At 41.6% G+C, this 72,089-nt stretch overlaps 1 protein-coding gene and 1 pseudogene across 2 annotated transcripts; both read left to right on the top strand.

The window, feature by feature from the left end:
- The first annotated feature begins 19,321 nt into the window (after positions 1–19,321).
- On the top strand, positions 19,322–23,063 carry LOC116209069 (annotated as a pseudogene).
- A 6,294-nt stretch (positions 23,064–29,357) lies between these two features.
- Positions 29,358–33,752, top strand: LOC116207128 (EH domain-containing protein 1-like). 2 transcript variants are annotated; one of them, XM_031539990.1, is made up of 17 exons: positions 29,358–29,560; positions 29,638–29,717; positions 30,114–30,182; positions 30,262–30,319; positions 30,521–30,576; positions 30,661–30,697; positions 30,784–30,818; positions 30,977–31,042; positions 31,366–31,476; positions 31,586–31,688; positions 31,773–31,822; positions 31,984–32,112; positions 32,203–32,454; positions 32,559–32,638; positions 32,767–32,893; positions 33,011–33,154; positions 33,326–33,752. In XM_031539990.1, the coding sequence occupies exons 1-17, from the start codon at positions 29,476–29,478 to the stop codon at positions 33,509–33,511; spliced, it is 1,668 nt and encodes a 555-aa protein (XP_031395850.1). In that variant the 5' UTR covers positions 29,358–29,475; the 3' UTR covers positions 33,512–33,752. The 2 variants fall into 2 exon arrangements, with proteins under 2 accessions (XP_031395850.1, XP_031395851.1); XM_031539991.1 differs by lacking the exons at positions 29,358–29,560; positions 29,638–29,717 and adding an exon at positions 29,838–29,897.
- The last annotated feature ends 38,337 nt before the right edge of the window (positions 33,753–72,089 follow it).

Consider the following 72,089-nt stretch of genomic DNA (forward strand, 5'->3'; position numbering starts at 1 on the left):
TCCTTTTTCTCCTTGTTGCTAATATTTCCAAAGCGAAAATAATTCTGGACCAAATAAAATAAAATCTAACAAATCTGGAAAATAATTTGTGACATATTAGACTAATATATTCTTTTAAAAATAAATTTAGAATAATATTTCTAGATAGCATCTATCTATCTAATCTATTTATAACAAAAGCTAAAATCTTGCATTAGTGGGACACGTATTGCGGAGTCAAATTTTCCCTATTTTTTATTTGCTTCGCTTACATGTTCTCTGTTTTGCATTTAATTTAATTGACAAATTATATATTTGATTAAGTTGGCACAAGTAGAGTATATATCCCTTTTATGAAAAAATAAATGTAGGTCAAATGTTCAAATCTCACCTCAATCTAATACTCCTATGTTATATATATTTTATTTTTTAGATAAGTTCCATGTATTGTTCCAAAGCCAATCGTATCGTAATATACTAAAACTGTTGTTTGCTGTCCCATACATGCATAACTAAGATCTATGACTATATTATGTTAACTGTTCGTATTTCGTTCATTCCCTCGGTATGTTCCCAGGTACCTGTAATTGTGATCTGTTTGCCAGAACCTAGGGGTCTTTCTGTGGAAACCTTCACGAACAATCGTCGTTTTTTGATGGTTTTTCCGCTTCTCACAGCTGCTCTTTCCACACCTCCGGATATCTGGTGCCAAATCGTCGCCCGTTTCCTTATTTCTTTGATAATAGAGTTGGCTATCTTTGTCGCATCGATTGTACAAGTTCGTGAAGAGGGCTGGACGAGTGGAATGAGGGGGAGCGGATCGACTCGACTGATATGATAGATGGAATGGGTAGCTTTTGTTATGATGTACTTAGGACTTTGTCTCCCTTTCGTTATTACTTATTTATTTTTTGTCAAAGACCAGAAGCTGGAAACATCGTTCTTTTCAACTGAGGTCGTGTACAACAATCTTAACCGCACAAGCCTGGGCTGGGCCTACCTCCATCCCTAGAGGAGCCGTATGAGGCGGAAGCTCCACGTACGGTTTTGAAGCCGAGCCTTTCCAGCGTTAAGTTCGACAACGGCTCGAGCTTTTCCTCAGGAATCGACTGTAGCCGTCCTATCCATAAGCAGGCGGCGAGGCCCTCCCTGTGAAGGGGAGGGGGGAGAAGTGTGGGCAAGTGGGCTTCTCTCACAAAAAGTCTCCTAAATTTGATGATTAGGAGAGATATTAAATATTAAACTTAAATTGATACAGATAAATATTAATTGGGTTAACTTTAGCTTTGCAAAGAAGACTGAAAGCAGGAGAGGCATTCGCTCGACCGCAGCGCACCTCAGCTCGAGCAAACGGCCACAAGTAGAAGCAACCGATGCTTTGGTCATTCAGTTGACTCCTTGCTGCCAGTCCGTGCTTGCTGTCATGCTGGCAAAAGCAGGGGTTTCGGCCGGTTTACCTACTATTGGATTTGAACCAATGACTCTCGCCGTATGAAAGCGATACTCTAACCGCTGAGTCAAGTAGGTCAAGCTGAGTCAAGTCAGAGAAAATATACCCCTATAAGAGAAAGCCGCGCAACCAGAGTTCCCCAACCTATAAAGGGGGGGCGGAGCGCTAAGAAAGAGAAAGCGTTCTCACTATACGAAATGAAGTAGCGACTAGCACGCGTTGATCAACCACTTGGAGAACGTGGAGCCTTTCTTTCTCGGTCGTCTGTCTTAATAGTTGTGGATTCCGATTCATGGGAACATCTCTACTGACGAACCATTTCAATAGTACGGGTGCTGCCGTGCCACGAGGCACGACCATGGAAGTAATGAAAAAGAAAAAGTTATGTAGTTGGACCATCTGCTCTATCCGTTCGAGTTTCGCTTCTCTAGAGAAGATGAGACGCTAAAAATGAAAGTGTTCGCAACGCATACCGAAAGGAGACCAATGTTGCCGACCATTAATGACTAGTTCGAACACCAGGAGCGGGATGAGAAGGATCAGACCGCTCTTAGAAACATAAAACAAAAGCAAACTCTCATAGTTAGGTACTTGTCCTACATATCCCTTTTTCTACTTTTACCCATTTATTTTCCATTTTTAACATTTTCCTTTTAAAATTTAAATGTTTTTCTTCTTTGTCCCTTCTTTTGATTTCTTCTCATCACATCCTCCAAAATAGTTTCAAAGTTAACATACTTTAGCCACATATGGATTTAATTAAATATCACGTCCTATAAAAGTAGAGTTAAATATCATTTTGATACTTGCGTGCATATTTTATTTTTCTCAAAATGATATCATGCGTAACTTTTGTTTATATAAAATTTGAGAAGAATGAAGCAATGAATTTGTTGCTATTAGAATATTATAATATTTTTCAATTATTATGTCTCGGACTCTAACTAATCCTACAATTCTTTCTTCTATTTTTTCTTTTCATTAAGTAAACTTTATTATCATTAAATTCTTCTCTCTACATATATATTTTTATAACTTCATAAATAATAAATTTATAAGATCTCTACTAATCAATCCTAAAAAAAGAATACTATTATAAATTTGATTGATTTCATTAAATTTATTGATGAACTCAAGCATCTATATATTTTAGAAATATTGTCGAAGTAAATTTTGGTTCTTGCATATGTTACATCTGGTATTTTATACAATAGCATAGATGTTTCCTGAAAATGTTATAGCATATTATTGTCATTCAAGATATAATGATATAAACATATGTATTATAGTTAATACAAAATATTTGTGACTAGAACAAAATATTTACATAGTTTTCTTTCTTCTTTCTTCCCTTTTTCTAACTTATTTTCTCTATTTAAATCCTTCCACCTCTCAATATTAAAAAAATAATTGAAAATTTAAATTTGTTTAAATAGATTTCCATCCAATACTAAAAAGTATAAATTTGTAATATTTTTAGTATTCAATTTTCCTTAATATATATGTAAATCTTTAGTATTTCATGTATTATATCCAATCATGGGAAGTTTTAATGGAGACCTTAATGTGTCATACTTAAAACTAACTGAAAGTGTTAAGTTAGTTTTTTGGTTTCAGAGAAATTGAATATTTCGTGCTTAACACCCTGTAATGATTTTGAACAAAAGCAATGTAATATAATAATAAAAATACATAATACAATATACTCATGCACTGTAATCGGTCTGCCGTAGCAAAGTGCGGACTTGCCTCTAGTATATAGTAATCATAAAGTGCAATCTATTTGAAGCACATGAATTCCAGTAAATCAAGAATTGCAGCAGAAAACATACTTTTGTTTTTTTTTTACAGCAACTAAAGAACAAAGATTGATTTACCTTGTATTGAAGAATTATCTCTTATTATATTCAGCAAGTTAGAAAAATAAGGGAAAGAAATATCTAATTGCCCCTGCACTTCGGAGAAATGCAACCTTTTATATAGTAAGCCATCTTTTGAACCAAAATATACGTATGGATCAATATCTTTAGTTTACACATTTAGCACACACACATTGCTTGTTTATTTAATGAAATCGTACGAAGGTTTTCTTTCAAAAAGAAGATTGGTTGAAGGATAAAAAGCGTCCAGCTGAAATTCTTACTGAAATATCTCATTTAGATTTTTCTAGAATCTGTGGAATAATTTTAAATCGTCCATCTTTTGGGAAAAATCTCAGAATATCTCGTATGTCCACTCTATCCGAAATTATTCCAGATTTAAAATGAATATATTATTATTCACCCAAAAATTGAAAATATTATTGTGGCGCAGTTAGAAATTATTATCTGTATCCATCTATATATATATATGCACTATACATCCCATGTGTCAGCACCTAATTTCGGTCCATCGGCTCCGAGGGGGCCAAAATTGTCATTTCCTAATTTATCACCTTTTCTTAAAAAAAAAAGAAAAAAAATATTTTTAATTAAATTAAATTATGTATGTATAAAAAAAAAGAGAAAAAAAAGAAAAAAAAGAGATTCGGGCAAGGCCGGGCAGCGTTGACCGGCTGCCCGTGACCCGCCGGCCCTAATTAAAAAAAAAAAGGGTCGGGCAGGCCGGGCAGCTCGCCGGCTTCCCGCGATCCCCGCCGGCCCGGAGAACCCCCAAATCGCGGTTTTCCGCGATTCTCTCCAAATCGGCCGAAATCTTAACTGAAAAAGGAAAAAAATTGCAATTAAATGGACATAAATGGAATTCGGAAGGGGAGGAACAGGACCCAGTGAGCGAAATCAAACAATTAGCTCTCGTTTCGGAGAATTTGGAGATCTGAAATTTCGAGAACCATCGCCGGAAAACCGCGATAACCCCCCGATTCCGACTGATTCAGCGCCGGTGAGATCCCGATCGACCACGGCGAAGCATCGGCGGCGCCCAGAGCTATCTCCCGCGTCCATTCCGACCGTCGTAGCGGCGTCCAGGGGCGAGAATCGCCGCCCACCAACCTCGTCGCCGCCGCTCCCCCGATCCCGGCCGCCCTTCGGCTAACAGGCCTCAGCCCATTTCCCTTTCTTTGCAGGCTCGGCCCATTCAGGCCCAACGCTCTCCAGTCCGGCCCAGCTTCTCTTCCGGGCGGTTTCTCCTTCGGGCGGGCGCTCTTATCCGATCCGACCCGATTGTCCGGCGTTTTTTTTACAGAGAAGTCCCTCAACTTTCCGAACTAGGTAAATTCTCGACTTAGTGGCATGATTAGGGTTCCTTTCCTGAATATTATTGCTTGCTTGATGGATATAATGTGAAATGAGTGTTCTTGGGTCGCGTGGGTGATTGGATTTGTCCCGAACTCGATTTTACGAACTTTTTATTTTGTCACATTTCAGTCAAGAGGACGTATTTTATTTTTTTCAGATCTGCCCCGAATTTCAAAATTATTTTCAATCAAGTTCCGGTCATTTTATTATTTTCAAATCAGTCCTCGGATTTTCCCGAATTTGTTTCAAGAATACCAAAGAACTTTTCAAATTGTTTCAGTTTAGTCCCGGGACCATTTTTCATCCTTTTCAGATCTGCCCCGAATTTCAAAAATTCTTTTCAATAAAGTCCCAGTCATTTTATTATTTTCCAGCCAGCTCTGGAATTCCCATAATTTTTCAAGAATCTCTAGTAACTTTTCAAATTGTTTCAGTTTAGTCCTGGGGCCATTTTTTTTTGTTTTCAGATCAGTCCCGATTTTCAAATTCATTTCAAATAAGTCCTAGGACATTTTCAATAAATTTTTTACACAGTCCCCATTAATAGAATTTTCAGATCAGTCCCCAATTTCATAGAATTTTCAAATCAGTCCCCAATTTTTTTTTTCAGAATTTTCAAATCAGTCCCTGCTCTTTTAAAATTGTTCAATTCAGTCCCTGGACATTTTCTAAAAAATATCCGGCCCTTTTCTACTTGGATCACCCGCCGACAATGTATGTGCCCCATTTAAATATTTCATTTTTGTAATTATGTGTCCATATCGGAAATTAGAGTTTATCGGGCGGTCAACTAATGGCTATCTCGACGGCTCGAAATCCGTAGACTGAAGCATTCGGCAAGTTTTTTTAATTAACCTAAAATTTTACACACGGGATAATCGGGACGTTAAATTTGGCTAAATTAAATCACTTGATTTCTTTAAATGGATTGCACGAATTGATTAATAATTTGTAATCGCGTCGACAGTTCAAGAACTGTTAGTCATGCCCTTTTCAAAATTCACAATTTCAAAAGCACCGAGATACGTACAACGTAATCTTGATTTTCATGCACACACATATTTACCGATTCAAGGGCATGATTACCAGTTCTTGTCCAGCCATGATCCTAGCGTAGGTTTGTGCATAGAATTGGTCAAAACATGGGAAAACAAATTAATCACAAACTCGGCTTAAATCAAACATGGGCAATAGTCGAATAGAGGGTTAAGTTTTGGGTTTTTACGTGAAAATACTTTTAATCTGTAAAAGCCATATCGTTGCGATACAAAATAATCTAAAAATAATCCACTCATTCGAGACTTGACTATGGACATCATGTTTGTCGGGTCCGTTAAATGATGCCGAATGCTACATACCCTATCCATCATCCTATTTGTTTGTTTTAGGGTAGGATTTGTATGCCAAGATACCCGGATAATAATTGATTAACTCACGTAAATTCGGCGATAACAAAATCTCATTATTTGTTTATTTGCGCTTACTTGTTACATTTTTACACTTATTTGTTATGCGGGTCGAGCCCGATTCTTTAGGATACGATTCACTGGGTCCAATACCCATAACCTTCGATCACGGGGTCCAATGCCCCCATACACCGAGTGCGTATTTAATTTAATTTCCGGTCTTTTTCAAGATCATACGGTGAGCATGAGTGAAATAACGGCCGAACGCAAACCGACCGGGATTCAGTCATTGCAATTTATCTTTTATTTGAAAGAACAATGTAAGGGTTTTATGATGCATATTTATTCATGTAATAATCCCGGTCGGAGAGTGGACGGTTCGAGTGTCTATTCGAATTTACGGTGTCAAAACGCGTAAGATGAGCGGAACTTAATTAAGCGGTAATTAAATAAAAATGGCAAGGCTAGACAAGCTAGAGTACCGATAGGGCATGCGAGATATAGGCTCGCATGTAACAGAACCCCCGAATTCGGAACCTCGGGTTTCGCAGACCATATGCCTTAGCAATGAGGTGTACCCCGTACCCCTAGACTTGGGCAACTCACCGGCCCTTGACCTTCGGGTCGTAAACAGGTAGTGGCGACTCCTTCTCACGTGCGTCCGTCGCGCGTCCCCGGGAAGGTGGACATTCCCAAGCCGCGTTGCATTTAGGCTCGCACATGCGTGCCCCGACGAGACGAAATTCGGGTGCGCACAGCTTGGCGACTCCACTGGGGACACTCAGAGGGTTCGGACTCAATCTCGCTTGCTTTGTTTGCTTGTTTATTTACCGTTTTTCGCAGTTTTTCGCTTATCTACTTTACGCACTTTTATTTCTCGCACACGCATTGCATATCATACTAGCTTCTAGGTATCGATGGGTCACGTCCCACGACCGGAAATAGGAGCATAGGTTAGATAGGGGTTCGAAGTAGGGGTACGGCGTGCAGTTCGACTGTCGCTTAGGCCTTGAAAAGAATCCCGCTCGATTTCAAGGAATTGACACCCTTGAGTCGGGGGCCCCCATCCCTAGGTAGCACGGTCCTTATAGTGCCGAAACCATGCATAATGCAGGAGCTCCATGCCATCTTCCAACCCGACTTCAGTAACAGTCTATCGAGTCGGCCTGCGTGCCATTTGAGTCATTTTCTGTTTTTGAGAGAGATGTACGTTGTATACATTAAGTCGTGGGCATTTATTTTCTGTACCCATGCATCATCTAATTTCAAAATTAGGCGTCATTTATATTAACTAGTCCTAAATCGGTTTTCCTTTCATCTTGGTAAGAGATGGCATGCTCGGTCTCCTTTCCACACCTCGACAGGGTCATGCCACCACTCGAGGAAATCAGTCACATCTGGGCTCATCTACGTCAAGTCAATCGCGATTATATCAAGACCTTTGTTGGGGATATACCAATGCTAGCTATGTGCCGAGTGGATTGGAACTTCTTGGGAGCAGCGGTGACATTTTGGGACCCAGTCCACGCCGTTTTCAATATCCAAGGTACCGAGCTCACACCTACCATCGAGGAATATCGCACTCTCGTCGGAAGAGTTGCAGTCACCCGCGGCATTGTGGAACCTAACTTCCACACCACCCGACTTGTTTTGGTATCACGTCTACTCGGGGTGTATAGGTCTCAGCTACAAGCCAAACTTGCATATTCCGGTGGCACAGAGATAGTCACCGCGAAACTCCTCCGTTTTATTGAAATACGAGCGCACGAGGTTCAAGGGGATCTTTTACAAAAAATTTTTTATCATGCGATCTTATTCTTAATTTTTGGGACTCTATTATTCCCTCGCTCGGCCGGTCACATTGACGCAGCCTTAGCTAGAGTTGTCCTCCAAGTGGTTGGAGGCCGCGAGTACGAGGTGGCCTTGTTGGCCGAGACCATAAGGTCCCTCGATCGCGTTACAAGAAAGACCGATCGAAGGTTGAGAGGGTCCCCAATCATTTTGCAAATTTGGCTCCAAAGCCATGCAAACCCCTTTGGCCTTGTTCGCCCGGTTATGTTTTTCACACGTCCGGAGTCTATCATTTCGCGGTTACTACCTCTGTTGCGTGTGGAGGAACGCAAGGTCTCCGAGTGGATCAAAATTTTTCGCGAAATAGCACCAAAGGGCTTTAAATGGCGCGCCGCGTGGATGCCACCCGGACCCATGGCCCTTAGGTGTCCTGATTTTTATGGAGTCCCACTCATGAGTCATGCGGGGTGCACCACCTATTTTCCGGCGCGAGTAGTGAGGCAGCTCGGTGGCTTACAAACGGTCCCCGAGGATACGGCGCGAACTAGATTTGAACATACTTGGCGGGAGGATCAGACACCCGTAGATCGCCAAAGTAACGTCAAACATATCCTGGATGCGTGGCGAACTGTGATTACCGAGCGTCCATACTGCCCCGAGCATCCGACTCTTGATGAGCGGGATTTCCAGGCTACAGAAGAATACATCCTTCGCTTCTACCGATGGGGTCCAGCAGCACACGAGGATCTCGTCAACTCTCCGCGAGTCGGAGATGGCGGGTCACCCGGCGCAACTCCCATTCCGAATATGGCCATCCAAGCCGAGCTCACTCATCTCAGAGCCGAAAGAGATCGTCTTCGTCGAGAAGTCGCAGAGAAGGACGAGCAGCTTGTTGATCAGCGCCAACTACAGAGAGAGCTCGCCCAGGCCCGCGCCCAACTGCAGAGGCGTGATCAGGAGTTGGCGCAAACGAACGCTGCTTTGGAAAGGTCCAGGAAAAGGGCCCGTGGAGGTCCACGCACATCCTAGGATAGACACCTCTACCAGGCCCTCACCTGGAACCGGTCCTTTCCATGGCGACGGTCGCTTGCACCTCGGGCACGTTAGAAGACCGATTTAGGACTATCTTTTGAAAATTTGTATTGCACTTTGAACCATTCGGAGTTAATACGAATGACGGCATTAGTTTTGGAAAACTCACGCATCGCATGCATCGTAGTCATTTACTGTTTTGTATACTAGCTAACATCTCACCATATAAGTGAGTGAAGACCTTCTTCGCAGAGAGTATCATTGCGTGATCAGATGCACATCTCTCCGCAAGACCCTACGCATCTACTAGCGGCTAAGCACGCCTCTCACATGTCCAAGCATGTTCACATCAACTCATACACGCATGCTCAACGCATCAATGCATGTCTCTTGGTGTGCTCGCACGACGCCTACCAGGCCAGTTCGCTTCCCTACACTCTTGCATTGAAATCTTGAACAGTTTATACTCTTTCATTATTTTCTTTTCCCATTGCAGGAAATTCTCAACAAGAAGACAGCCTGAATACTGAGCGACCACACTTGATACAACAAACGTCTCTCATCCAACTCCTTGGGATTTCAACACTAAGTCCCCATCATTGCTCCACAAAGCAAGACTGCAAGAAAAATCAGAGTCACCGCTTTGCAGTGCCCTGCACTGTTCCTCAGCATTGACATTTCCTTTCAATCTCTTGCACTTTCTTATCGAGCACGCATTTACTGCATTGGGTTCCGGCCCCACATCTGGCTTTGGCCCTGCATCGAGCTCCGACCTCGCATTTACTGCAGCGGGCTTCGGCCCCGCATCGGGTTCCGACCCCGCTTTTTGCTGCATCGGGCTTTGGGCCCGCTTTTGGGTTTTGGCTCCGTATCGGGCTTCGACCCCACTTTTGGGCTTCGGCCCCTCATCGGGCTTTGGCCCCACTTTTGGGCTTCGGCCCCTCATCGGGCTTTGGCCCCATATCGGGCATCGGTCCTGCATTTACTACTTGCGGGTCCCGGCCCAGCATTTACTGCTTTTGGGCTCCGGCCCAGCATTTATTACATTTAGGTTTTGACACCTCACATTTACTGCTTTCAGGCTCATCTGAAATCCAAAATCGACTTGGATTCAAATTCATCCAAGCGATACTCCGAGGAGCAAGTCTAATCCTTTCGCTGCAAAGACCGGATGTGACAGCTCCACAAGCAGAGCATGACCCAACTCTTGATCGCAGGAGATACCAGCACGATCATGCCTCTGATCAAAGAATGGATCTCATCCATCTCTGTTGTGGTCGCCGATTGAATACGGGGGCAATATGCGTAGTCCTCTTTAAACTCTCTTTTGCTTTAATTTAAATGCATTCCCACAAATGGGCTCTCGACATGAACAAATCCTTCAATGGAGCACTAGGACAGTCTTTGCGACGCCCTATTAGTTCTGTTGAACCTGTTCGACTCACCTGTCCTCATGGGACCAGACTCCTCGAGCCTTCCCTAGGACGACTGCGCATGCTCACTCTCAACTAGGGAAAATATGCTTATGTGACTTTAGTCACGGTCTAACCACTCCAGAGTAGTGATGACTAAATTCCCAGAAACAAATGCCACCTACACGTGGCACCCCATAAGTCACGCGCGGGACAAAAAAAGGATTTTCCTATGGGACCACCTCATATTTCTTACCACATATTCCCCGCATAATCGCCTAATACATTGCCTTCTTTGTCATCCTTCACAGGGGCACATTGACCACAAGCGAAGAGCGATGCACGAGTTCACGCTTTCTTGAGAACTTGTCTCGGACCCTTTCCTTATACTTTGATGAAGGAGGTGTCCAACGATGAGGTACCCCTCTATGAAGTCGAAAACAAGGACAATCGAGCGAATCGCTCAGCATTGATGCAACCATCTTCCTCGAACATCCAGTGGCTTCAACAGCGTGCACCCTCCAAGAGGCACGCGCTGTAAAGAACAACAAGAGGTGATCGGAGACATCACACCAGGCGCCTACCACGGGCCACATCAACAAATGAGGACAGGGGCATTCCCGTTCAACATTCGCGCCAGGCAACCTCGGTTCCCTATTCCACATGGGGCAATTTGATATTTTCTTTTCCTAGACAACAGGGGAAATTCACATGTAATGCTTGCAAGGGCAAATGACACGGAGTTCGACTTCTGAGTGCGCAAGATTCAAACTTCCAAGAAAGCTGGTCCTCACAAAATAGGGCTAGTAACACACAACAAGTCTCCACGAGGCGAAGCACACCAAAGCGGCCTCGGCGATGCAAAATCTTGGAGTTTCAAACAAAGACATGAGGCACAAAACAAACCCCAGCTGCAAGAAAAAAAAAAGAGCAAAAAGAAGCAGGAAAAACCCGCCAATGAAGAGAGAGAGAAAAGATGCGGGAAAACTCGCCAACGAACAAAACAAGGCACCGCTGAGATTTAAAACTCCGGCTTCGCCAATCTTGAAAAACCAACAAGCCCCGACAAAAGGGGAGCAGCAGACACAACTCCTCGACGGAGATAGAAAACAATGCACTCAGAGGTTGAATCCTTCGAACCTTTCGCCCTTGCAAACTCGAGAGATAAAATAATGGAGCCCGCTAGGTCGAAAACCCCTCGGGGCGACCTAGGCAAAAGCTAGGGCAAGGAGAAGCGTGACTGAAAACCCCGAGGCGGGCGATCGTGGCAAAAGGAGAGTTAATCCCCTTTAAGTTGAGAGGTACGGCCCCGAGGTGGGTAACCGTAGCAAAAGGAGAGTAAAATGAGAGATAAACAAAACAGTCACCCTAGGCTCTCGCACACTGCGCAGACCAAGGATCCCCAAGGGAAATGGCCAGGTAATCTACTTCAACACGATCTCCGATCGGCTCTCTTGCACGACTCAACTGTCCAAGGTGGATTCTTCCTCAAGCACAGCAGGCGACCAAGCACGCAATCCAAGCAGTTCAAGTCAACCAACACCAACCGGAGGATGGAAGAGAAAGGGGGGTACATCTCACTGAAGGCGTGAATCCGTGTATCCTTTTAGCCTGGGGCAACGCGTTCCCCCAAGCTTTCTCTTTTCTGTTCGTCTTTGCATAACTCCAGAATGGGTTACAGCCACCCTTCAATAGGCTACCACAAAGCCGAAATCCCATACATTCCTTTCTGGGATCTAGTCATAGCATTTTGGAAATGATCAGACCGAGTCTGATCAAATCTAGGCAAAAAAATCCCCACGCTGGTCACAAGCGCAACCACCCTACGGTACCTTGACGAGAAGGGTCCTAAGCCGATGGGCGCGTCGAATAATCGACAGAGCCACTAGGGCATCATTAAGAATGTCTCGATATGCTCATGCATGGCCAACAGGACCCTTGGAGGCCTCACATTGAGGCATTCGAAAATGGGATCTCATTCGCGTCGCCAAAGCAAAAACTCTCTACGGGTCGCCCCGGCGACCCGAAACTGAAGAACATGCGTCGCGAACACATCCTTTTACCTGTACTTATACATTGTTAGTAACCCCATGATTTACTGATAATGCCAGGATCACAGGTACAGCAAACGCAAGAACTACGGCAGACTCTTATCCCCGGTCCAAGAGGGTACGTAGGTGCTCTCAGATCTCGAGTCCCGCATCGCTAGACGCCGGTCCCTAGCAAATGAACAACCGCCCAACCAGTAACGAGCAACCGCCTCGCAAGCAAAAATCCCATAGGCGAGACCAGGGCATTCCCAGCAAGCAATCGCTTCAGCGGCGAGACCAGCTGTCAGCAAGAGTAACAAACAATCGATCCAACAGCAGGGTCGGCTTTTGGCGGATTAGACGCACAATTGCCCGAGGGGCAAAGCGGGCCTCCAGCAAAGCACAACCACCCCGGCGGCAATGCAAGCCACGCCTACCACTACACTATCCCAACAAAGCCACGACCCAATGCCAAACGCCCCTCTTCGGCGCCCCGCGCCATTCCCTAACACTAGTCGCTGCTTCTACATTCCCTGCATTTTCGCAGCATGTCCACCTTTACTGCTTTCTGGACTTCGTGTCCATCTTTACTGCTTTTCGGACTTCGCGTCCATCTTTACTGCTTTTGGGACTTCGCGTCCAGGACTTCGCGTCCATCTTTACTGCTTTTCGGACTTCGCGTCCATCTTTACTGCTTTTGGGACTTCGCGTCCAGGACTTCGTGTCCATCTTTACTGCTTTTCGGACTTCGCGTCCAGAACTTCGCATCCATCTTTATCGCTTTTCGGACTTCGCGTCCATCTTTACCGCTTTTCGGACTTCGCGTCCAGGACTTCGTGTCCATCTTTACCGCTTTTCGGACTTCGCGTCCAGGACTTCGTGTCCATCTTTACCGCTTTTCGGACTTCGCGTCCAGGACTTCGTGTCCATCTTTACCGCTTTTTGGGACTTCGCGTCCAGGACTTCGTATCCATCTTTACTGCTTTTCGGACTTCGCGTCCAGGACTTCGCGTCCGCATCTTTACTGCATTTTGGACTTCGTGTCCACACTCATTGCATTCCGGACTTCGTGTCCGTGTCTACTACATTCCGGACTTCGGGTCCTCATTTATTGCTTTCCGGACTTCGTGTCCGAGTCTACTGCATTCCGGACTTCGTGTCCGAGTCTACTGCATTCCGGACTTCGTGTCCTCATTTACTACTTTCCGGACTTCGTGTCCGCATTCACTGCATTTTGGACTTCGCGTCCGCATCTATTGCATTTTGGACTTCGTGTCCACATTCATTGTATTCCGGACTTCGTGTCTGTGTCTACTGTATTCCGGACTTTGTGTCCTCATTTACTGCTTTCCAGACTTTGTGTCCGCATTCACTGCATTTTGGACTTCGCGTCCGCATCTACTGCATTTTGGACTTCGTGTCCACATTCATTGCATTCCGGACTTCGTGTTCGTGTCTACTGCATTCCGGACTTCGTGTCATCATTTACTGCTTTCCAAACTTCGTGTCCGCATTCACTACATTTCGGACTTCGCGTTCGCATCTATTGCATTTTGGACTTCGTGTCCACATTCATTGCATTTCAGACTTCGTGTCCGCATTTACTACCTTTTGGACTTCGTGTCCTCACTTAATGTCTTTCAAGTATGCGTCCACATTTACTAATTTATAGTTTTTACTATTTTTGCAACAGGCCCACATATTAGCAAAAACGAGGAGAATTGTCAAACGGTCGCCAGGACCAAACGAGGTGCTTCTTATAGTCTTTGGCTGCATCCTCTATCCGAGTACGCAACCAAAGAGGGGCAAGCTGTCAGCACCTAATTTCGATCCATCGGCTTCGAGGGGGCCAAAATTGTCATTTCCTAATTTATCACATTTTCTTAAAAAAAAAAGAAAAAAAATTATTTTTAATTAAATTAAATTATGTATGTATAAAAAAAAGAGAAAAAAAAGGAAAAAAAAAGAGATTAGGGCAGGGCCGGCCAGGTCCGGGCAGCGTTGACCGGCTGCCCGTGACCCGCTGGCCCTAATTAAATAAATAAAAAAAGGGTCGGGTAGGCCGGGCAGGGCCGGGCAGCTCGCCGGCTGTCCGCGATCCCCGCCGGCCCGGAGAACCCCCAAATCGCGGTTTTCCACGATTCTCTCCAAATCGGCTGAAATCTTAACGGAAAAAGGAAAAAAATTGCAATTAAATGGACAAAAATGGAATTCGGAGGGGGAGGAACAGGACCCAGTGAGCGAAATCAAACAATTAGCTCTCGTTTCGGAGAATTTGGAGATCGAAGATTTCGGGAACCGTCGCCGGAAAACCGCGATAACCCCCCGATTCCGACTGATTCAGCGCCGGTGAGGTCCCGATCGACCACGGCGAAGCATCAGCGGCGCCCAGAGCTATCTCCCGCGTCCATTCCGGCTGTCGTCGCGGCGTCCAAGGGCGAGAACCGCCGCCCACCAGCCTCGTCGCCGCCGCTCCCCCATCCCGGCCGCCCTTCGGCTAACGGGCCTCGGCCCATTTCCCTTTCTTTGCAGGCTCGGCCCAACGTTCTCCAGTCTGGCCCAGCTTCTCTTCCGGGCGGGCGCTCCGATCCGATCCGATCCGACCCGATTGTCCAGCGATTTTTTTTTTACAGAGAAGTCCATCAACTTTCCGAACTAGGTAAATTCTCGACTTAGTGGCATGATTAGGGTTCCTTTCCTGAATATTGTTGCTTGCTTGATGGATATAATGTGAAATGAGTGTTCTTGGGTCGCGTGGGTGATTGGATTTGTCCCGAACTCGATTTTACGAACTTTCTATTTTGTCACATTTCAGTCCAGAGGACGTATTTTATTTTTTTCAGATCTGCCCCGAATTTTAAAATTATTTTCAATCAAGTCTCGGTCATTTTATTATTTTCCAATCAGTCCTCGGATTTTCCCGAATTTGTTTCAAGAATCCCAAAGAACTTTTCAAATTGTTTCAGTTTAGTCTCGGGACCATTTTTCATCCTTTTCAGATCTGCCCCGAATTTCAAAAATTCTTTTCAATAAAGTCCCAGTCATTTTATTATTTTCCAGCTAGCTCTGGAATTCCCATAATTTTTCAAGAATCTCTAGTAACTTTTCAAGTTGTTTCATTTTAGTCCTGGGGCCATTTTTTTGTTTTCAGATCAGTCCCGATTTTCAAATTCATTTCAAATAAGTCCTAGGACATTTGCAGTAAATTTTTTACACAGTCCCCATTTTTAGAATTTTCAGATCAGTCCCCAATTTCTTAGAATTTTCAAATCAGTCCCCAATTTTTTTTCAGAATTTTCAAATCAGTCCCTGCTCTTTTAAAATCGTTCAATTCAGTCCCTGGACATTTTCTAAAAAATATCCGGCCCTTTTCTACTTGGATCACCCACCGACAATGTATGTGCCCCATTTAAATATTTCATTTTTGTAATTATGTGTCCATATCGGAAATTAGAGTTTATTGGGCGGTCAACTAATGGCTATCTCGACGGCTCGAAATCCGTAGACTAAAGCATTCGGCAAGTTTTTTTAATTAACCTAAAATTCTACACACGGGATAATCGGGACGTTAAATTTGGCTAAATTAAATCACTTGATTTCTTTAAATGGATTGCACGAATTGATTAATAATTTGTAATCGCGTCGACAGTTCAAGAACTGTTAATCATGCCCTTTTCAAAATTCACAATTTCAAAAGCACCGAGATACGTACAACGTAATCTTGATTTTCATGCACACACATATTTACCAATTCAAGGGCATGATTACCGGTTCTTGTCCAGCCGTGATCCTAGCGTAGGTTTGTGCATAGAATTGGTCAAAACATGGGAAAACAAATTAATCACAAACTCGGCTTAAATCAAACATGGGCAATAGTCGAATAGAGGGTTAGGTTTTGGGTTTTTACGTGAAAATACTTTTAATCTGTAAAAGCCATATCGTTGCGATACAGAATAATCTAAAAATAACCCACTCATTCGAGACTTGACTATGGACATCATGTTTGTTGGGTCCGTTAAATGATGCCGAATGCTACATACCATATCCATCATCCTATTTGTTTGTTTTAGGGTAGAATTTGTATGCCAAGATACCCGGATAATAATTGATTAACTCACGTAAATTCGGCGATAACAGAATCTCATTATTTGTTTATTTGCGCTTACTTGTTACATTTTTACACTTATTTGTTATGCGGGTCGAGCCCGATTCTTTAGGATACGATTCACTGGGTCCAATACCCATAACCTTCGATCATGGGGTCCAATGCCCCCATACACCGAGTGCGTATTTAATTTAATTTCCGGTCTTTTTCAAGATCATACGGTGAGCATGAGTGAAATAACGGCCGAACGCAAACCGACCGGGATTCAGTCATTATAATTTATCTTTTATTTGAGAGAACAATGTAAGGGTTTTATGATGCATATTTATTCATGTAATAATCCCGGTCGGAGAGTGGACGGTTCGCGTGTCTATTCGAATTTACGGTGTCAAAACACGTAAGATGAGCGGAACTTAATTAAGCGGTAATTAAATAAAAATGGTAAGCCTAGACAAGCTAGAGTACCGATAGGGCATGCGAGATATAGACTCGCATGTAACAGAACCCCCGAATTCGGAACCTCGGGTTTCGCAGACCATATGCCTTAGCAATTAGGTGTACCCCGTACCCCTAGACCCAGGCAACTCACCGGCCCTTGACCTTCGGGTCGTAAACAGGTAGTGGCGACTCCTTCTCACGTGCGTCCGTCGCGTGTCCCCGGGAAGGTGGACACTCCCAAGCCGAGTTGCATTTAGGCGCGCGCATGCGTGCCCCGACGAGACGAAATTCGGGTGCGCACACCATGTATTGTTTTTTTCTTTTTCGTGAACAATATAGTACAATATAATATAATATAATAATTCTATTATTTAAGTAAGAGTTTTGTAACAATCTAGGAATTTGTAGAATGTTTGAAATGTCGAAAATAACATTTTATTTCAAAATAAAATAAAATTGAAAGGATGAAGGATAATATTGTATATTCAATATTGTTTTTATCTCTCTCCCAATCTCTTCCTATTTTGCTCTTTCATCTCTCAAACTCTTTCAATTTGATTTACACATTCCCACAGGTAATGCGGGTACCATCTAGTGTAATACGATTTAATATATAATTTATAATATCGTTAATCACTTAGAAGATGACAACCTTTGTATTCTTTTCTAAATATAGCACGACATTTAAAAAATAACAAATACACGACTTTTACATTTTTTTTTCTAAATATAGCACGATCTTTGGAGAGTAACACATAAATGCACGACCTTTATATTTTTTCCTTTATATAGCACGATTTTTAAAAAATAGCATAGAATGACACGACATTCAGGCACAATCTTCTTTTTTAACGTGTTGGAACCGTAGCTAAATCTGAAGGACGTGCCTTTCTGTGCTACTTTTTAAAGGTAGTGCTATATTTCGGAAAAAGTGGAAATATCGTACCTTTCTGTGCTGCTCTCCAAAGGTCGTGCTATATTGAAGAAAATATGCAAAGATCATGCCGTTCTGCGCTATTTTATAAAATTCTTACTATATTTAAGAAAAAATACAAATGTCGTGCTTTTTTGGGTGATTAATCCTTTATAATATAATTTATCTTTATTAGATTGCATAACGATCCGAATTTAGAAACAAAAATCCCACTTAGAAAATATCGATTAGGTGATCAGGTTGGTTAGGGTGTATCTCTCTCAGTCAACAGAATCAAAGTTCGTAACGATATTTCCACCGAAAAAAAAGTTCGTAACAATATAAATAGTAGTAAGAGGTCGTAGACGCTCTTCTTTGATCGCTACTACACTTCCACGAACAGACTGTCACTGGTCAGGTGCCATTATTCGATCCTCGAATCGAGGATGATGATGATGAGGACGAAAATAAATCTGATGTGTTTTTCCGGTATAAGTGTCTCGTAACATCGTTCCACTTGAAAAATTGTGGGTTGGACACTGGCAGAGCAATGGCCGAGGATGACAACCTCCTCGACTACCAAGCCATCATAGATGGAACCATCATCCTATTAAGTTTGTAATATTGTTTTTGCATGGTTCTTTGTTTACCTTGTCCAGGCTGTTTGAGTTCAATTGATCTTAGCTAAAATTAATTCCCTAAAAATGAAAGAGAGACATGATTACGCGTTGGATTTTCATCCATATGATTTGTTTGGGTCACTGATCCTATCATCGGCTGTTCACCGGAGTTGGATCTGCATTATGTCAACATCTTACTAACATCTTTTCTATATGTATGTACAGATTATATATGTGTAACTGAACATAAATGTTAATTATTTCCCCTTTTTTATTAAGAAGATAAATAGAATATAAAATGTGGTTAAGTAATTTTTTTGCTAAGTAATGTGGTTATGTAATGTTCCTTGGCTTGGATGAAGAGAGGCAAAAATAGTATGATTGCTATAATGGCAATTATGAAGAAGCATTGTAGCTATGCTGATGATCCTTAGCAGGATATATATATATATATGTAATATTTTGATAGATAATCCTTAGCAGGAAATATGAAATTAAATTATAAATAGCAGAGGTTGATAGTTAATAATCAAAAATCCAAATAACAAAATTTACCATTAATAATATAGTAAATTAAACTTAATTAAGCAACACACGGAAGAGATATGATGCTGAAATACAATACTCAACAGGTAGATCGAGGAAGTTTTTCAACGACTAAAATGCAGCAGAGACGGGTTGACAACTGCGGAAGCGGAGAAGAGGCTCGGAAGGTCTGGCAGGAATGAGTTGAAGGAGAAAAAGGCAAATCGTTTTTGCATCGTTCACGTTTGCTTTTCCTGCTTGATTTCTGGAAAGATAAAAGCTGATATTCTTACTTTGGACTACTCCTTTTTTTTTTTCCCCCAAAAAACAGGAAAACAAAGTACTGAAGTTTCTAGGATCACGTAGAATCCACTGTCCTGGGTCATGGAGCTTGCTGCTCTGGTGGCTATTGCCTTGACTAATGGAGGGGTAAGTTTTCTTCAACCCTTCCTCTGCATCCGAACGGAAAGTGGATGATCTATGATGATCAACTAATGAATGTATTTATGAATGAATGCAAAAGGGCAAACCACCAGATTGGCAAGACTTTGTTGGGATCATCATGTTGCTCCTCATCAACTCCACGATAAGCTTTATCGAGGAGAACAACGCTGGCAATGCTGCAGCTGCACTCATGGCAGGCCTGGCTCGGAAAGAGAAGGAAACTTGTAACTTACGAGTACTAATCACGAGGTCGTTGTTGTCTCAGGATGCATGCCGCTCACTGCATGTATTCTACGTGTACATCTGTAGGTCCTGAGAGATGGAAAGTGGTCTGAGCAGGAAGCTGCGATATTGGTCCCCGGAGATGTGATCAGCATCAAGTCGGAGATATTATCCCAGCAGATGCTTGGCTTTTGGAGGGAGATCCTCTCAAGGTCGATGAATCTTTTCTCACAAGAGAATCGCTCTAAGATACGTGGAGATCCGGTGCTCTCTGGCTCCCCATGCAAGCAAGGAGAAATTGATGTCGTGGCTGTAGCCGCTGGAGCTCAAACCCCATACGCCGAAACCGTTGGTCTTGTGGATAGTACCGAGAATACCAATTGCCATGCCTACCGAATTGGCAGTGACGATAGCCAATCGGGTCCCACCACCTTTCCCAGCACGGTGCCATCACTTAGCGCATGACAGCTATTGAGGAAATGGCAGGGATGGATGTCCTGCGGCAATAAGACCGGGACTCTTACTCTCAACAGGCTTAGTGAGGATAAGAACCTTATTGAAGTTAGTTTGTGCTTTTTACAATATTTCCTATTGACTGATACAAATCAAATTATTAACCAGACCAACTTGCTTGTTCGCCTGTCAGGTTTTTGCAAAGGATGTGGGCGATGCGGACACCATAATCTTGCTTGCTGGTAGGGCTGCTCGGGTGGACAACCAGGATTCTATTGATGCTTGTATTGTCGGAATGCTGGGCGACCCCAAGGAGGTCCTTATAAAATCTTTCATGAGTCGATCCCCTTCTGCGCTTGTAGTCTCATTTTCTTCTGGTTCTGATTTTGAAGTCCCATGCACTTGCAGGCGAGAGAAGGCATCACCGAGGTGTATTTCTTGCTCTTTAATCCTTTGGATAAGCCATAACATCCATCGACTCTGATGGCAATTGGCAGGCTAGCACAGGCGCCCTGGAACAAGTAATTATCCCTATTCCAGGCTATTATAGTGTTTTTCCCATTCATTTCAGTGTATAAATTTTCCCTTATGGAGAGAAAGAACTGTCTTTGAAATTTGTCACAGATAATTGAGCTCTGCAAGCTTCGAGCTGATGTGAAGAAAAGAATTCATGCCATCATCAATAGATTTGCAGAACGTGGTCTCCGTTCCTTAGCTATTGCTACACAAGTTACTAAGTACGTATCACCATTTAATTAGTCAATAACGGTAATATCCATTAACAACGTTCAGATTTGCATTCTAGGAAGTGCCAGAAAAGACCTAAGAAAATGAAGGAGGGCCGTGGAAGTTTGTCGGTCTCTTGCCTCTCTTCGATCCTCCAAGACACGACTGTGCAGAGACCATAAGGCGAGCTCTCAACCTTGGGGTCAATGTCAAGATGATCAACCAGCTTGCCATTGGTAAGGAAACTGCTAGGAGGTTGGGCATGGGCAATAATTTGTATCCATCTTCGAGCTTGTTTGGACAGCATAGGGACGAGTCTGCCTCTCTGTTGATTGAGAAGGCCGATGGTTTTGCTGCTGTCTTCCCTGGTAATACATAAATCCATTTCTTACAGTTAATGCGATTCTCCACTTTCGGCGATATCCGTACGAGAAAAACGCATTGGTTTTCTTGCAGAGCACAAGTACCAGATTGTGCAGAAGCTGCAGGAGAGGAAACACATGTGGAATGACTGACTGGTGATGGCGTTAACGATGCACCTGCCCTGAAGAAGGCAGATATCGGGATTGCTGTAGCAGACGCTACAGATGCTGCCCAGGAAGCGTCGGATATAGTGCTGATGGAGCTCGGGCTGAGTGTGATCATTAGCGCTGTTCTAACAAGCAGAGCTATCTTCCAGAGGATGAAGAACTACACCATATACGCCGTCTCCATAACAATCCGTATCGTTCTTGGTTTTCTAATTCTCGCTCTTGTGTGGAAATACTGTTTCTCTCCTTTCATGGTCCTCGTCATTTCCATACTGAATGACGGGACTATCATGACCATCTCGAACGTTAGAGTAAAGCCATCTCCTGGTCCAGACTCATGGAAGATTGGGGAGATCTTCGCCGCTGGAGTTATCCTTGGCACCTACTTGGCTATCATGACCATTCTTTTCTACCAACTTCTTCTCGGTAAGTCTGGAGAATATACAGCTATATCTGTTTCTAGTTTGGTAAAAATCACATCGTACAACAACATCAGCTGATTCTTATGATTATCTGCATCCCAGGATACATTTGGGGTGAGATCCATCGGAGAAAACCGGATGAGCTTACAACTGCTGTCTACCTCCAAGTAGGCATCGTGAGTCAGGTGCTAATCTTTGTAACTCGATCCCGAAGAAGGTCATACGTTGAGCGCCCTGGTCTCCTGCTTGTTGCCGCCTTTCTTGCAGCGCAGCTAGTAAGTGCAAATCCGATCTTTTACCTAGAAATTATAGTTTAGGAGAAACTGGCAATACTTATGCCGCGTTTGGTTTCATAGTAGGATTTTAAAATCAGATTCTGATTTTGAAAAAGAGTGGTATAAATGGGACCCATCGTTTGACTTTGTATGAATTATTTTGTTTTGTTGTGGAAAAAAGTGGTATAAATAGAGTCCACTTTTTGACTTTGTATGAGTTATTTTGTTTTGTTGTGGGTAAAATTATGTTAAAATTGTGATTTTAAAATTGCATCCACAAACTAAATAAGCACTTAGTACCTGTCAAATCCATATTTTGATTCAGATTGCGACTCTCTTGGCGGTTACGGAAACTGTGGATTTGCACAGATCCAGGGAATGGGCTGGGGATGGGCCGAAGTCATATGGCTGTACAGCATTATCACTTACATCCCTCTGGACTTCCTCAAGTTCTTCATCAGTTACGCGCTGAATGGTTGGGCCTGGAATAACCTTCTCCAGAACAATGTATGCTGGTTTGTGGCTCGTGATACAATCAGGGCTGACCTGATACTAAACTTGTGACACCGTAACTGCAGATCCCTTTCACAACCAGGAAGGACAACAGTAGGTGTGAGAGGGAGGCACAGTGTGCTCAGGGCGAGCGGTCTGTCCAGCTGGTTTCCCAAGGAACCGAAACCTCGCAACCATTAGATGAAGGAAGCCACAGCTACCAGGACTTGTCTGAGGTTGCAGAGCAGGCCAGGAAACGTGTTGAGATAGCAAGGTTCTTTTCTCGTTTAATTTGTTAACTGGATTAACTGCTATCCGCACATAAGGATCTCATCTCCCATTGATACTTATATTTCTCGTGATCATATATTGAGAGGTTGAGAGAGCTCCGTACGCTTAAGGTGCACATGGAGTTGGTGTTTAAACTAAAGGGGCTCGACCTTGACAACATCCAGCAGAACTACACCCTCTGACCAATGATCGATGATCCGTCAATAAACTGACAAAACTACATTTGATATAGATCAATATTATGTATGGAACCACCCACCGGAAAAAAATGTACGAAACCTATTTTTTTCGAACGTTATATTTTCCATATTAGATTCTCCGCAGGATTGTCATCCGTACTAGGATCCTATTTCAACTCTTATATCTAAGTTTTGAAGGAGCTCCAAATTTCTTAATTTTATCACATATAAAATCCAAAAAATATGTGTTATATTGAAATACAAAAAGGTGTCCTATAATAACTCGCAAAGTTACAGATTTACATAATCTATTCGGCAACCAAATACAAGCTTAGATACATGTTGCAGCCAAAGCTTTATACTTCGACTAAGAACTAGAAGTTAAACAAAAACAACGCAATTCCCCTTCTTGAACACAGATACAAAATTTAATTGGAACTGATAAATGAGGTAATCGAACCACCAGTAAGCACGGCACCCACCAAAAGAATTCGAGAAACATTTCTTTTTCTTTCTCTTCTACTAGTACTATATAATATTCTTGGAAAGTGTATGTGAAGTTGAATTTTCGCAGACATGACTTGAGATTTCTCGGAGAATTCAGCTCGCAGACACATATGATGTATAACATACATATATATCAGGATCTGTCGCACAAGCTTGGATATATAATTGGAAGAAGAGGAAGTAGAAATTATGGCCAACGTTCATCTTCTTCTCTTTTTCTTTTTTTTGTTTCCTTTGCTGTTTTATTCTTTTCATTATGTATTTTTTCAATTGTTTCTGTGAAAATGTAAGATAAAATTGTGCTTGGTTTTAGAGTTGATTTTGGTTTTAATTGGTTTGTAATGATTGTGTTGTTGAATTATGAGAAAAACTGTGAAAAAGTAATAAATAGTTGAGAGAAATTAATGATTGTGTTGTTGAATTATGAGAAAAACTGTGAACAAGTAATAAATAGTTGAGAGAAAATAATGATTGTGTTATTGAATTGTGAAAAAAGTAATGAATAGTTGAAATAATTTAGTATTAAAAATTGAATTGAACGGTTAAAAAAATTGAAAAAAAGGGAAAAATACAGTAATAATTGTGTTGTTGTGCTGAAAATAGGCGGAGTTAAGTGGAGTAGAGTTAAAATTAATTTGTAAAACTAAATGGATTAAGAAAAAAATAAAAGAGAATGATGGTACTTCTTCTTCCATTGCTTTCCTTTTTTTGGTGAAAGAACGTCGAAAGCTAAGCCAAGATTTTTGGACATGGTTAAATAGAAAAGTGATGATGTGTCATTAACATGGCATTCAAGGTCATAACTCCATTTAATGGAAAAATTGACAAAAGTATCAGAATAAAAAATCAATGCAAGATAAACGGATCAAAACGATAAAAAAAATTAATTAGAAAAGGACAAAAACAAAAAAGAAAGCAATTAGATTTAAACCTACTGGTAGGGGGTGTAAGTAAAAATCCAAAAACCCAAACCTAATCGAACCGAAAAAACCGAAACCTAATCGAACCGAAAAAACCGAAACCAAAAAACTGGAGAGTCCTTTTGGGTGGTTTGTAGGACTAAAAACCCACCCAGAAAACATCCTGAAACCACCGATGTAACCCGGCAATGCCCGTACCCGTCTGAATAATAAATATATATATATTTAAAATGCATATTTCCATTTAATTTTAATTCAAACCTCAAAAGCCGTTCTTTCATTTCCTTTTTGGACTTGTTATTTGCTATGTAGTTATTTATGGACTTAACAGTGTTTAAGAGTCTTAACACATACTCTCTTTGTTTTTTTGATCCCCGAGAAAAAACCACCCGGAAAAGAAACCACCGTAAAAACGAAGTTATGGGTGGCCTTTTCTTTTTTTGGCATCAAATGATTTTAGGGTGGTTTTTCCTTTTTTTCTTAGGAAAATGATCCAAACTAAATGGGAACTGAAAAATTTCCTTAAAAACCACCTGTGCTCACCTGTTTACACCCCTACCTATAGGACCAAAAGCATACTTTTCCGTATTTACAACTAGATAAACTTATGAGCTCTGGGCTGGGCTGCATCAGTAATAAAAGTAAGTTATGGGCCATGGTCCAATAATGGGAATGCCTGCCTAAGAATTTGGCTAGTGGGCGCTCTCAATTGAATTTGAGCTTGTCAATGTTCAATTCAGTCAGGATGCCTGGGGGTAATTTCCGTCCATACATAACATACTTGCGGCAAAATCGGGCATGCGCAAGAACACGATTTTAGGAATTTTGATGGTTAAGTTGAGATTTCATATAGTTGATTGGTCCTGTTCGGGGTGATTAATTAAGCGAGTCTCTATTGTAGTACCGGTATTCATCTCCCCAAGTAAAATACATAATCAAACCATCTTTAAGTATGCATGATAGTAAGTAGTAATACAACACTGCGCATCGGATATAGACAGACTCACTGGAACGAAAAGCACATCGTGCTGTCCATAGTGAACTGGGGAGACTGAAGCATATGATCCGTGACACTCTAACTTGAATAGTATTAGCCCGTGTTTGGCATAAATAGGGAGTTGGAATCGGTACATGTTTAGGACAAGGGAAATACACAACTCGTGTGAAAGCCATGTGAGCTATGAATACTCTGCCTTTTGTGGTTCTATAAAGTAAGCCCGGACTTAGAGCTCTTGGTTGCTCAATTCAACCCGGACAATATAATTAAGATACCCTCGACGCAAAAGGCTGATCTCCATCGGTCATAAGCCTCGCAGCAGACTTGAAGGATAAGAACTTGAATGTCCAAAGAAGAAATGCCATACGAACTGAATCAGAACCCAGTCGGATGCTTTTACTGCCGAACCGTTTAGCAAGAACTCATGGATATGAATAATTTGTAGTGTTAGTGTGGTTACCAATCTATGTATGTTGCCAAAGATGCATGTCAGCTTCAAAAGGCTGATCTGAGAATAAGAGAGGGAAAGATAGAGAGAAGTAGAGAGAAGAGAGATGCAGAGAAGAGAGAGAGACTCACGCTCCTTCTCACACGCATGCGCAAGCGCCAAACAAAGACAATAAGGTAAAAACACTTGGGCTGAACTGCTAAGGGGCTAGACCGCTAATGGGCTGTGACAGCTGCCCCGCCTCAAAAACATCCTTGTCCAGAAGGATTGAAGTCCGGAAATTGCTTCTGAATGAAGGACCAATCCTTCCATGCAGCTTCTTCAGGACTAAGGTTAGCCCAGTGGATCAAGACCTGACTGACTACTCATTTTACGAAGCTGGACAGAACGTCAATCGTGGTCTGACATCAAAGATACCGTTTGCATCCGTGGTTGGAGAAACCATGACAGGAATGTTGCGACTTCCGATCTTCTTGAGGAGAAAAACATGGAAGATCGGATGGATCTTTGAGTGGGCTGGTAATGCAAGTTTATAAGCAGTGCTCCCAATCCTTTCCACCATCTCATATGGACCATAGTACTTAGCAGCGAGCTTCAAGTCTCGGCGAAGTGATAGGGTGGTCTGGCGATAAGGTTGTAGTTTGAGAAACACCCAATCCCCCCACCTCGAAGACCCTCTCCGAACGTTGTTGATCAGCATAAAGCTTCATTCTTTCCTAGGTTCTCCTTAAGGACCTTCATCACTTCCTGGCTTTCTCTTAAAAGTTCCTCAACCTGTCCCACAATGGCTGATTCATAAACATCCATGGGAAGGTGGGGTGGTGGATAACCATAAAGGACTTCGAAAGAAGTCATCTTAAGGGACGAATGATAGTTAGAATTATACCACCACTCAGCCAAGCGTAACCATTTCTTCCACTGTTTTGGGTGAATGGATGTCATGCATCACAGATATGTCTCAAGGCATTGGTTGACTCGCTCGGTTTGCCCATCAGTCTGTGGGTGATGGGTGCTCTTAGCTTGAGTTGCACCCCGAGAATCTTAAAGAGCTCTTGCCATATAAGGCTCGTGAATATGCTGTCTCTGTCTGAGATGATACTGTGAGGCAGTCCATGGAGCTTCCCTACCTGATCAAGGAATGTTTGAGCTACTTGCTGTGCTGTAAAGGGATGAACCAGGGGAATGAAGTGTGCATACTTAGTGAGGCGATCCACCACGACAAGTATACAATTCTTGTTCTCGGACTTGGGCAGCCTTCCGATAAAATCCATGCCGATCTCTGTCCACGGCTTCTCGGGAATAGGAAGAGGTGACAAGAACCCCGGGTAAGGCACATGTTCAGACTTGTGCCTCTGAGCTTCTTTCTTGTTCAATTCTACCGAGGAGATTAATTGGTGTAATCACAACTCAGTTTATCAACTCTGTTCTCTCCTATAAATGTTTAACGTTAATGAGATTGAAGTCGAATTTGGGAGATGATTATAACAAGTAGAAACTTGCAGAAATGATCCTCAAAATTACAAAATATAATTACAAAATTTTTCTCAAAATTTGGCATACTAAATTCAAATTGCGGAAATGATAAGTTTGAAAAAAATAACATCTGTACTCCTTCTCTAGTATCTATACTATCTATACCACTATATAATAATAGAAACGTTTAGTGTTCTCCAACAGTTACAAAACATACGAAAAGTCTTAAATATTCCTTAATTTTAGTTAAAAAAATAAATTAGGAAACTATCAAGGGTACAATTGTTATTGTATTGTATTATTTTTTCCTCACCTTTTCTTTTCTTTTTGAGGACACGTGTTCTCCTTTGATGGTTTCTCTCTCTACTCTCTGCTCATGATTTGGTAAATACAATTATAATTATGTAATAGAGTTGCCATGCAATGCACGGGTCAAGAAAATTAAGTATATATACAATAGATAGATAGATAATAGATATGTCGTGCACCGCCTTCTGAAATGTTATGCTCCTATAGGATGGCAATGAAGTATTCCTTCGCATCAAGAGAAGCACTCAGCTGAGGAAGCTGATGAATGCGTACTGCAATCGGGAATCTGCGGATCTGAACTCCATTGCTTTATTGTTCGATGGGCTCCGTCTCCGAGGCGGGCAGACTCCAGATGAGACTGCTCAAGCATTCTTTGCTTCCATCTCTCTCTCTCTCGTCCAGCGTCTGCCCCTTCCTTATTATAAGTTTCTAATGTAACTCGATTGTTACAGTTAGAGATGGAGATGGAGATGAGATCGATGCTGTGCTTCACCAGACGGGAGGGGATAAGGCAAAATCTTGTCAGCTTTCTCCAATGCTTCATGTTAGGTATATATCTAGTACTTAGAAATATCGTCGTAAAGCTATAAGACTTTGAACATGTAATTGACGATTCATTTCCATTTAGCTCTTAATTGAACTCCGTCCCTGAGCTTAACAGTTAACGTACCTCAACAAAGGATGATTTCCCTCATGAACGGGCAGTGCTTTTGGGCTGATGGTTGCTCTCTTTCAATTGCATTCTTTGCTGCCCGAGCAAGGACTGCGATGACCCCTAATAGGAGAGGATTCCCTTGTGAATTGTGATACACAATTTACTCGATGATAATGACATACGTTGGTTCATTATTATAACGTTTCATACGACTGTAAGTATTTTACGAGTTTAAACGAAGATTCCTATGGGCAAAAGTCATTAGCCAACCACATACACATTTCCTGCTTTTCAGCAGGTTAGCTATATATCTAAACTCTGGCAGAGAGATGGAAACGTAGTTCCAAAAGATAACATCGAAATTAAGGTGATGTCCAGTTCTTCATAAAATCACCTATTGAGCCAAAAACTCCAATTTGTTGTTGCCATCAATGTCTGTCTTTCCATATGATTGTTTACTTTGAATTCTTGTTCATCCCTTAATTTTCCTGGAGCTGCCGACGTATACGGCAGGATTACTTATGGTCGTAAAATTAATTAAAAAATTAACGGGCCAGTCCGATCAAATATGGGCATGTGTTGAACCCTCGCATCCTTGATTGCTTGCCACAAAGGATCGATTGATCGACCATGAAAGCTTCTATTGCTTGCCCTTCACTTGACCGTGGAATCTCAGTGAGAACCCACTCTCCCGGCTCGAGTGCAACAGCCTCTGGTCATTTGCTATACCATCAACCACCTCCATTTTTAGCTAGGTTTTAAATATCCCCGTGGAGAACTAACCGAAGCAATTAAATTTTATCTTGGTTTTAATAATTTTTTAAAAAAATCCAATTAACCTACGCAATCATGGTTATTATTATTATTATTATTATTATTATTATTATTATTACTACTAATAATGTAAATAAGATACCTCGCACCAAATAGGGCAAAGTATCTTTCTCTTTTCTCCTCACGGCCTGTCTTCACACGCGGCAAGTAAATATTGGCTGTTTCCCAAAGAGTATTATTGGCTGTGTTTGTTTCCCTCCATTAGAGTCCATTCTAAATCTAATAATTCATGCGCAAGCAAAGCAAAGCGAGGGATTATTTCCTTCCTTCCCCGGGGAAACAAGAGCTCTCTCCCTCTCTCCTGCCGTCTGTCCATAAAATCGGAGAACCATATGCAGCAGAGTTCCTGGCTTTGGATTCCATGGAGTTGGCTCCCTTGTCTATTGCTTCCTGCTCCAAGGAGCTCCAGGTCACCTATCAGGAATGGTTCTGCTTCGCCGATTCAGGTGCAATCCAAAAGCATGGTGAATGTACCGAACTTTTTTTTTTTTCTTTGGTTTGAAATTATATTGGTTCGTATCAGATGGTGACGGACGTGTCACCGGAAACGATGCCTTGAAGTTCTTCACCAGGTCCAACTTGTCTCGGCAAGATCTCAAGCAGGTTGTTGTCACCTTTCTCTTATCCGGCATTTGTTGTCACGTCCTTTCTTTGTTTCCTTTCTTTTTTTTTTCCCCATTTCGTTAACATTTGTATAAATAAATCTATGTTATCCGAGTCTCCCAATGGCTAAGCCTGGTGTCAGGATTGATTGCAAGAATGCCTTGTTTTCGAGCAGACTCGGTAAATTGGATGATTGGATAGTTCCAGTTCAGGGTGCTAGCCTGCATGATTGCCCCCCATCTTTCAAAAATCACCACTTGACATACTTCTGTTCTGTTTCCTAGTTGTTATTCTTGTGCTTTGTTGCTGTATTTGACCGAACGCATTGGCATGCACAGTTACTGATGTATGAGCATGTTTGACATGATTCCGGTCCTCTCTCTTTCTCTGAATTAGGTGTGGGCAATCGCTGATAACAAAAGGCAGGGCTATCTCGGTTTTCCGGAATTTGTGACAGCAATGCAGGTTGTCCAAAGGAAACTTCTTCCTCCTTCAAAATGTTCAATCATGAATTTTCTTATCCACAGCTTCATTGAACTCGCAGGTGATTTCCTTGGCACAAGCTGGGCATCCAATCACACAGGATCTCTTGGATGCAAAAGGTACAACAGTGAGTTAAGAAAATTTTCTCTCTTTCCATTTGATGCTGCATTGAGTCGAAATGTTAACCCAAGCCCTAATTTTAAAAGTACCCTTCTATTATCATCTATGAACGCTGGATGGTTGGTTTTCTAGCACTTACTTCCACAGAATTATTTCCACATGTGGCATAATTGAAGTTTAGAATCTATTATTTGCTGCAGTTGATATGGAAAATTTGAAGCCACCTGCAATGGAAGGTTTGGAGGCAAAACTAGCAGTGAGTTGCATCCCAATCATGTTTTGCCAAAGCCTCTGCTTTGTATGTTGCATCCTCTGACTTGTACTTTCAATTCTTGACTAGAAAAAAAGGAACAAGTCAAAGACAAATCAGCATGACGGTAACGGCAAGAAGCTTCCACATCTTCCTGAATGCTTTGAATATATTTTGATCACTCAGTGAGTTCACTGGTTGGGAATTATGCAGGCGGTTCGTGGTTTTCTTCAAAATCTATCGAAAAGGTATATCTCTGTTCAAAGATTACGGCCTCAAATATCTTGGAAGCTAGTTTTCCATAATTTGCCTGTCCAGAGAGATTCATCTTGTCCTCAGCACTTGTGTGAATTGGAAAATTTGAAGTTCCAACAGAGCCTTGACCTGAATTTTGAACATTGAAAAGGATAAAGCGAAATCTTGGAGTATGAGCACCCAAAGTTCGAAGTTACAGCCTTTTCCAACTGCAAAGGTAACTTGGTGACACATAATCTTCAAATTCTTTGCGAAAGCAGAGATAGTGGTGACCGATTATTTGGAAAGTGCATCAGATGAGATTGCTTGGCTTGAGCGTTAGTTATCTAGTCATAGGACTATGCTTATTATGATATCTTTGAAATTAAAATTCACTTGCTTAATGTATCAAGGAACTTATTTTTATGTATTCCAGTATGAAATTGATGCTATAGAGTTGCATTCGCGTCATCTTTTATATATGGGGCTCTTTGTTTTCGTTTTTTTTCCTGGTGACATATGTGATATCATGAATATGAACTCATTTTTGAACATGCCCAGGGTTCATCATCAGTTACATCAGTTATGGATGGATTGAAGAGGCTCTATGTTAAGAAACTGAGGCCGTTAGAGGCTACTTATCACTTCAATGATTTTGTGTCCCCCTTTCTGGTAAGTAACTAAGAGTGCCGTTTTTCAGTCTCCAATTCAAAATATTTGTCCAACTGCTCTCATGTATATTATTTAGTAAAGTGCAATGTAACTTGTCATTTTATCGTAGACTTCAAGTGACTTTGATGCCAAGCCAATGGTAATGTTATTGGGTCAATACTCCACGGGGAAAACAACTTTCATACAACACATGCTTCGGAATAGCTATCCAGGCATGTCATGCTCTTACTTTCTTTCTTGATCTCGTATGTGAACAGGGTGTTTCATCTCTTCGATGTGTAATTTTCATTTTGCAGGAGCTCAAATTGGGCCTGAGCCCACAACAGACCGATTTGTTGTTGTTATGGTAGGAGCGGATCTTTCTCAAACATTTTCGAGTTCTTCCTCGTGAAACAAGCAGAGCTATTATTCCCATTGTTTTAAATGTTTGGACTCTTTTACAAAGTACTCCCCCTTGTGTAGTTTCTCAATCTGCAACTTAGCACCTAGTTGTGCTTTCTTATACAGTCGGGACCAGACGAGAGGAGTATTCCGGGGAACACTGTTGCAGTTCAAGCTGACACACCATTCGCTGGTCTAACAACCTTTGGGTCAGCATTCTTATCAAAATTTCAGTGCTCTCAAATGCCTCATCCTGTGAGTATGTCCACTTTATTGCAATTAATTAATGGAGAACGTTCTTCCATAGTCCCTGAACTGACCAATTATTGAAATACATGGTGCAAGCTACTGGAGCATGTCACGTTCGTTGATACTCCTGGGATACTTTCGGGGGAGAAGCAGAGGGACCAGAGGGCCTATGATTTTGCTGGTGTCACTTCATGGTTTGCTACAAAGTGCGACCTCATTTTACTTCTTTTCGATCCACACAAACTCGACATCAGTGATGAGTTCAGGCAGGTGATTTCATCTTTGCATGGTCATGATGACAAGATTCGCGTGGTTCTTAACAAAGCTCACCAAGTTGATACGCAGCAAGTAAGATTTTGGAAACATAGAAGTACTCTTTCTTGTGTTTCTACAAGTTGTCAATATTGAAGAATAGTAAATCCGGGTTGGTATTTACCGATTAAATTTCCCAGCTGATGAGGGTCTATGGAGCTCTAATGTGGTCACTCGGGAAAGTCTTGAATACTCCTGAAGTTACACGGGTTTATATCGGGTATAGCTCCTTTTCCTACATGTCCTGCATTCAAGTGGATGTTCGGATCACTTTCCTTTGCTACTATCGAGCTTGTGACAGCAATAGACAATGCACTTACCATTATTATCTTAATTTTGCCATGCCAGGTCTTTCAATAACAGAACAGAGAGCGAAGTAGCTGCTGGGCCCTTAGGGCAAGAACTGTTCAAGAAAGAACAGGAGGACCTTCTCGCTGATCTTAACGATATCCCGAAGAAGTCCAGCGACCATAAAGTAAATCGATAGTCTTCACAAACATTATTTTACTGGCTGATTCATCTTAAGTAACAATTTAGATTCTTCTGGGAGCTAGCCCGTGAATGACTTTATTTCTCCTTTTGTTTCTGGCAGATCAATGAATTCGTGAAGCGTGCTCGAGCTGCAAAGATTCATGCTCACATAATAAGCCATCTAAAGAAGGAGATGCCTGCAATGATGGGCAAGTCTAAGGCTCAAAAGAAACTGATTGAGAATCTCGGAGACGAGTTCGTAAAGGTTATGAATTCTCTCCCTTCAATCTCTTTTGCGTTTGTGAATTCCGATACTGAGTTTGTATTAGCCATGTCACAACGGATTGAATCTGTTAAACCGTACGCTGAAACCGTGAATACACATTTAGGGATGTACTTAACTATTTTTGCTGCAACATGGGCCTAACTTAAGCAGGTGCAGAATGAGTTCCACTTACCTCCAGGGGACTTCCCGGATGTGGATCACTTTAGGAATGTACTAAGCGGCCACAACCTTGACAAGTTTGAGAAGTTGAACCGTAAGATGATACAGGTGGTGGACGACATGTTGGCTCACGATATCCCCGAGCTCCTAAAATATTTCAGGAACCCATTCGGTTAATCATTTCCCGTAATCGTCTTGTTCCAGGAGGGTGAGCTCAGGTTTCAGCAGGATAATAATTGACATGTATAAATTCATCTATCGTTCGTACCGATAATCATTATATATTATAATATTTATCATCCTATATATATACTTAGTATTGGTATAGTATTTATTTGTATGTTGCGTTTTACATTACACTCTTCATAGACTGAGAATCACACATGAAAAGTCTTTAAAAATGGAGGCTAATGTAGGCTCGTGGGTTGGTTCAAACGGTTCAACGCTTGTTCCGCTTAAATAAGGTCTCTAGTTCAAGCTCTTGTGAATGAAGAAAATTCACGCTGGAAAAGCTTACTACTTAGTGGGCCGATTGTGTTTGACTGGATTAGTTGAGGTCCAATTGGGCTTTCGGACATTGGGATTCGCAAGAAAAGAGAAGGCAGGCTCGGCCCGGCCCAGTATGTGACAATAATTCTACATGGGCTCGGTTAATGAACTTGGATGGGAAGCTGATTGGGCTCGGTTAATGCCTTTGCGGACACACGTAATCAAAAGTAATTGCATTTTGAAATCGTACATGTCCTTAGGCAATATATAAAGCATAAATCTTTATAATCTTATGGATTGTCTTTTTAAGATATTAATTTATATTTAATGCAATATGTTATTATTGTGTAAATTATATATTTAATCCCGTTCTACACATGATATTCTTTTTATTTGGGTAAGTATTCATTTTTTTTTCTTTCTGCACTTTTTTCTCGGTGCTATTCTTTCTGCACTTTTAGGATATTTACTTATCGTGTAATTAGTTACACTAATGACTCATAAAAAATAAAAAGGCGTAGACTTAAACCTGCGCCACAAGTGAAAATAAATTTAATAATTTTTCCTATAAATATTTGTATTTTATTTCATTAATTTTGACATGAATTTATGAAGCTACATGCACCTGCACCATCCGAGTTATTAAATAATATTGCTTTTTATGCTTACAAAAATATTATGGAAGTTCTGAAAACAAATTATTATTTAAGGTGATATAAACTTAACTCTTGAAAAGAAAGTATTAATTTTCATGAAAAAGAAAAGAAAAGAAAGTATATTAAGAGTTAATGATTTGACTAGGGGCCAGCCCGCGCTTCTAGTATCCCCTTGCCGAACAAGTTAACCAGTAAAGCTACTTGTCGGTTTGTAAGCTCGTGATACAATCAGAACTGAATTATTAGGCCCGTTTGATTTGTAAACTTGATTTTAGAATTATAATTTTGATTTTAACTCAACACACTACACAACAAAAATACACATTTTCCAAGTCAAATTTATAATATCATCTTATTTGTCATTTTTCACAATCAAAATCAAAATCAAAATCAAACTTACTTTAACTCTAAAATCAAACGCACCATAATAAACTTGCGACACTGTAACTGCATATCGCTTTCATGACCAGAGAGGACGTACGGGAGGAGGGAGAGGGAGGCGCAGTGGGCTCGGAACGGCGCCACGGTCGGTCTAGGGCCGAGATTGCAAGGTTCTTTTCCCGTTTCATTCGTTAACTACATTTTTAACACGATTCAATACACATGTCCTTCCGTAAGGATATCATCTCTAGCCATCCTTATTTCTCTTGGTCATGTGTATTGACAGGTTGAGAGAGCTCCGCACACTAAAGGCGCTCATCGAGTCCGTGGTTAAACGGGGCTCGAAATCCACAACATCCAGCAAAACTACACTGTCGTCTGATAAATGACCGTTCGATGACCTGTCAATAAGCTAATCAAAAATTTTTTAGGGCTTATTTTAGCATACATAGTTCTGTTTTCCTTTATTTGGGAGATCCGGTTCTAAGACTAATATTTACCAGATAGGAGGAATTATGCCTTGGAACGAATCACTTCTGTCTAATCTCATCCCTAATAGGATCCAGTTACTTTTTAACTGTCTCATCTCTTGAAGCTCTAAAGCAGCTTATTTGTAAGCTTATTTCATAAGTGGCCGGCAGTCTTTCTTACTATGTTGAGCAACTGCTAGCCGTCCATATGCGGCGGTCCTTGTCAGTGTAAAAATTGTTCTTCACAACTTTATTCTATGCCATCACACTACCATTATTTTATGCCATCTTTAATTATAATAAAATTTACACATATGGAACACGTCTTCCTAAAAATGCAAAATTCTGCGCATCCCAAAATATATAAAAGTAGTTCGTGAATAAGTATTGGTACAATTTCACAAATCTTTACTAAACCAATCAATCAAACCCACTAAAACCAAGATCTCGCGTTGTTATGGATATGGGGATCAACTTTCTCAATAATTTCAATATAAAATAAACAGATAAAGCTTTGAACTCTCAAAACACCAAATCAATCCAAAAGAAGTTTAGCTAATCAAAATAAACCCATTGGTTTTAAATGAACACATAAAGACTAGACCCGTTTGGTTTCGCAATCAAATTGTTAAAATTTAACTCTACTCACTACACAATAAAAATCAACAACACAATTATTACATTTTCTTCAATATTTTTAACTATTCAATTCAATTTTTAATACTAAATTCTCTCAACTATCTATTACTTTTTCCACAATTCAACAATACAGTCATTAGTTTTTCTCAACTATTCATTATTTTTTCACACTTTTTCTCATAATTTAACAACACAATCATTACAATCCAATTAAAATCAAAACTCAACTCTATTTAACTCTAAAACCAAACACACCATTAAATGTCTCATTTGGTAGACGGGAATGAAATGGAATGCTCATTTCTTTATTTCATGTCATTTTTCTTATATAGTGTCACTTTTGTTAGTTGGAAATGACATTCCCTCATTATCATATTTTTCATTCATTTTGATGGAATGAGCATTTCCTTAAAAAAGAAAGGGAATGGTAATATCCTCATTTCATGGTATTTATTGTGAAGTATAATAGACTTCCTTTAAATATATATATATATATATATATTTAAGAATATATATATATATAGTATGATATTTTAGTAGATAAGTTCAATATATTATAATTATATTCCTTCATTTTATAATGATTATTAAAGAGAATCATAAATTTTCACTAAATATAATTACATTCCCTATATAAGATCCATTCTATTCTATTCATGCGTACCAAAATGGGACCTAAGGATTTTAGATGGGAGAAAGAGCATCTTATAGTTATATTGATAGGAAAGGGTTTATTGAGAAAGATGGCACTAAAGTATTGGGATATCAAGGTTCCCCATTTCTTCTCACATGATTTTTTTTCCTCGGTGAATTCAGCATATGATTTTTGTGTATCATGTTGGGGAGTAAGCCTTGTCTATATCTGATGATGCAAAAAAAAAAAAGAACAATTTTTTTCATATTTATATGTCATTTGGAACATTGAACTTGAAAAAATATCACTTATATCGAGAAGTTCTTTAAAAAATCGAGAAATCTTTTAATTTTTTAAAACAATAATAATTATATATTTTATTACACCCAAATAATATGGACGGATAATTAAAATACGTCGAACATGACTCAAACAAAATATAATAAAATTCATTGAACTGAACTTGAAAGGTCAATTCAACGTGGAGCTGAGGGTCATCAAATGAATTAATCCGAATAAGTAACGACATTTTTCTTGGAGTTGAGGGTTCTCAAATAGAGCTCTCGCATTCCATGCTTCAGTTTTTATATATTATATTGATTGTAATAATTTATTTTGATTCCATGATACAACAGATTGTATCATAGATCTTTCCTCTTTTAAATATTTATGCAGGATGTCAATGTCCATTTGAAAATTTACCGGAATTATTTTATCAAAATACGTCGTAACTGTTTTTTGGATGTTGCTACGGGGGCGTCTTTGTAATTTAACCTTATATTTTAAACTTCAAAAGCATGTGAGTTTAACTAGATGTTCTACATTTAATAGAATAATTTTTTGCTGATTATAAACCAGAAACATAGGTATAAAAAGGAATAAATAAGAGAGGGAAAATCAGAAGTACGGAACTTCGACTAATGAGAATCGAATTTAAAATCTTTTGATCTTAGATCGAGGACAATGCCATTGCAACAAATCTCCTTGTTCTCTAGATGCTATCATGTACATGATAACGAACTTCTAAATGGTAAGATAATCATTTTAATTTGACAAGATAAGAATATTGTCTAGGTACAAAATTTACGTCTTTTGCGATTTCCTCTTTCTCGGTGGCAATGATGGCTTCACTTTACAGGAAAAAATTTGCATGAAGATATGTTTGGGAATGATATATAAAAATTTTCCAATGTGGGAATTTGAATGACCCGTGAGGGATCCCCACTATGATTCGATCCATCCTCTTCCGGCCGATATTCTTATACATAAAGTGGTACGTACAGTTGCACTAGTGCATTTCAGGGTAGACCATAGGGGTTTATTCATCATAAAAAAAAGGGGATAACCATAGGGGAAAAGCAAATGCTTTTAGCACTTTGGACGATTTCATCAAACCTTAGTATTTGCCCCTTTTGACAAGTCGTAGTCACGTTTTTAATTTCGGTAATCAAAAGGATAGGATTTTATGGTATCCTACCATTAGTGATTATAATAGTTCATGCAATTGCAATCATGATCCTCATGCCTCAATTTCAAAAGCATCTTAACAGTACTTTATGGTGCGTTTGATTTCAGAGTTAAAGTAACTTTAATTTTGATTGTGGAAAATGACAAATAATTATGTAGTGTGTTGAGTTAAAGTTAAAGTTAAAATTTTTGACTTGAGAAATGTGTATTTTTATTGTGTAGTATGTTGAGTTAAAGTTAAAATTTTTATAATTTTAACTGCGAAAACGAAACTTCATAAAAACCAAACAAGAGATTGGCTCGTACGATAAAGACGTTTACTCTCATCATTGAAGTCTCCAATAACAATCACAATCTTATTGGAAGATCCTCCGTAGAAGTTTCAATGAATATAAGGCTAGCTGGGAAAGATTATGATGAGCTCAATAGCCCACAGCACTGTGCTGTAATACACCGCGACATATATATATATATATAACAAATAGTTATCCTAAAATTTGATTCCTCTTATTAATCAAGAGATTTGAAATTGAATACTCAAAGTGAAACTACTCGTGCCACTTTATTTATTATTAAAATTTATATTTTTTTATACTAAATCCATGGGCCTCTCCTATAACGAGAAAAAAATTGCTTCCCCCTCTTCTATTAAATAAATTTATGACTAATTTTTCCATATAAGAAAGATCCATACGTCTTTTGCAAGAAAATCATAAATAAATAAGTATAAATCGTCCCACAATAATAATCATACTTAAAACATATAGATTATCAGGTGAGGTATTTCTTACTGCATTATTAGACCTAATATAATGAAATGAAAATTCCAATAGTTAATAATGGGACACGGTTTGTTCCATCACGAACCTCTTGGTTACTAGAATAGGGCGTGATCCATTGCGCCGTGTCCTCTTTGATTCTACAGCTCTTCTTTTTTTTTGAACTATAGTTTTTTTTTTATTAGTTACAAGAAAAGTTCATTCATCTAGTACCTGATAAGGAAACATATAAGACAAATAAACAGATAAGAAAGTCTACATAAAAGACAAATAAACGGATAAGAAAATCTTACTCATAAGAATCGAATCAATAATAGGATAGTTAAACTCTTTTCGAAAAGGGGGCTTTTATGTAATGACATAAGGCTCCGACTTGAAACCTAGGAGTCATGGGTTCGATTATCACCAGTGGGATATGCGTACCCTTATAATTCACTTTATTTTTGTTAGGGATCGGGTTTTGGGTCTGATCATTGATGGGCCATGAGGGCCTCTAATGCCCACGAAGGGGCAAAGCTTCGTTGGGCTTAAGAAGGCCCGGCGAAAAACGCGGCTTGCTTGGGTCAGTGTGAAGTCTGAGTATCTTTCCTGGTTTAAGAAGATACAATATCCATAAGATATATCGAGAGTCCTATTGAATAAGGTAACGAATGTCTTTCTAATCATGTACAATTATCAAGGTACGCCCATTGTCTATGAGGGATGTATTATTGCTCTCGTAAATACCCTGGTTGACTTGAGCGTCGAAGAGGGAAATCGGATCACCACCTCGATTTTTCCCTTTTTTAGGTTGTTCGGGAGCACAAGGATCGCATGTGGATTCAACTCGAATCACAGTTCCATAACATTGGTACCGTCTGTAGGAATCGTGCAAAAAGTTTAGGCTTTTGCCAGTTCTTGTTCGTGTTTGGATACTTCAAAGCTGCAAGGATGGTTGCGACGAGAAGTTGGGCAAATTCGAGGGTGAACCCTGGAGATAGCAAGGCCGATCAGTCGTTGAAATCACCCTCGAAATGATGTGCAACTCCCTAGGACTGCTCCAGGCGCGGTCGGTGATGTCCCACCTCCTCAAATCCATGATTAGGATGATCGGCTGATCAATAGCCTTCCTAAAGCTCATGGGGTGGAAGTCCGCGCCATGATCAAGCGTTTAGAGGATGCTTGGACCAAGATGATCATGGATGAGATGAGAGGATTAGAGCAAGGCGCTCCTAATCGTCCTATAGGCTCGGTCAGCTCGGAGTACTCGAAGTCTCCTGAGAGATAGAAGAAGGTGTTGAAGGGGAAGAGTGCTTCCCAGCCTGCAGAGCTACTCTCGGCCATGGTGACACCACCGACCCTGCTAACACTAGAGGTGGTCAACAAGATGATCGAGGAATGCTTTGCCGAGATGAAGAGGAAGAAGGTGGGGGTCTTCGTGTTGAACTCCAATGTCGTCCTCCCTCCGTTCGTAGAGATACAGTATACTCAGCTGTTGCCCAGATTCTCTTTTCCACAGATCATTGTGTATGATGGTACAACGGATCCTCAGGACTATGTCTGGAGGCATGTTACGTCCCTACTAGGGAGAACAACGGATGAAAATGTCAAGTGCCTCTTGTTCCCGGCCACATTGACTGGGGGTACCGCGGAGTGGTTCAGCTTGCTCCCTACTGGCTCCATCAAAAGTTTCAAGCAGTTGTTGGATACGTTTGTGTAGAGGTTCATAGGAACGTAGAGGATTAGGAAGGGCATGAACTACTTGTTTGGAATGGAGTAGCAGGATGGAGAGACACTTCGTGCTTAGTACTACAGGTATTTCGGAGTCGTTACGGAGGTACATGAAGTTACTCCGCGTGATACGATGTCCGCATTCTAGAGAGGTCTAAAGAATGTAGACCTAAATAAGGACCTCATAATTACACCAGCGATGGTACTTGCTGATCTGGTGGCAAGGGCTAAAAGGTTTATCACATTGGAGGAAGAATTAACGCCAGATAAAAAAGGTGAAGGAAAAGGTCGGGGAGAAGCGAAAGGAACTGTCCAAAGAAGAGCGGAGACAGGGTCTGTCGGGAGATCTGTTCACCCCCAAATGGCTCCACTATCCCTAGTGCTGAACGAGATACAGAGGTTGGGCCTGTTGAAGGTGCCTCCGCCTTCCAAGAAAGGAGAGATCTTTGGAAAGGACATGTCCAAATTTTGCGCCTACCACAGGGCTCACAGCCATGCAATGGACAGATGCAGGGAGCTTGGTCAAGAGATGGAGAAGCTCATCCAGCAAGGGACCTTAAGGGCTTTGTGCAGGGCAGGGGGTACGAGAGGAGTCCACTGCAAAGGGCATCTCCTAGAAGGTTCTCTCCTATAGAGCACGAATGTTCGGATAGAAGAGTTGAGAGGTTGAGGGGGCAATATCGTTCCTATCATCGGGAAGAGTAGCAGGGGGATAAGAGTGACAGAGAGCGAAGTGTTAAGTGCAAGGGCACTCGTCGCGGCCGGGTAATCAATGTGATTGTTGGAGGGTGGGCCTTGGGTGGATCCTCCAACAACACTAGAAAGGCCTACCCCAGGCAAGGCATGTCTGTCGACATCACGAGGAAGCGTGCCTGGTCGGGGGAGAGTGAGGAGGCATAGCTCACATTTACGGAGCGCGACGCGGAGCATGTTCAGTACCCACATGACGATGCATTGGTCAGTACCACTCATATTGGCTCGTTTAATGTGAAAAGGATTCTGATCAACACTGGAAGCTCGGCTCACATCCTATTCCACAAGGCCTTTGTCTAGATGAAACTCTCGCATGAAAAGTTAAGACAAATGAACTCTCCCCTTGTTAGCTTTACTGGAAGCATAGCTGACCCTATAAGGGTGATTGATCTGCCTGTAGCATTTGGGAAGGAGTCTCATAGGGTGGATAGGATGGTTAGCATTTTAGTAGTGAACTTGCCCTCTACCTATAACACCATTATTGGGAGGTCGACGCTGAACGCCAAAGGGTCGTACCCTCCCCATTTCATCTGAAACTGAAGTTCCATACAAGTAATAGTATGAGGGAGATATGTGGAGATTAAGTCGCTATGCGGAATTGCTATGTGAACTCCCTAAAAAGGAGGCAAAAGGCGGAGGAAACCATAATGTTAGACTCTGATCTGTGCGAAGAGGCCGGAAGTCTTGCACCAGTGGAGGAGTTAGAAGACTTGTTGGTGAATGCTAAGGGCAAGAAGTTGAAGGTGGGGTCCTTGCTTTCCCTAGAAGCCAAGGGAGAGATAGCAGACTTCTTACAACAGAACCTGGAGAGGAAACGGCTAGTGGAGGTGCCATGGTGACCACAGAACCAAACCGGGATCCTTCTCAAAGTCTTCGACTGCATCTTCTACTCGAGCACCCAGCCAAAGAGGGGCGAGCTGTCAGCACCTTGTTTTGGTCTACTGGCGCTTGGGGACCAAAGAGGAGGACCCGACTACATTCTTCATTTATAGAGAAAGTCATACCCGACTAGTGCTTGATACACTCACTGCTTTTGAAAATCAGGTATTTATTTAATTTAACTCTAATTTTATATTTTCAGAAAAAACTATGCTGGACGTGTTCGGACTTTACTTGCTTCAAGTTCGATTTCAAATTCCAAAACAAAACTCGAGGTTGAAATTTTTTTTTTCTGCATAATATTGATTCTCAATTTTTTTTTCTGAATGTAATGGTAATTTCGAATTATTTTTCAGATATCCGATTGCAAAGACGAGAATTTCAGGCCTAACGTGCATCAATTTCGATTTTTCAAATTTCGAGACAATACTCGAGATTGGAAAATATTTTTCCGCATAATGTCGATCATTGAATTTTTCTGAACACAACGGTGGTCGTGAAATTTTTTCCGGATGTCTGATTTCAAAGACTGAATTTCGAAAATGATTTTACATAAAATGGCCTATGGTTTAACCGTTTTGTCAAATCTATCATATGCTTTTTTTTTGGTCAAATCTAGCCCATGGTTTACTTTTTGCATCAAATCTATCCCGATGTTATCTTTTCTATCAACATTTAACGGCCGTGCTGACGTGGCAAGTGGAGGGATAGTGGGCCACACTTGCCACGTGGGCGCCACGTCAGCACGACCGTTAGATGTCGACGGAAAAGATAACGCCGGGATAGATTTGATGCAAAAAGTAAACCATGAGATAGATTTGACAAAAAAAAAAGAGAGCATAGGATAGATTTGACAAAACGGTTAAATCATGGGCCATTTTAGGTAAATTCCCCTTTCGAAAATAATCGAGCAATTACGATCGACGTGTTACAAAGGCTCGATGTCGATTTTTCATCGAGATTCGATATCCATCAATGCAAATTAGAACTCTCATAGAGCTGATTATTTTTCGAATTTCTTAATTTCAAAGTCTTCGTTTCGAAATGTCGACGGATCCCGATAAACTGAGTTTTGCCCGAAGGACGCTCGTACGAATAATTTTTTTTAAAAAAATACAAATGGCAGAGGGATCGGCCAAGTTGCATACATGTTGCCTTATCTGTTCTCTTTCTTTTCTTTTCTTTTCTTTTTTTTTTCTTTTTCTTCTTCTTCTTCTTCTTCTTCTTCTTCTTCTTCTTCTTCTTCTTCTTCTTCTTCAATAGCTCCCCAAGCTCTACAATTCCTTGACTTGCAGTAACCTCACGCCCAAGGTTGTTAGAATTGCGATTCTACCTAAAATCGGTCGAGGGTCGTAGAATCGTGAATCGCGATTCGAATCGTAAATCGTAAGATTATACCTGTAATTGAAAAATATATATATACATATATGTAGCATACTTTCCTAAACAAAAAAAATCAATCATTATTCATTCAAATAACAGTGATTAGATTGTAACAAATTTATACAATGGGACAAAAAAAAAAGATGTAAATTCTGATACAAATTCAATCCCATAATTGAAGATACACTAGGGAAAGGCATTTGATAAGTCAAGGGTAGAGAATCAGAACTCTCTTCTGAATCTCACAGCACCCAACAATGGAAGAGAGTTCGGAATCAGAAGCTCCACTGATGGCTGCACCATTCCTCTTAGACTTGAGTAAATAATTCAATCCTTTCTCAGTGATGATCTCCTCAGGGATAGTTACCGGGATCCCTGGAGGATACAGACATATAAGCTCCCCGGATATCTTCCCTATGCACTCCGCGATGCTCACTCTCCTTTTCCTCGTAAAGAATGCCTTTATGGGACTCATCCTCATGTTGGTCTCAACAAATGGCTCAAAACGATCGTTATAACTCCCCCTATCATTGATCTTCCCAATAGAGGACCTCACAGACAACTACTTGCTTCCGAAAACCAACATCTGGACATGTTTTTCGCAGGTTCCGAGATTCAATGTGAAAGTAACAGAATCTGTTAAACAGATTGATTCTCAACGAGTTCACAGACAACCCCGCGATCTCCATACAACACATCATCCACTTCATAACCAGACAGACCAAGTTGCGAATCAATGACTATCATAATCGACTCAATCTGTAAATAATCGACTCAATCAAGTAAGCATGAGTTTGGGGAAGGGAGAATTATAGCTCAGAATCGAATCCTTACCTGCCCTGCCCCCAGTCGAAGCTCGAACTAGCAGAGAATGCACCCGCCAATTTGCCACTTGGAGAAGGTGGATGGAAGTTCGGACAAGCTAGCTTGTCAGAAGAAGTAGGTGGACTGTGGATGAAGCTCAGAGAAGCAGGTGGATGGAAGATTTCATTGAAGACTCGAAGATTTAGGGGCAATGGTCGAAGGCTCGAAGCTCGGACTGGAAAGAAGGGAAAAATTAGGGTTAACCGACTGGAAAGAAAGAAGAAAGGGCGGGCGAGAGAGGGGGGTTGAGGAAAAAAGAAGGGCTTTTGGGCCTGGGCTTCGGCCCGCTTCTGGGGTCGGGCTTGGGCTGCCTTGGGCTTGAATGTAGAATTCGCAGAATCAGCCCGATTCTGTGATTCTACGATTCAGCGCGCAATTCAACAACGATCCCACCATCCCGACTCACCCTGTGGAATCAAAATCGATGACCCCCCCTAAATCGTAGAATCGTACGATTCTAAAATTTGAATCGCGATTCTGACAACCATGCTCACATCACCATTCCATCACCATCAACTCCATCAGTTCTATCTTCGGTAGCTCATACCCTGCAGCCTCTCGTGCAACCTCCATATCTAGGCAACCATCACCATCCCTAGCTTCCTCTTCTTCTTTGGGGGTTGCTGCATCAAGATCCTTCTTCACTCTGGTTCCTCTTCCCTTTAGTCATCAGCCTTTCATGATCTTCCCTTAGCCATCTCTCTCACAACTTGCTTCCTCTACTTCCCTCCTCCTTGATCATTTTCAGCTCATCACTCTTCATCATTTTCCTCCCCTCCCATCAGCAGCAGACTCCATCTCCTTCACTTCAGCCTTCACTTACGCTCAACATCAACGTTCTCACTCCATCTTCATCTTCTTAGCTACTTGCTTTGATCTTCTTCCTCGGGCTGGCTTCTTGGTCCATAGCAAAAGAGATCATCACCATCTTCTTCTCTAGATCTTCGGCTGCTTCACCAATCCAACATTGCATCACCATCAACCTTCTTTGCTTCTTCTTCTCCTTCCTCGGCAGCTCCCTGCAATTCTTAATCTCTTCAACACCTATGACCATCTTCTATGCTTGATCATCACCATCGCCATCCTCGACTATTGATCATGATCATCACTAGCTACTACTGCTGATTAGCTGAAGATCACCATCTTCATCTTCATCTCTGCTTTTACCAACAGCCACGCAGACAAACAACACTGGCCTTACTCCTTTTCCACTCTATGTTCCTTCCTGAATGCCAGCTCTCCCCATCACCATCCCTATCGGTCATCACCTTCAGTAACTTCATCATCTTGGCAGCTCATCATCACCATCACACCAGCTCTCTCGGTCACTCTCACTGCCCCATCCTCAACTCTCCTTTCCTTTCTTTAATCTCCAACACCATCACCACTCAACTCTCCTTTCCTTTCTTTAATCTCCAACACCATCACCAGCCCTTTCTCTTCATCACTGCCACCATTATCATCTTCACAAGCTCATCTTCATCAGCTCAACCTCACCAGCAACCATCCTCAGATTACCTCCTTCCCTTCCTCTCGGCTCCTTCTTTTCTTTCGTCGCTACATAGCTCACACCTCTGGATCCCAGCAGCTCACTCCCCTTATCATCATCTTCATCGATCACCATCATCTCAGCTGCCAAAAAGTCCACGCTACCCTCCATCCTCTGCAGCAGCCCCTCATCTCCTCCTCTTTTATTTCTTCATGTCCCTTTCCTCGTGTCCGGCTGCTGCCGCTCCTTACTCTTGCTGGTTGTTTGCTATTGTAAGCTCCCAAGCTCTTTTCTTCCTTTCATCAAGCTGAGCTGCTATTCTTTCTCTTCGAGCCTTCGTGTTGCTGCTGAGCTTCTTCCCGAGCTGCTCCTGCTCGTTTTACCTTGCTGCTGTGTTGCTGGTCCTCTTCCGAGCTCCATGAATTACTGTTTGCCGCTGTTGCTCGGTTTGTGAACTGCTAGGCTGCTCCTCTGCTTCCCTTCGAGCTCCCCGAGCTCACTTGCGGCTGCTGTCCAGGCCCTCTAGAAGTCCATGAGCTGCGTTGCTCGTGTCCTGACCCTCTTCGAGCTGATGAACGGTTCCGTAGTTGCTGCTGAGCAGCTGAACGCCTACACATGCTACTGAGCTACTGTTCCACTTACCTCGATATCCCGAAGGCGATATATTGTTGCTTAGCCACTGTACTGCAGTTTATTGTTGTTGCTGTTACTTCTGTGTGGCTCGTTTTATTGTTTTGCTGCCCGTAGCTATTGTGGCAAGCTTGGACAACTCACTCCAACTTCGATTCGAGGAGTTTTTCGAGGATTCACGGGCTCCTTCCGACACTGGCTCGGGAGAGGTATAACAATACGAACTTAGTGGCATGATTAGGACTCTACTATTCGAATGAATCGATGCTCGTATGGATGTTGTTGATGCAATGTGTATTTTGGTCAAAATAGCACAAACTGGTTTTGATAAGTGAAGTTGATACTTTAAAATTGGCACATGTAATAAAAAAAAACTGACTCAAACACGAACATTGACTTGAAAAGTATGGGCCTTAAAATCGATTGTATGAAACGAAAATGAATCCATAAGAAGTCGACTACATGTGCATTCGGCCTTAATGGAATAACATCGATCGATAAATTCAATATGATGTGATTTTGTATACCCATAATATTCGTGTGCTTGGATGTACTCCTTGTTATTTTAATTAAAATCTCACACGAACTTGGATTAATCACGGAAAATCGATTTAAAAATCAAATTTAATTTCGACATGATCGGGGATTAAAAATTCCATTCGGGCGGTTCATTCATGATTAACCTTGGTGACTTGAAACCCACAAATTCAAGGCATTCAACAAATCCATTTGATTTAATTAACTCCACACACTGGGTAATTGGACGTTTCATTCGACTGACTAATCTACTTGGCTTTCTAATAAAGTGCACGAACCGGCTAACAACTTATAACTGAGTCAAAAAATGGTGAATTAATAGTTATGCCCTTTTTAAACCAATAATTTTGACAAATACTGAGACGTGTGATCCGTGTAGCATGGATATCTAGGAAGGACTCATGTATTCTAACTCGAGTTCGGGCCCGATTTGAGGCGATTCAAGTCGGAATATGAGAGTTCTTCTTAGACCACTTCTGGGTAGATCGACCAATCTTCCAGCTCCCTCAGGGTTTACATATGACCCTGAAGGATCCAATGGATCTGTCAAAACTGGCTATCACCCAAGGTGGCCCGCATCACGTAGTCTCACTTTTACAAAACAATTCTTTTTTCGTCTCAAGAGCAAGACTATCGGTTTACGATTTATTGACAACTCTAGGGTTAGAGTGATCGAAACACTTCGAGCAATGGATAAAGACGGGCAGCTCATGCAGGCGCAAGTCTTATCTGCATAGCCCTTTTTACTAAACTGGAGTGTTTCTGTTATCCTAGCATAGACTCGGGCACTTGGGGAGGTGGACTAGAGATGCGAGCGGGGACGTCTCGTGAAAGGTTGTCCGGCCCCTCATAGGGCATGAGCAGAGACCTTGACACCTCCGTGGTGTTTTACATTCCCACTTCCCTAAGTTTGTGCTTAGATCGGGTTTATCTATCATAAAATACAAAGCCGAACTAATCACACACTTGACACAATAAAAATGGGGAAATGGGCAAGATGAAACCTTAGGTTTTAGGATTCTAGCAAAACACACTTTATGTCATAATCTGTTAATCTTTTAGTGTCACAAAATAGTAAAACATAAAACAAACCCAAACGCTGGGGACTTGGCAACAAACATCATGTCTATCAAGTCCCTCCTTAAACAAAAGTTGAATGCTATATGCCTTTCCAGGGCAACCCATGGCCTATTGACATCTTGCATACCCCTCGATTTTTGTCTGTTTAGGATAGAAACATAATTGCTAGGCAACTCTGGTTCATAATCTGATAATCACGTAAACACAAAAATTAATTCACACTACTTGTCTATTTACCTGTTTTATCTGTTTTTGTCTATTTTGTGGTTGGTCGAGCCCCGACTCTATAGGTCATGATACACATAGGTCCAATGCCCCAACCATCTATCACTGGGTCCAATTCCCCCACACACATCGAGTGCGAAATTGAGTCTAGCCTCGAGTCACTATTTCGACCCTAGTAGAATCCAAGCGAAGGATGACTCGGGCCGGGATGCGCGAAACGAGCTAGACAATCACTTGAGAGCTCGACCGAACCCACTGATACCTTGAGGACCGTTCGGTCCTCTAGTGACTCGCTACTCCAGTCGAACCCGACTTCTGACTCCCATAAGCCCGCGTTGCATTAATTTTAGTTTCGGTCTTTCCAGCCTCATGGTGAGCGCGATCGGAATATTGATCGAACACGAATTGACTGGGATTCATTTGTTGTAATTTGTATTTTTTTTATTAGAGTGTATATTGCGAGGCATTTATTCGTATATTCATTCATGTAAAGATCCCGGTCGGCGAGCGAGAGGTCTAAGAGTCGAAACCGATCGACTCGACTTACGAGTCCTCGAAACGAGCGAGACCGCAAATGAGTCATGGGCCTAGTCCACACGGTGAACTGCCCATTACGGTTCGGTTAGCCTAGATGTGAGGACGATGGATCGATCCCTTGACATGAAGACCTTATCAAGTGGTAAATAATTTACGGTGTCAAACCGAGCGAGATGAGCGAAGTCTAATCAAGTGGTAAATAAACTAAGAAAAGAGCAAACCTTAGACGAACTAGAGTACCGACGAGGCGTGTAAGATATAGGCCCACACCTAACAGAACCCCCAAACTTAGAACTCCTAGTTTTGCCAGACCACATGCCTTAGCAAACTAGTTATATCCATTACCACTAGGCCCGAGCAACTCACTAGCCCTCAACCTTCGGGTCGTAAACAGGCAGTAGTGACTCCTTCTTACAAGTGTCCGTCACGTGTCCCCTGAGAAGGTGGACACTCCCAAGCTGTGCAATCAGCGCGCATGCATGCGGGCCTCGACGAGACGAAATTCGGGTCTGCATATTAAGGATCGGGTTTTGAGCCTGACACTTGATGGTCCATGAGGGCCTCTAAAGCCCACTAAGAGACAAAGCTCCGTTGGGCTTAGCGTAGCCGGACGAGGGCCCGATAAAGCATGCGGCTTGCCTAGGTCAGTGTGGAGCCGGGTATCATTCTTGATTTAAGAAGATACGATATCCGTGCGATATATCGATAATCCTATTGAATAAGGTAATGAATATCTTCATGATCATGTAATCAAGGTACGCCCATTGTCTATGAGGGACGTATTATTACTCTCATGAGTAGCCGGGTTGACCTGAGCATCGGAGAGGGAAATCGGACCACCACCCCAATCTTCCCCTTTTGTAGGTTGTTCAAGAGCACGAGGATCGCAAGTGAATTCAACCCAAATCACAGGTTTGTAACAATTTTCTATTATTGTATTAGGTCCATGACCTTCCTTGTAATTAAAAAAAAAAATTGTTCACCGAAATTCTCTCAAATTATTTCTATGAGGGAGCGGTTTTGCCGCATGTGAGGGTGATATTTTCCTTGTAGTGATTGGTTCAAGATTTTTTTTTTCAATGCTTGAAGTTGAATCCACCTCGACTTTTTATTTATCTTTATTTGGGTGTTTATCTGATATTCAGAAATCCAATAGATCCCAACTAATCTAGTTCAAATCGGATCGGTCCACTAATGGATAAAATTCTATCAGTATGAATTTTATTCGATCACAGGACTCAAGTCGAAAATTTTATTTAAGGAAAACTAGTATTAAATCACTTGACCAATGTATGTTGATGAATCCTTCTCAACTTATTTACTAAGAGTACTAATTTTTGCTCGAATGCTGGCATAGTCCTACTAACGACGAGATTCTTTTAAAAGGCTTCAAACTCCAGCGCTGCAAGTAAGTCCACCTAACTGGCAACAAAAAATACCAATCTCCAAACCTCGTGGTTGAAATCTGTATTTTTGGTCCCATCGATTCAATTTAAAGATTTCACCTACCTTTCTGGATGAAATCAGAGTCGTTTTTAGTAGCTTTATATCAAGGTTAGAAAGTTGGAATGAAAACCAAGACAAATCATAACTTGATTTATCCTACCTCCTCTAGGGAGAAAGCTTGATTCTTAAGTTTCTTTTCCCACATTAAGAAATTGAAAAAAAAAAAAGAACGGGATATATATGTGTACCATATCAGGGGAAGCTGGTATTTATCATTATGTCTTTGCCATCTTATGGAAGATTATTTAGCTTATTCTATGGCATGCTCATCAACAAGGATATATGAGTGCCTTTCAAATTGTTTTAGTCGTTATTTTTCTAATAGGAATATCTTTGTTCATCCCCGAGTCGATCGAAATACGACAAAAGGTCTATAAAGCATCAATTTGGCTAGATATCAATCTAAGGGACCCAGTTATATAATTAGCATGGCTTGACGTGCTAACTCCTCGTCTAGAAAAAAAAGCTGCATTATGAACACCGAAAGAGAGAGGGAAAAGGAAAATCATAAAATAGTCCAGAGTTTTCTCGTGAGATACTAAAAGAAACTTGTTGTAATGTGCCTATATATACAAATATATGTATATATTCTGTAGAGATATATATGTACCGTCCTCTTCCTTTTTTTCAGGAGATTATGGATGTCTTCATCATTTTAACTGACAACTAATCCAATTCCGATGTTAGTTTTGCCCTTTGCCAGGAGATGCTTCCTTAAATTTATAATACCACCACCTATTAAGTCCATCTTTTTTAATTGAAGATGGACTAATTATATATATGTTCAGTGAAAATTTATGTGATATCAAAACGGATGGTGTGACCTTGCATTTCTTGTACTTATACCATGCCAAGTGTAACTTCAAGACAGTCAAAATGCATCTCATTTTAATCTTCGAATATTGAGAGAAAGTCTGTCTCGGAGTCAATTATTTCACATCCTCCTATCCTCCAAGCGTGGAAGAAAGAACGCATGTTTGTGGTTATAAGCTCGAGCACGGTTGTGGGCTTGGCTAGTATTTAGTTATTGCAAGCGAGTGCTCAAGTTCTCATGGCACGTGTAGGTGAAGTGTCAATACTGCACATTGTCACATGGACGTGAACATTTTTGTCTTTAAAAGCTGACTATGAGCACGCTCACTTCTTATAAAAGATTTAGTATCATCACATGTCAGCTCGAGTTTTGGCAGGCGTAATGACTATAGGCCGTGGAATTTGAGATGGTGTCAAACTAGGTTTAGGCCCTGCACTATCGTGTTCATGAATCTCGTTTGGCTTTATATCCATGCAATCAAGCTATGTATCTCTCTTTGTGCCACTATGCCTGTACTAGTATGCTAACTTCGCGTCTCCTCGGATATCGTCCTGGCTTTCCATTGTTGAGAGTCAAAGAAGAAAGGAAATCTCACAACGAACAATAAAACAAAAATTTTAAATTTATATGGAGTTGGGTACCACAATCTATTATTTTGAGATTTTGGATAGGAGGTGAAGCCAATTGTTTACAAATCTAGTAGAAGTTTTATACTTCAAATTACGAACACATGCTCTATATGTAAATTAATCTACTGAAAATTCAATTTGCAGTTCAAAAATTCGTGATTTATGTCACCGTCCATTTGATTAGATAAAGTTCACTCTGAAACATCGCAAGGGGGGAAATGATATTTCATTCTTTCCAGCCGGAAAGAAAGTAAATTATACTTTTTGTTGCTCAAAGGATAATTCAGAAAGAAAATAAATTATACATCCGTAAGTTATCGCTACAATATGGATCAACATTATGCGTTTTAAAAAGTTAATTTCCAGCTATTTAAAATTGAGAGGGATGAGGACATATTCCCAATTAACAAATAAATTAATTCTCAACTGAACAAAGTTCAAGAGGAATATAGGAGATTACAATTCAAAACGAGAAAGAAGAATAATGAAATTCATAAATTATAATGGCTATATTGTGCCCAGGGAAGTTCCATGATCGTTCTTCATAGTGGAGTATATTCCTTCCTAGCGGTCAGATGAGGGCTGCTGAATGAAATAGATAAACCCAAGTAAAAGAGTCTGAATAAAATTGATCATAATTCTCGGAAGGTTGAAAAATTCTCGGTTTAATTCTCATTATTTGTAATTTTTTGTGCCCTAATTTTTCCTCCTTGTCATATTATCCTCTAGATCCATAGACACTAAATTATTACTGAAAAAACAAGAATTTTGACTACAAAAGTTGAATCAGTGCTCAATGCTTACAGAATTTCGCTACTAGCGGGCTTCTCACACGGCTTCTTACATGAATGAGAAGCAAATCCTAATTATGGATGTGCTCGGCCGGAAATATTAAATCAGAGGTATACAATCTTTACAAAGTATAAAAACGGTACAATTTTTTTATTTTTTTGATAACAATTTGATACAAAAAGTTATGATTTAATTGCAATCAAGTGCATTCCATCATCTTATCCATGATACCATCATCAATGCTGAGATGGCAAATGACATGTCAACCAACGTCTAACCTTAAGCAAACATTAAAATAAAAATTTATTATTAAATTTCAATTAAATAAAATGAAATAAAAAATGTCTTTCTCCTCTTCCCCTCTCTCGTCTGTCCAGACCTCCATCTCTCCTTTACCTCCTCTCTCTCTATCCTAGCCACTATTTTCAGCAGCTCACGGGTGTCGAAATGTCATTACCATCGAATGCTAGTCAGAGCCCTCTCACTCCTCCTTCCCCCTATTCAGAACTTTTTTTCTTTGGCTGTTAAGAGGAAGTCAGGGGTAGGGTGCCTCCACAGGCAACTCAACACCCCCACCGAGCTCAACGGCGAGGTTTGCGATGACCAAGTTCATCAGCAGATTCCAACCCTGCCAACGAACTTGGTTAGGGGGTGGTGTCGCAACACGGCCGACCTATTGGAAATTGGTGTATACTCTAGAGGCAATATGTCATCAATTCTATCTTATGACATATTTATTAATAACATGAGGGTTTTTTTTATTATGTGGATTGCGCTATATATTATTTTGCACAATAACATCCTTGGAATAGTAGGTTCAATAGGCATCAAATATGACTTGATTGCAAGATTTTATAATTAATGAACACTATTCCTAAATGTGCTTAGTCAAAATATTATCGTTAATTAGGACGATGATAATGCGATTAGACTTGTTTGGATATCAATTGATGACCAAGTATCACAGGCTATGGATGTGGAGACATCGAGTCAGATCGTAGATATATATTAGGAATAATGTATATTGGACTAACCCGTCATAAGACTGCTACATGGGTCGTTACGTGGCTGTTCAATTCTCATAGTAACTATGGGATATTGATCCTTTGACTTAAGGTCACCATGTATACTTTGATGATGTTTAACGTCAACATGCTAGTTATAAATACAGTAATTGGGTACGCCATAAAGGATGGAGAGGAATGTGAGTGACCAAGATATGATTTGTCCCTCCTACGTAACGGAAGCGATATCTCATGGTCACTTGGTGGGTAGAATCTAAAAGTGTATGCATACCCAAATAAGTTGATATAGGGATATTGAGCTCATTTGTTCTGATAGACTTACCCGGTACCAGAAAAGAGAGATTGAGCCATACAAAGATGATATCAACCATGCCTTGGGCTCAATAGAGATATAAAAGCAGAGAGATTATACTACACTATAACATAGGTCATAGATTCGTCCAGCAATTGGCTTTGCGATTACTTGAGTAATAGTGATGCATTATTGGATGTCTCTCATTGTTTTTAATATTGAAATAGAGATTTCGATATTACTGTCAACGTAACTTGGAACCTATAGGGTCACACATGACGACTAAATCGATGGGATAATTTAGAAATAATAAAATAGTCTAATAGCGATTAAACAATTTAAGGTGCAACTAATTAATCGAATATTTAATGAGCTCTCAAGAGATATGGAGAGCTCAGATCTCTTGAGTAAGGGTGGGGCAACCTCCTAGATGACTTGAATCTGGAATGAGCTCATTGGCGGGGTGAGCCCACCGACAAGCTTGGTCAGGGGAGGGCTCACCATCGAGGGCATTCTCATCTCGATTTATGATCATTTTTTTTATTGTTTAATTTCAATCATTTTTACTCATTTTATTTTAATTAACATTAAAAATTGAATATTTTATTGTTAGTTTGTGCCACATCAGATGCCATATGATACACAATGTGCCACGTTGGGAAAATACTAACCGCATCAAGGAGAAGAAGACAAAATGGTCTTAATTGAAACCAAATTGTAATGCTTTGTACCAAATTGTCACAAAAAAAAAAATATTTTGTATCACATCATTACCCTTTGTAAAGGTTATGTACCTCTAGTGCAATTTTTCATGCCTAGCGAGCTATAGTCTTGTTTGGTAGGGGTGGGCACCGAATAAAATGGTTCGGTTTTAGGTGTTAACCATTATGGTCCCGAAATTTCGGGAATGAAAGTTTCCTAACTGAAACCGATGCCGTAACCATATTACAATCATAAATTTGTCTAGAAAAATAACCATTTTTTCGGTTATATTAACTGAACGTCCCTGTCAGCACCTAATTTCGGTCCATCGCCTCCGAGGGGGGCAAAATTGTCATTAACCAATTTATCACCTTTTCTTTAAAAAATAAAAAAAAAAGAAAGAAAAGATTCGGGCAGGCCGGGCAGCGTTGACCGGCTGCCCGGGACCGCCGGCATTTAAAAAAAAAGGATTCGGGCAGGGTCGGGCAGGCCGGGCAGCGCTCGTCGGTTGCCCGCGACCCCGCCGGCCCCGGAGATCCCCAAAATCGCGATTTTCGCGATTTCTTCAAGATCGGCCGAAATCTCAGCGGAAAAATGGAAGGAATTGCAATTAAATGGAACATAAATGCGATTCGGAAAGGGCGAACACGACCCAGCAAGAAGAAACGGAGGATTGGCTCTCGTTTCGGAGGATTTGGAGATCGGAGATTTCGGAAAACCTCGTCGGAAAACGCGACTTTTCCCCTCGATTCCGGCCGTGTCGATTCCCGTGACGCCCATCCCGAGCACGGTGTAGCCCAGTAGGTGCTTGCTGCCGTCTCCCGCGTCCTCTCGCGCCGTCGCCGCGACACCCAGAAGCGGGAACCGCCGTCCGCGGCGGCCGGGATCCTCCCCTCCGCCCATCTTCATCTTCTTCGTTCATACCCTCTCTCACGAGCTCGGCCCACTTTCCTTCGGTTTACGCAGGTCCAGTCCGTTCGGCCCAGTTCAGTCCATCCGAGACGACCCGACCCGGTTTGTCGCCTGACCCGTTCGGTCTCACCGGAAATCGGCCCGGAACAGGCGGATCCAGACGCACGGCCCAGTCCGGCCCAGCCATTCTCTTTCGCGGCCCGGCCCAAATTTTTGCGGCCCAACATTCACTCCCAGCGACGGCCCAGCAGCAGCCCAGTTAGGCCCGATAGCCAGCTCGGCCCAGCAGCCAAATCCACCTGGCGATTTTTTTTTCTTTTTTACAGAATCACCCCTCGACTTCCCGAACTAGGTAAATTCTCGACTTAGTGGCATGATTAGGGCTCCTTTCCTGAATATTATTGCTTGCTTGATGGATATAATGTGAAATGAGTGTTCTTGGGTAGCGTAGGTGATCGGATTTGTCCCGAACTCGACTTTACGAACTTTCCGTTTTGTCACATGTCAGTCCAGAGGACGCATTTTATTTTTTTCAGATCTGCCCCGAACTCTAAAAATTATTTTCAATCAACTCCCGGTCATTTTACTATTTTCCAATCAGTCCTTGGATTTTTCAGAATTTTTCAAGCATCCCAAATAACTTTCCAAGTTGTTTCAGTTTAGTCCCGAGGCCTTTTTTTCACCTTTTTCAGATCTGCCCCGAATTTCAAAATTTATTATCAATCAAGTCCCAGTCATTTTACTATTTTCCAATCAGTCCTGGAATTCCCAGAATTTTTCAAGCCTCCCAAGGAACTTTTCAAGCTGTTTCAGTTTAGTCATGGGGCCATTTTTTTTGTTTCAAGATCATTCCAGATTTTCAAATTCGTTTCAAACAAGTCCTGGGATATTTTCAGTAATTTTTACATAGTCCCCAATTTTTTTCAGAATTTTCAAATCGATCCCCGAAACTTCATCCGAATTTTCAAATCAGTCCCTGCTCTTTTAAAATCGTTCAATTCAGTCCCCTGGACATTTGCTAAAAAATATCCGACCCTTTCCTACTTGGATCACTCACCGACAATGTATGTGCCCCATTTAAATATTTCATTTTTGTAATTATATACAATGTGACCATGTCGGAAATTAGAGTTTATTGGGCGGTCAACTAATGGCTATCTCGACGGCTCGAAATCGGTAGACTAAAGCATTCGGCAAGTTTTTAATTAATCTAAAATTCTACATACGGAATAATCGGGACGTTAAATTTGGCTAAATTTTCTTTAAATAGATTGCACGAATTGATTAATAATTTGTAATCGCGTCGACAGTTCAAGAACTGTTAGTCATGCCCTTTTCAAAATTCACAATTTCAAAAGCACCGAGATAAGTACAGCGTAATCTTGATTTTCATACACACATATATTTACCGATTCAAGGGTATGATTACCGGTTCTTGTCTTGCCGTAATCCTAGCGTAGGTTTGTGCATAGAATTGGTAAAAACATGGGAAAACAAATTAATCACAAACTCGGCTTAAATCAAACATGGGCAATAGTCAATTAGAGAGTTAGGTTTTTGGGTTTTAGGTGAAAATACTTTTAATCTGTAAAAGCCATATTGTCACAATACAGAATAATCTAAAAATAACCCACACATTCGAGACTCGACTACAGACGTCATGTCTATCGGGTCCGTTTTAAATAATGCCGAATGCTACGTACCCTATCCATCATCCATTTTGTCTGTTTTAAGGTAGGATTTGTATGCCAAGATATCTCGGTTAATAATCAGTTAATTCACGTAAATTCGACGATAATAAGAAACCCATTGTTTGTTTATTTGAGCTTGCTTGATTACATTTTGCACTTGTTTTTTATGCGGATCGAGCCCGATCCTTTAGGACTCGATTCACACTGGGTCCAACGCCCTAACCGTCGATCACGGGGTCCAATCCACCCTTACACCGAGTGCGCATTTAATTTAATTTAATTTTCGATCTTTTCTAAAATGATACGGTGAGCATGAGTGCAATCACGGCCGAACGCGATCCGACCGAGATTCAGTCATTGTAATTTATCTTTTATTTGAGAGAACAATGTAAGGATTTTATGATGCATATTTATTCATGTAATAATCCCGGTCAGTGAGTGAACGGTTCAAGTGTCTATTCGAATTTACGGTGTCAAAACGGGCGAGTCGGGTGCAACCTTAAATCATGCGGTAGATAAATAAAATGGCAAGCCTAGCAAGCTAGAGTACCGAAAGGGCGTGTGGGATATAGGCCCTCACGTAATAGAACTCCCGAATTCAGAATTTCCGGTTCCGTACAGTCCATTGCCTTAATATACTAGGTGTATACCATATCCCTAGACCCGGGCGAGTCACCGGCCCTCAACCTTCGGGTCATAAACAGGTAGTGGCGACTCCTTCTCACGTGCGTTCGTCGCGGGTCCCCGGGAAGGTGGACACTCCCAAGCCGCGTTGCATTTAGGCGCGCGCATGCGTGCCCCAACGAGACGAAATTCAGGTGCACACAGTTTGGCGACTCCACTGGGGACATTTAGAGGGTTCGGGCTCGTTCCCGCTTGCTTTGTTTGCTTGTTTATTTATCGCTTTTCACAATTTCCCGCTTATCTACTTTACGCACTTTTATTTCTCGCACGCACATTACATATCATACTAGCTTTAGGTACCTACGGGTCGCGACCCACGACCGATTTTAGGAAACACAGGTTAGATAGGGGTTCCGAGTAAGGGTACGTCGCACGGTTGGACCGTCGATTAGGCCCCCAAAGATCCCTGCTCGATTTCAAGGAATTGACACCCTTGAGTCGAGAGTCCCCATCCTTACGTAGCACGGTCCCTGTAGTACTAAAACCATGCATCCTGCAGGAGCTCCACGTCATCCTCCAACCCGACTCCAACAACAGTCCTTGAGTCGGTCTGCGCGCCAATTTGAATCTTTTTGTTCTTGAGAGAGATGTGCGATGTATAGTATTCATTAAGCCATGGGCATTTTATTTTTTACATGCATGCATCATCCAATTTCAAAATTAGGGTGTCATTTGTATTGACTAGTCTTAAGTTGATTTTCCTTTCATCTTGGTAAGGGATGTCATGCCCGGTCTCCTGCCCGCGCCTCGACAGAGTCACACCACCGCTCGAGGAGATTACTCGTATATGGAGAGCATTACGCCTAGTCGACCGCCACTATATCGCTGCATTCGTGGCTGAGACCATCCGGTCCCTCGACTGCGTTTTGAGAGCACACGACCGAAGTATAAGAGGATCCCCTATGCTTTTACAAATTTGGTTCCAAAGTCACGCAAACCCTCTGCGTCTGATGCGCTCGATTATGTATTTTAATGGTCCAGGGTCAATTGTTTCTCGATTGCTACCCCTCCTGCGTGTGGAAGAACGCAAGGTCTCTGAGTGGATCAAATTTTTTTGTGAAATAGCACCTAGGGTCTTCAAGTGGCGTGCCGCGTCGATGCCACCCGGACCCATGATCCTTAGGTGTCCTGGTTTTTATGGAGTCCCACTCATGAGTTATGCGGGGTCCACCACTTATTTTCCGGCGCGAGTAGTGAGGTAGCTTGGTGGCTTATAGATGGTCCCCGAGGATACGGTGCGAAATAGATTTGAACATACTTGGCGGGAGGATCAGACATCCGCAGATTGCCGAAGTAACGTCGAACAGATCCTGGATGAGTGGCGAACTGTGATTATCGAGCGTCCATACTTCCCCGAGCATCCGACCCTTGATGAGCGGGATTTCTAGGCTACAGAAGAATACATCCTTCGCTTCTACCGATGGGGTCCAGCAGCACACGAGGATCTCGTCAACTCTCCGCGAGTCGGAGATGGTGGGTCACCCGGTGTAACTCCCACTCCGAATATGGACATCCAAGTCGAGCTCACTCATCTTAGAGCCGAAAGAGATCGTCCTCGTCGAGAAGTCGCAGAGAAGAATGAGCAGCTTGGCGATCAGCACTAACTACAGAAGGAGCTTGCCCAGGCCCGCGCCCAACTGCAGAGGCGTGATCAGGAGTTGGCGCAAGCGAACGCTGCCTTGGAGAGGTCTAGGAAAAGGGCCCGTGGAGGTCCACGCACATCCTAGGATAGATATCTCTACCAGGCCCTCACCTGGAACCGATGCTTTCCATGGCGACGGTCGCTTGTACCTCGGGCACGTTGGAAGACCGACTTAGGACTATCTTTTCAAAATTTGTATTGCACTTTGAACCAGTCGGAGTTAATACGAATGGCGGCATTAGTTTTGGAAAGCTCACGCATCGCATGCATCCTACTCATTTACTGTTTTGCATACTAGCTAACATCTCACCATACAAGTGAGCGAAGACCTCCTTCGCAGAGAGCATCACCGCGTGATCAGATGCTCATCTCTCCGCAAGACCCTGTGCATCTACTAGCAACTAAGCGCGCCTCACACATGCTCAACGTATCAATGCATGTCTCTTGGTGTGCTCGCACGACACCTACCAGGCCAGTTCGCTTCCCTACACTCTTGCATTGAAATCTTGAACAGTTTATGCTCTTTCATTATTTTCTTTTCCCATTGTAGGAAATTCTCAACAAGAAAACAGCCTGAATACTGAGCGACCACGATTGAGACAACAAACGTCTCACATCCAACTCCTCGGGATTTCAACACTAAGTCCCCATCCTTGCTCCACAAATCAAGACCGCAAGAAAAATCAGTCACCGCTTTGCAGTGCCCTGCATTGTTCCTCAGCATTGACCATTGCTTTTGCATCTCTTGCACTTTCTTGTCGAGCACGCATTTACTGCATTGGGCTCCGACCCCATATCGGGCTTTGGCTCTGCATTGGGCTCAGGCCCCATATCAGGCTTTGGCCCTGCATAGGGCTCCGACCCCGCATTTACTGCATCGGGCTTCGGGCCCGCTTTTGGGTTTTAGCCCCGTATCGGGCATCGACCCCACTTTTGGGCTTCGGCCCCACTTTTGAGCTTCGGCCCCGTATCGGGCCTCGGTCCTACATTTACTGCTTTCGGGCCCCGGTCCTACATTTACTGCTTTCGGGCCCCAGCCCAGCATTTACTGTTTTTGGGCTCCGGCCTAGCACTTACCACATTCAGGTTTTGACACCTCGCATTTACTGCTTTCAGGCTCATCTGAAATCCAAAATCGACTTGGATTCCAATTCATCCAAGCGATACTCCGAGGAGCAAGTCTAATCCTTTCGCTGCAAAGGCCGGAAGTGACAGCTCCACAAGCAGAGCATGACCCAACTCTCGATCGCAGGAGATACCAGCACGATCAGGCCTCCGATCAAAGAATGGATCTCATCCACCTCTGTTGTGGTCGCCGATTGAATACGGGGGCAACATGCACAGTCTTCTTTAAACTCTCTTTTGCTTTAATTTAAATGCATTCCCACAAATGGGCTCTCGACATGAACAAATCCTTCAATGGAGCATTAAAACAGTCTTTGCAATGCCTTATTAGTTCTGTTGGACCTGTTCGACTCGCTTGTCCTCATGGGACCCGACTTCTCGAGCCTTCCCTAGGACGACTGCGCATGCTTACTCGCAACTAGGGAAAATATGCTTATGTGACTTTAGTCACTGTTTAACCATTCTAGAATAGTGATGACTAGATTCCCAGAAACAAATATCACCTACACGTGGCACCCCATGGGTCGCGCGCGGGATAAAAAGGGATTTTCCTATGGGACCACCTCATATTTCTTACCACATATTCCCCACATAATCGCCTAATGCATTGTCTTCTTTGTCATCCTTCACATGGACACATTGACCACAGGCGAAGTGCGATGCACGAGTTCACGCTTCCTTGAGAACTTGTCTCGGACCCTTTCCTTATACTTTGACGAGGGAGGTGTCCGACGATGAGGTACCCCTCTATGAAGTCGAAAACAAGGACAATCGAACGAATCACTCAGCATTGATGCAACCGTCTTCCTCGAACATCCAGTGGCTTTAACAGCGTGCACCCTCCAAGAGGCACGCGCTGTAAAGAACAACAAGAGATGATCGGAGACATCACAGCAGGCGCCTACCACGGGCCACTTCAACAAATGAAGACCGGGACATCCCCGTTCAACATTCGGGCCGAGACAACCTCGGTTCCCTATTCCACATGGGGCAATTTGACATTTTCTTTTCTTAGACAACAGGGAAAATTCACATGTAATGCTTGCAAGGGCAAATGACACGAAGTTCGACTTCCGAGTGCGCGAGAGTCAAACTTCCAATAAAGTCGGTCCTCACAAAATAGGGCTAGTAACACACAACAAGTCTCCACGAGGCGAAGCACACCAAAGCGGTCTTGGCAATGCAAAATCGTGGAGTTTCAAACAAAGACATGGAGCACAAAACAAACCCCAGCTGCAAGGAAAAAAAACAGAGCAAAAGAAGGGGGAAAAACCCGCCAATGAACAAAACAAGACACCCCCGAGATTTAAAACTCCGGCACCGCCAATTCGAAGAAGAAATCAACAAACCCCGACAAAAGGGGAGCAACAAATGTAACTCCTCGATGGAGACAGAACGCAATGCACTCGGAGGTCGAATCCTTCGAACCCTTCGCCCTTGCAAACTCGAGAGACAAAAGAATCGAGCCCGCTAGGTCGAAAACCCCTCGGGGCGACCTAGGCAAAAGTTAGGGCAAGAGAGAGGCACGACTGAAAATCCTGAGGCGGGCAGTCGTGGCAGAAGGAGAGCTAATCCCCTTTAGGTTAAGAGGTACGGCCCTGAGGTGGGTAACCGTAGTAAAAGGAGTGTAAAACGAGAGATAAACAAAACAGTCGCCCTAAGCTCTCGCACACTGCGCGGACCAGGGATCCCCAAGGAAAATGGCCAGATTATCTACTCCAACATGATCCTCGATCAGCCCTCTAACACAGCTCAATCGTCCAGCGTGGATTCCTCCTCAAGCACAGTGGGCAAACCGAGCATGCTGTCCAAGCAATTTGATACAGCCTACACAACAGAAGAACATAGGAAAAATGGTACATCTCGCTACAAGCGTGAACTCGTGTATCCTTTTAGCCTGGGGCAATGCGTTTCCCCAAGCTTTCTCTTTTCTGTTTGTCTTTGCATAACTCCAGAATGGGTCACAGCCACCCTTCAACAAGCTACCACAAAGCCGAAATCTCAGACATTCCTTTCTGAGGTCTAGTCATAGTATTTTGGAAATGGTCAGACCGAGTCTGATCAAATCTAGGCAAAGAAATCCCCACACGGGTCACAAGCGCAGCCGCCCTCCGATATCTTGACGAGAAGGGTCCTAAGCCGACAGACGCGTCGAATAATCAATTGAGTCGCTAGAGCATCATCGAAAATGTCTCGATATGCTCGTGCATGGCCAACAGGAGCTTTGGAGTCCTCGCATTGAGGCCTTCGAAAATGGGATCTCATTAGCATCGCCAAAGCAAAAACTCTCCACGGGTCGCCTCGGCGACCCGAAACTGAAGAATATGCGTCGCGAACACATCCTTTTACCTGTACTTATACATTGTTAGTAACCCCATGACTTACTGATAATGCCAGGATCACAGGTACAGCAAACGCAAGAACTACGGCAGACTCTGATCCCCGGTCCAAGAGGGTACGTAGGCGCTCTCAGAGCTCGAGTCCCGCATTGCAAGACGCCGGTCCCTAGCAAATGAATAACCGCCCAACCGGCGAACGAGCAACCACCCCAGGCGGGGCAACGAGCAACCGCCTCGTAAGCAAAAGTCCCAGTGGCGAGACCAGGGCATTTCCAGCAAGCAATCGCTTCAGCGGTGAGACCAGCTGCCAGCAAGAGCAACAAACAATCGACCAGTAGCAGGGTCGGCTCCCAACGGGTCAAACACACAACCGCCCCAGGGGCAAAGCATCGACGAAGCAACTTCATTGCGGCAGCAACGTCAATCGACAGCAGATCAACACCTTTGGGACGGCATCAGCCCTGTACACTCAGCGCGCACCACTGTTCACATGACTAACGAAGAGTTATGCTATTCTCTACAGCACCGCCTCTCGACGATAACAATTCACAAGCTACTAGGGCATCCTCGGTGAACACAGCGACCGGACCATTCTCGCCAAGGACAAATTGCAATTTCAGTGGTGTCACGAGACTGACATCTACCGTTAGCTATTGTTCTCTCCTACGTGCAGATGCGCGTGGAACCCCAAGGGGCATCTCCCCCTGACGGACTCATGTCTGCCTCATACGACAAGATTGCAATCTCAAACTCGAGCGAAAGGCCCTCAAGGAGGCACCTGGCACCATCATCTGACAAATCCGTCAGCGTCAACGGGCCCAAGTCAACTCTCTCGCGTTCTCGGGCCATCCTCGATGACCGAAACCTTTTACTGCTTTGGGTTTGGACACCCACATTTACTGCTTTGGGTTTGGACACCCACCTTTACTGCTTTGGGTTTGGACACCCACCTTTTACTGCTTTGGGTTTGGACACCCACCATTTATTGTTTTGGGGTTTGGACACCCACCTTTTTACTTTCTTTGGGCCCGTAAACCCATCTTTACTGCTTTTTGGACTTCGCGTCCATCTTTACTGCTTTAGGACTTCGCGTCCATCTTTACTGCTTTAGGACTTCGCGTCCATCTTTACTGCTTTAGGACTTCGCGTCCATCTTTACTGCTTTTCGGACTTCGCGTCCATCTTTACTGCTTTTCGGACTTCGCGTCCATCTTTACTGCTTTAGGACTTCGCGTCCATCTTTACTGCTTTAGGACTTCGCGTCCATCTTTACTGCTTTTCGGACTTCGCGTCCAGGACTTCATGTCCATCTTTACTGCTTTTCGGACTTCGCGTCCAGGATTTCGTGTCCATCTTTACTGCTTTTCGGACTTCGTATCCAGGTCCCTGTGTCCATTTTTACTGCATTTTGGACTTCGTGTCCACATTCATTGCATTCCGGATTTCGTGTCCGTGTCTACTGCATTCCAAACTTCGTATCCTCATTTACTGCTTTCCGGACTTCGTGTCCGCATTCACTGCATTTTGGACTTCGCGTCCGCATCTTTACTGCATTTTGGACTTCGTGTCCACATTCATTGCATTTCGGACTTCGTGTCCGTGTCTACTGCATTCCGGACTTTGTATCTTCATTTACTGCTTTCCGAACTTCGTGTCCGCATTCACTGCATTTTGGACTTTGCGTCCGCATCTATTGCATTTTGGACTTCGTGTCCACATTCATTGCATTCCGGACTTCGTGTCCGCATTTACTACTTTTTGGACTTCGTGTTCTCACTTAATGTCTTTCAAGTATGCATCCACATTTACTAATTTATAGTTTTTACTATTTTTGCAACAAGCCCACATATTAGCAAAAACGAGGAGAATTGTCAAACGGTCGTCAGGACCAAACGAGGTGCTTCTTATAGTCTTTGGCTGCATCCTCTATCCGAGCACGCAACCAAAAAAGGGCAAGCTGTCAGCACCTAATTTCGGTCCATCAGCTCTGAGAGGGGCAAAATTGTCATTAACCAATTTATCACCTTTTCTTAAAAAAAAAGAAAAAAGAAAAGATTAAGGAAGGCCGGGCAGCGTTGACCGGCTGCCCGGGACCGCCGGCATTTAAAAAAAAAAAAAGGATTCGGGCAGGGTCGGGCAGGCCGGGTAGCGCTCGTCGGCTGCCCGCGACCCCGCCGGCCCAGGAGATCCCCAAAATCGCGATTTTCGCGATTTCTTCAAGATCGGCCGAAATCTCAACGAAAAAAGGGAAGGAATTGCAACTAAATGGAACATAAATGCGATTCGGTAGGGGCGAACGCTACCCAGCAAGAAGAAACGGAGGATTGACTCTTGTTTCGGAGGATTTGGAGATCGGAGATTTCGGAAAACCTCGTCGGAAAACGCGACTTTTCCCCTCGATTCCGGCCGTGTCGACTCCCGTGACGCCCATCCCGAGCACGGCGTAGCCCAGGCGGTGCTTGCTGCCGTCTCTCGCGTCCTCTCGCGCCGTCGCCGCGACACCCAGAAGCGGGAACCGACGTCTGCGGCGGCCGGGATCCTCCCCTCCGCCCATCTTCATCTTCTCCGTTCATCCCCTCTCTCACGGGCTCGGCCCACTTTCCTTCGGTTTGCGCAAGTCCAGCCCGTTCGGCCCAATTCATTCCATCCAAGACGACCCGACCCGGTTTGTCGCCTGACCCGTTCGGTCTCACTCGGAAATCGGCCCGGAACAGGCGGATCTAGACGCACGGCCCAGTCCGGCCGAGCCATTCTCTTTCGCGGCCCGGCCCAGATCATTGCGGCCTAACATTCACTCCCAGCGACGGCCCAACAGCAGCCCAATTAGGCCCGATAGCCAGCTCGGCCCAGCGGCCCAATCCACCCGGCAATTTTGTTTTTTTTTATACAGAATCACCCCCGACTTCCCGAACTAGGTAAATTCTCGACTTAGTGGCATGATTAGGGCTCCTTTCCTGAATATTATTGCTTGCTTGATGGATATAATGTGAAATGAGTGTTCTTGGGTCGCGTGGGTGATTGGATTTGTCCCGAACTCGACTTTACGAACTTTCCGTTTTGTCACATTTCAGTCCAGAGGACGCATTTTATGTTTTTCAGATCTGCCCCGAACTCTAAAAATTATTTTCAATCAACTCCCGGTCATTTTACTATTTTCCAATCAGTCCCTGGATTTTTCAGAATTTTTCAAGCATCCCAAATAACTTTCCAAGTTGTTTCAGTTTAGTCCCGGGGCCTTTTTTTCACCTTTTTCAGATCTGCCCCGAATTTCAAAATTTATTATCAATCAAGTCCCAGTCATTTTACTATTTTCCAATCAGTCCTGGAATTCCAAGAATTTTTCAAGACTCCCAAGGAACTTTCCAAGCTGTTTCAGTTTAGTCCTGGGGCCATTTTTTTGTTTCCAGATCAGTCCAGATTTTCAAATTCGTTTCAAACAAGTCCTGGGATATTTTCAGTAATTTTTACATAGTCCCCAATTTTTTCAGAATTTTCAAATCAGTCTCCGAAACTTCATCCGAATTTTCAAATCAGTCCCTGCTCTTTTAAAATCGTTCAATTAAGTCCCCTGGACATTTTCTAAAAAATATCCGACCCTTTCCTACTTGGATCACTCACCGACAATGTATGTGCCCCATTTAAATATTTCATTTTTGTAATTATATACAATGTGACTATGTCGGAAATTAGAGTTTATCGGGCGGTCAACTAATGACTATCTCGACGGCTCGAAATCCGTAGATTAAAGCATTCGGCAAGTTTTTAATTAACCTAAAATTCTACATACGGAATAATCGGGACGTTAAATTTGGCTAAATTAAATCACTTGATTTCTTTAAATAGATTGCACGAATTGATTAATAATTTGTAATCGCGTCGACAGTTCAAGAACTGTTAGTCATGCCCTTTTCAAAATTCACAATTTCAAAAGCACCGAGATACGTACAGCGTAATCTTGATTTTCATGCACACATATATTTACCGATTCAAGGGCATGATTACCGGTTCTTGTTCTGCCGTAATCCTAGCGTAGGTTTGTGCATAGAATTGGTCAAAACATGAGAAAACAAATTAATCACAAACTCGGCTTAAATCAAACATGAGCAATAGTCAATTAGAGAGTTAGGTTTTTGGGTTTTAGGTGAAAATACTTTTAATCCGTAAAAGCCATATTGCCACGATACAGAATAATCTAAAAATAACCCACACATTCGAGACTCGACTACAGATGTCATGTCTATCGGGTCCGTTTTAAATAATGCCGAATGCTACGTACCCTATCCATCATTCATTTTGTCTGTTTTAAGGTAGGATTTGTATGCCAAGATATCTCGGTTAATAATCAGTTAATTCACGTAAATTCGACGATAACAAGAAACCCATTGTTTGTTTATTTGAGCTTGCAGGTCGAGCCCGATCCTTTAGGACTCGATTCACACTGGGTCCAACGTCGTAACCGTCGATCACGGGGTCCAATCCCCCCGTACACCGAGTGCGCATTTAATTTAATTTAATTTTTGGTCTTTTCCAAAATCATACGGTGAGCATGAGTGAAATAACGGCCGAACGCGAACCAACCGGGATTCAGTCATTGTAATTTATCTTTTATTTGAGAGAACAATGTAAGGATTTTATGATGCACATTTATTCATGTAATAATCCCGGTCGGAGAGTGAACGGTTCAAGTGTCTATTCGAATTTACGGTGTCAAAACGGGCGAGTCGGGTGCAACCTTAAATCATGCTGTAGATAAATAAAATGGCAAGCCTAGCAAGCTAGAGTACCGAAAGGGCGTGTGGGATATAGGCCCTCACGTAATAGAACCCCCGAATTCGGAATTTCCGGTTCCGTACAGACCATTACCTTAATATACTAGGTGTATCCCATACCCCTAGACCCGGGCGACTCACCGGCCCTCAACCTTCGGGTCGTAAACAGGTAGTGGCGACTCCTTCTCACGTGCGTCCGTCGCGCGTCCCCGGGAAGGTGGACACTCCCAAGCCGCGTTGCATTTAGGCGCGCGCATGCGTGCCCTGACGAGACGAAATTCGGGTGCGCACAGTCCCAAATTAAGAAAATTAACATTAAAGTCTAAATTTATGAAGTCTAATCCTTCTACAAGAGTGCAATCAATACTAAATAAGTGTAAAAAATAAAAAACAAGCATGTTTATATACTAATCAAATTTTTACGAAGTTCTAATTACACAAAAATATCAAAATTCGTATAATTACTTAATGCCTTTTAATCTTTTATATTGTGACTAGATAATTTTTGATATTTTTTCAACTTTTTTCTTAAGAAAAAAAGAACGTGGAAATATTTAAACTCAAATCTACAAATAAATTTTGCAAAATATATAATTTATATATTTTTATAAATATTCGGGACGGGATGGTTAATTAAGGTTTTTGAAAAGATACGTAACTACTCCGAAACCAAATGATTTTGAGAATTTAGGAACCGAATTTTTCCTGAAACCGAATAATTCAATTATTTTTCGGTTCGGAATGGAACGATTATCAAGACGATTTGGTTATCAGTTATTTTTTTATAGCCCCTATCATTTGGTGAACTTCATGAATGAAACTGGAATAAGGAACTTTTATAGGTATGTAAAGGTACCAAGAATCCATATCAGAGAGATATGAGGGTCTTCGCAGGATCATAAAAGTAATATCCACTTATTTTCGCAAGATACACCTATAAAATTTTCATTCGGCTCACTCCAATAAAAGAATTCGAGTTAATAGGTATTAAAACTTGATATCTTATTAGCTTGTAGTTTATATTAAAATTGTTTTTGTGTGGAATTTATTTACTTTCAACACCTACCCTCAGGTGACAAATGTGTAGTTTATCACATTCTATGTGCCACTAAATATCCACCCTCAATAATTGACTACGAGCTGTATTTTTTTTATGTTGTTTTGTGGGGGGGGAAGGAGACAATGTGTAGTTTATCACATTCTATGTGCCACTAAATATCCACCCTCAATAATTGACTACAAGCTGTATTTTTTTATGTTGTTTTGGGGGGAGACAAACTAATCACGAGGCATACTCTTCCATTCTTGGGGTCTATTGGATACGAGTTCCATACTTGAGTATGGACGAATATAAGGCGCACTTTTTTTTTTTGCCTTAATATTGAACTTGGCGTGGCGTGACTATCACGAGTGCGCAAAAACATTATACGCTCATATCATGTATGTGGTGTGACTACCACATACTTTTTTCTTAATAAAAAAAAAGAAATTCGAAATATTTAAACTCAAATCTATAAATAAATATAACAAATATATAATTTATATATTTATATAAATATTTGGGACGAGACGGTTAACCACGGTTTTTAAAATTAGAAACGTAACCGCCCCAAACCAAATGATTTGAGAATTTAGGAACTGAAATTTTCTCGAAACAGAATAATTCAGTTATTTTTCTGTTCAGAAGGGAATGATTATCAAGACGATTTGGTTATCGGTTATTTTTTATAGGCCCTATCGTTTGGTGAACTTCATGAATAGAACTAGGATTAGGAACTTTCATAAAGGTACCGAGAATCCATATTAGAGAGATATGAGGGTCTTCAATGGATCATAAAAGTAATATCCACTTATTTTCGCAAGATGCACCTATAAAATTTTCATTTGGCGCACTCCAATAAAAAAATTCGAGTTAAATAGGTTTTAAAACCTGATTTCTTATGGCAGCATGGTGCTTGGGCCCACAACTAGGTTCCAAGATTTAAACATACCTTTCATATCATGTTAAATTTTCACTAGGCTTATAAATAATTGGATCCGTCTCCAAACCAAATGCACGAGCTGTAGAATGGTGAGCTCAATTATCTTATAAACTCATGGTTTTCTCATTGATTTTCCAATGTAAAATTCTAATTCTTAACATTTACCCTCAAGTAGCAACAAATAATCTTTTCTCACTTGTCATGTCATCACATACCACATGCTCTTAAACACCCATTCTCAATAACTTAGCATGATTTGCATTCCTCTTATGTGCGCTCCTCCATGTTCAACCAACGGGAAACTAAAATAAGGTACATTTTGGTTGCTCTCCAAATTGGGTGCTTGAACTAATATGTCGTGGATTTCAATCTCTTGTAAACTTGTAGTTAATTTACTATTTATTTTTTTCAAGTGTGAGGTTTTCTTACTCTGGCAGCATCATTTATTTAAAAGGTTGACGTAATGTTGCAACGTCTAATTTTCCATGTGTACCGTGATATTTCAAAGCCCAAGAGGTTTCAACTAATTCAGTTCTAGCCGGGTAGGCCAACTAAGGGTTAAAACCCTCCCAATCAAGATTTTTTTTGTATTAATAAGATTCGAACCTAAGATCTTACTTAAGGGGAGCTAGTGTTAAACCGTTTAAACCAATCTTTGTTGGTTGTCTAGAAAGATTTGTTAGATTATCAAGAAATTATTATTCTTTGTACCTGCTTATTTTTAAATGATTATAATATCTTAAAATAATAATTTTGAGAGTTCATGGATATGTGAAAAATAAACTTCTCGTTATAAACTAAATATCATTGTTTTTAGTTGATCTTTTTATATAAATTCAAATATTTGAAACCACCAAATATAAAATATGATCGATAAAGCACAATATGGTGGTTCTTTTTTGATGCAACGATCCACACGTAGTAGCGAGTCTAACTTTTTTTATAGTTATAAAGATTTTACAAGTAAGATGGCACTGCAATTTTACTTTTTACAAAATTTACTCAGCTATATATATCTATACGATCTATATCTTTTCTGTATTCCCGTCCAAAAACACAAAATTATATCTATCATTCTATACAATATTTAAATAAGTTGTTTTTATATAAACTTGTTCAAATTTATGAAACTGTTTAAATATATTAACGTCATGATCATTGTTTAATCATTATTTTTATTAAATTTTTCTTTGACATCAAATTTGAATTTAGGACTTTTTTATCTATTAAAATTTTGAATAATTTATTATACCAATTTAGGTATGTCATATATTTTTGTCTTTTTGGCCAGCATATTAAGTTTATTTACCCATGCAGACATGCACACTTTTTTCCGCCAATGAACGCACACATGCACACTGTAATTAAGATTCATTCATTTAAGCTTTTATTTTTAACTAAAAAAAAACTCTTTTTTTTTCCCAATGAAACCATTAAATCTTCTCACTTCTCCTTCTATTACCTGACACTAGTTCGTATTCAGGTATTAGTTGCTCTAGCCACGAAATAAGAATTTTAATGGTTACTTATTGTGCACTGCCGATAAATAAAAAATTACTCGATTAACTAGGTTGTGTCGGATGGTTAATTTCGGTTTGACCCGTTCATCACGGGGGCCAAATAAAAAAGAAATTAGTTTGTTCCTTAGCTTCCCAAACTGATGAAAATATATGAAGAACATAATTTCTCTTGTTGTGTTGTTAGCCTTTTCCCTCTGTTTGTGGATTATTGAATGTCTTATTGGTCTCTATTTTGTAATTTTTTCTAGGAAGCATTTAGGACGTTTTTAAATTCGAGGCCATAAAGTTTTTCCTTGAAACTTATCCTCAAGTTTCTCCGATGGTGTCAATTTTAATTCTCCATTCGAAAAAATATTTTTTAATAAAAATATTTTTGAAAATTAATTAGAACTGAAATATATACCCTCCATTTCTCGAGAAAAATCTGGTTGCACGACCAACTTTGACAAGCCGTAAGCCTGTCTTTGAGCTCCAATTGATTCATTAGGTTTCTAATTCGAAGATCTTTTCCAGTGACATCCATTTTGCACGCACTTCGCTCAGATTTAAACTATTCAAAAATCATGAAAACTCAGGATTCTAAATCCATAATAACCCGACTTAGTCAAAATGAAATAAAACTAACAAAATATCACTTAGTCCTAATAAAATCTAATAAAATGCAAATAACCAATAAATAAACTGAAAACTACGAAAATGAACCTAAGCAAGAAAATCTAGATTCAAATT

This window comes from Punica granatum, chromosome 5 (genome assembly GCF_007655135.1).
Source record: "Punica granatum isolate Tunisia-2019 chromosome 5, ASM765513v2, whole genome shotgun sequence".
In the NCBI taxonomy this organism is placed as follows: Eukaryota; Viridiplantae; Streptophyta; class Magnoliopsida; order Myrtales; family Lythraceae; genus Punica; species Punica granatum.

Coding starts and splice junctions, on each gene's coding strand:
- LOC116207128 (XM_031539990.1), top strand. CDS start 29,476: ATGGAGTTGGCTCCCTTGTCTATTGCTTCCTGCTCCAAGGAGCTCCAG. Junction 29,561..29,637: donor GTTCTGCTTCGCCGATTCAG/GTGCAATCCAAA, acceptor GGTTCGTATCAG/ATGGTGACGGACGTGTCACC. Junction 32,894..33,010: donor AGAAGTCCAGCGACCATAAA/GTAAATCGATAG, acceptor TGTTTCTGGCAG/ATCAATGAATTCGTGAAGCG.